The sequence below is a fragment of the Megalops cyprinoides genome, chromosome 5 (genome assembly GCF_013368585.1).
Source record: "Megalops cyprinoides isolate fMegCyp1 chromosome 5, fMegCyp1.pri, whole genome shotgun sequence".
NCBI lineage: Eukaryota > Metazoa > Chordata > Actinopteri > Elopiformes > Megalopidae > Megalops > Megalops cyprinoides.
This window is the reverse complement of record NC_050587.1, coordinates 24,534,473-24,601,303: the sequence shown is the minus strand read 5'-3', so window position 1 is coordinate 24,601,303 and position 66,831 is coordinate 24,534,473. Positions and strand designations below refer to the sequence as shown.

General features: G+C 43.0%; 1 protein-coding gene across 1 annotated transcript; it reads right to left on the bottom strand.

Annotated features, from left to right (window-relative positions):
- Nucleotides 1-25,452: 25,452 nt before the first annotated feature.
- Nucleotides 25,453-47,874, bottom strand: LOC118778037 (olfactomedin-like protein 2A). The gene is made up of 8 exons (XM_036529350.1): nucleotides 47,576-47,874; nucleotides 35,539-35,802; nucleotides 34,304-34,411; nucleotides 33,085-33,267; nucleotides 32,410-32,656; nucleotides 28,426-28,686; nucleotides 27,315-27,500; nucleotides 25,453-26,127 (listed from the first exon to the last, which is right to left on the bottom strand). Exons 1-8 carry the CDS (start codon nucleotides 47,642-47,644, stop codon nucleotides 25,508-25,510), a joined length of 1,938 nt encoding a protein of 645 aa, XP_036385243.1. The 5' UTR covers nucleotides 47,645-47,874; the 3' UTR covers nucleotides 25,453-25,507.
- Nucleotides 47,875-66,831: the final 18,957 nt, after the last annotated feature.

Sequence of the window (66,831 nt, the reverse complement as noted above, 5' to 3'; positions counted from 1 at the left end):
GCACATTACACAAAGCACCCAGGATGATTCTTTTAAGCAAACCCAAGGAAAGTGTTTGGTTAGCTTTTACATATTAGAAATGTAAGGAAATGTATGTTCTGGCATATGCTTGGTATGTCCAACTATCTACTTTCCATGGGGTAGATAGTTTTTCAAGTGCCTATTGATTTCTTTTAGAAAATAGGCACACACGTTACAGCTACTAAGTTACACTGGTGATATTTTCTGGTCAATGGAAACTGTCAGTAGTTTACTTTAGTGGTTTAGTTCTTTGAACCTTTAACCTTTAATTCTTTCCTTGTCAACTCCTTTCACACAGCTCACTGTGTCCCACTGCGATGCTGAAATTCGTCTGCGTTTCCCGATGCATTCAGTGGTTAGCTGATTTATGGACGATGCTGACTGCACATTCCTCTCCTGGAACAGCTTGCATGCGCGCATACGTGCTTGTGCTATTAGCACCTGAAACCAATCAAGCGCCTGCGCCTTCAGTCACAGTCGAAAAACTGTTTGCCAGGAAATGCGTGCACCAGGAATAAGCAAGGAATGCTTCCTTCAGGGGGGGAGTGTGTCAGTGATCGCTTCAGCTTCCTTGCAGCTCATCAGGCTATATCAAAACAGCACTAGAAGTATTTTATGGGGTATGTTCTAATTGGAGGTAGACTGGCTTTTATCTGTTCTGTCAGCTGAGACACCCTTGACCGTACACAGTCACAGTGACCGCAGCTCTAGACCTGAAATTTGACGGAGCATGATAAATATTCTACAAGTCCTCTGCTAGATGCTTCACCAAAACCGTCTCCTATACCCAAATTTGGGAGAAGATCGACTTTGGGAAGCAAAGACCGCCTTCACTTTGGAAGAAGGAATATGATCATCTGGCTAGGAGACCCAAGTCAACAGCTAAGGAAACCAATTACAATCACACTATACTAGACTCATTTTCTGCTGGGCTGTGCCACATATATTTGACTGAAGGGAGGTGTTTGATCTCCAGTCACAACCACCTAAAGCCACAGGCTCTCGTAAGTGTAAGATGTCTTAAACTCACTTATGGTATCAAGACCAGATAAAGAGCTTGTAAAGAGGGCAAAACGCAATCCATCTGGGCCATATTTAACATATTTTTCCATCTGTGATATTCTAAGTAAACTCATCTAACATCCCTTTTATGATGTTAATACATATGGCTATGGCAAATGACATTTGGATACTAGCTACAGAAACAATTGTTCTACCTCACATGCTTAATGCTACCGAACACACTACTCCTCTTAAACTTTCTCGCATTCTACTTGCAGTGCTCCTGTGCACATGTTCTTCATCTGTGTCTGAGAGCAGCAATGCTGTTTACATAAGCTGCACGTGCATGGCGTGAGGACAGCGGCAGCAGCCCCACCCTGTAACCAGGCTCCTCTTCTTTTTGCTGAGGATGCTGGTCCTTTGCGGTCCAACTGTGTCACCACATCCCATCCTTTGGCGACAAAGCGGTGATTTGTGACCTGCTCCCATTCGTTTTTAATCAGACGCACGCTTGGTTTTATACATGATGCGGAGTCATTGCAGATCTCAGATATACAGCAGTGGTATTAGTGATCAGCCCCTCCAAGTAGAACTTGCTACCATATGCCCCTGGTCCCCAGAGACCCCCCTGTTGGCAGCATGTTGGTTGTGACACACTGCGGTTGTGCGCCTGTCGTTAGAGGGGAAAGGAAAGGGTGTTTTTGATACATTACCATGCTGCTTGGTAACATGACATTCTGTGCGGTGAATGTCAAGACCTCTGACATGGTGGATCCATCACAATCCTCTAAATATTAGGAGTTTTGGCCAGACAGAAGTGTGCGCTGTACCGAACACAGGGCAGGACGCAACAGCAAGAAAGAGCTCAAACTAGAACCAGTACAGCACAAAGGTTTGGCCCTACAAAATTCTAAATCATTTCCTGTGGGAAGTGAAGATGTTAGGTGTGTGTTCTACTTTTTATGTGTTCTACTTTCCATTGATTATTACCTTTTTTGGTTGATGGTGATGGGTATGTCTGAACTACTTCAACTCTCCTATACTGTACATGGTGGCCCACTAGAGGGAGCACTGACAAAGAAGGAACACTACACACATACCCATGAGGTCCCGACACTGCCATGGATTTGCATTGCACTGACATCTTAACAGTGCTTGGAAGAGACTCTTGCATTTTCTGCCAGAGGACTGTTGACGTTACAAAATAACCGCATCCTTTGCTCTGGGTTATGTTTTGCAAGGAACAGTTTACATTAAGGTTCCTGAAAGTAACCATTAATAAACACATTATAAATAGGATTAACATTCACCGTAGAGCATGTTATCATGCAGATCTCAATGAAACTTTGGGGCAGGCATTGCATACCAAATTAGGTAATTCTTTAAAACATTAATTGATGTTTCAGGAGCATTTGTAAATAAGGCTGAGACCTGTCTGCGTCCGGACTTCAGGACAGGCACTGTAAAACAATTACTTAATGATAAAATCACTAATAAATGTTAATACTGTATAATTAGTGATTAATAAACTTGATATTAACATGTTTAATATATATATTTGTCTTTATATGAATATATATTATATATTAATGTTAAGCACATTTATTAAGTTGTTAGTCTGTTAGTCATTTACATCACTGGCCATAAACATGAGCCTCATGAACACTCAAAGAGTTCATAGAGAATGGCGATTGCTCTCACATCTTTAAATGCTGTAGCATACATGAAACCCTTTCCGCCTCCAATCCTATAGTCCAATCCTTACATTGTGCATCACACTGACAGCATCCCAACTGAATAGTGGTCAAGATGGAAATTGCCACAAGTAAGTTTACACCTTGGTTTTTCCATCAGCATCAGAAGACAGATGCTAATTTTAATTATGACCGCACCCTAGTAGCCCTAAAATGGATAATCACAAAGAAGATGACAGCATGTTAGTCAGGAGGAGCAGGGACTCTATCGGGCAGGCAGAGGATTGACGTGGTTCTGCAGTTGAGTAAAGAGAAAGAGAGCCGAGAAAGCGATGAAACACTGTGGGAAGACCGGGAGGGGGCGGGACCATGCTGGAACTATGCTGGACCCGTCATCACCCACCTCAGCCAATCTGGGTCCTCTTAGGGTTCAGAGGTCGGGAGATGATGGAAACAGTTGTCTCCCAGACAGAGTCCAAACACAGTAACATCCCACACAGTAAATTATTTTCCCACACTTTGCAACAAATACGAGGGACAAGAGTGGAAATAAACAACATGGGAATGAGTTACATTGACTTTACTGGGGGCTGGAGCTGTCAGGCTAATTTTTGCAGGGAAGGAGATAGCTTTAAAAAACATAAAATTTATTCAAACAATTTATTTCTGTAAAAAAGAGGTTTAAGGTATCCTCTGATATGAGATAACAGTGATGTAGAGCTTTGCATGGATGTGGTTTGTGACACCATTGTGACATCACAGTTGACCACAGCCAGACATGTAGACCAGGCTATTGACCTCATCTTACCTAAACTTTTGGGTTTCAGCCAAAAACAGGGTTTCCCAAGAATGCTAAAAATATTCAGGCCAGGGCAACAAAGTTCATTTTATCTTAAATACATAATCTTGATTAAAATGTCTTCCAATATAAACATTTTGAGCACACATTGAGGATAGTATGCAGTATGAAAGGTGTGTGTATAAATGCTCTAAGGGTTAGATGAATGTCGTGTGTTTGAATTCTGTGGCATGTGTCAACATCAGACTGTGGCCTGTACTGCAGGGAAGTGAGGAAACCTACTTCCTGTCAAAGGTTTATTCACTGAATGCTGAGCCTTGTGTCCAGGGCTGAGTAAGATCCTGCATTGTAACACGCAGGATAAAGTAGATGATCCACAGCACCTATCCCTTCTTAGAAAGACGGTAGTGTTTGCTCTTCACCTGCATGAACCCTGAAGACTCTATGACGAATCAAACGAAATCCCTCTGTCAGATCTTACAGGGATACTGGCCCCTGGTCTGTGCCCCTCCGAACACAAACACATTCCACATGCTTGGAGTCGTCCATAACAGCACCAGGGAAAACTTCACTCCTACACCTTATGACCTGAAACAGATGCATTCTCTGGTTTTACCTGCTGCCATCATCTCTGACACTGACCGGGCAAAACGCTTTGCTGTCATCACCCCCTGTCTTTCTTGCTGTCTTTCTCTCTCTCACTTGCTCTCCCTCAAGAGAAGTCTTTCCTATTCCAAGCTACAACCGTTGAAGATTCACCTCTAAGTCAAGATTCATTTAACCTGTGTTCCAGATCACATGAGTCACGCTGTAGCACAGTGACCGTGAGGCTGCACTCATAGACAGAGGGTTGCAGGTTTAAATCTCTAGTGGAACACTGCCCTTGAGAAAGGTAACTCAACCTGCCAGCCTAAAAGATCCAGCTGTCGATATCAAAAGACACTGTACATTGCCTGTAGGGTATCTGCTAAAGAAAGAAAGGAAAATAAGTTCCTCTTCTTAAGAAACATCCCTCAGTTGTATCCTTTTGCTGACAGTTTGCAGCTCTCCAGAAGGTCATTAGAGCACATCCCTGGAGTTTGTGCTTGAGTGACTGGATCAGCGGTTTGAATGACTGGTTCTCCATGGGATGTATCTCCGATAGGGGGTAACTAGAGCTAATTGCCAGTGGGGACAGGATGTCATGTAATCTACTAAGTGCCTCTGATTGACTAGCCATGGCAGATTCTTCTTACCTCCTCTGTGAGAGCACGAAGGCATGGCTGCTCTGAATATCACAAAGGGTGAATGCCATTTGTAGAGCTTTGGGTTGAGATTTGTAGAGATTGAGTCCAGTCCACACTTTTGATTTGTATGGACAGCAGCACCTGTAGGGTTTTTGCAGGGTTGTTTCTACCCCTCTTTTAATTCTCATAAAAAGTTAATGAAGTGTACATATATATGCTGCATATGGTAGTGTGGCGTATTGTAATGCCGCTATGGTGGATCTGCAAAATGCACCATCTGTTTTATTATGTACATTGCATTTATTTTATATATTATGCCTCTTCATTTTCCACATACATTGATGTGTGTTACATTTTCATATGTAAGACAGTTCGGTGGAGCCTTTACTCACATGGGAACATAGAACCCATAGCAGCTTTGGAGTGATAGGGTCAATCGGGGTGTGATGAGTCCACCCACATCTTAACGAGTATCAGCTGTCCTGCACCACTGGGCCCAGCCCTTCCCTGTTAGTCCCTGCAGGAAGATGGACTGTGCATTTGCGTGGTCTTAACTGAGTCATTAGCCAGAGTGCTGACAGGATCCAGAAATTCACCATCTGTATTTCCAGGTTACGTGTCATTGTTTTTTTCCCCTCTTCCGCTAACGCTATTTTAGCTTTTTTTTTTTTGTTTCCCTCGGGTAGGGAAGAGGGGCAGGCCGTTCAGATGCACCCTTGAAACAGCATTTGGCATGCAAGCAGCAGCATCTCAACTCACAGAGAACAAGGAAGTGCCCCGTTCCTTTGCCAAAAAGGGAGTCATGGTTAAATTCCCAGAATTCCTTGTGCTTCCTTCCTGGCTCTTCAGACACCAGGACAGAATGGGATTTGTCAGAGGCAGATTCTGACCACATTTACCTTCTGAAACATTTACCCTTTAACCCTTTTTTTCTGATTTACCTCCACTCTGAGGTTGGTCCTTTCCAAATACAGTATTCTATTGATGATACCTTAAACATTTGTACATATGTTTCTGTATTACACAATGGCTGGCAAAATATACATGTGTCACATATTTAGGCAGGAGATGTGAAGACAATATAATATACTGAACACATATTTGTATTCCTGGTGTTTGCACGATATTTGTGTGGAATACCTAAAATTCTGGACACTATGAATGAGCTGCAGTTGAAAGGGGCTAACACCTTCAAAGGCCTAAATAATAACCCTTCTCACATTTCCTTTAGTGGGAGTGCTCCTTTTATCAAAACTGAAGCGAAGCCTGTCTGGAATATTATGCCTGTAAATGAATGAACTTTGTTTAATTACATCCAATGTTGCCTTCGCTCTGAGTCATTCCGTTAATTTGCAGATAACTTTCTCAAAACAGGAAACCGGCCCAGAGACTGTTTTGGGTTTTCTGTGCACAGAACAGACACAAAGCACTGTACCTGTATCTTTGCTTTGCTTGGCTGCGAAAGCACTCCTCCACCTGTGACCCCCTTGCCCCCTCACCCCTCCCTCTCTCCTGCCCCCTGTCTTCACCACATCACATTCTAACACTCTTCTCCCGATGTGACGGAGACCATACTGCTGCACCAGCAGAGTCCAACATGTGCTCTCCGCATGGCCAGAGATATGCCCCAGCCCCAGCCAACACCGCCCTTGTGCTATCCATCCGTTTCCTCCAAAGGGCCGGTTTGCAGATAATTTTCTCAGTTGTAATTGTGATAAGTATGTAATCAGTGAGGCATTCATCAACCAATTTCCTCTGAAAATTGTAGATGAAACATTTCCCTGGTAGGTTCACAAGGTGAAGGAGCTGTTGGGCCGTGAAGTGGAAGGGTGCTGCTAATCTGGTTAGAGACCTGCCCCATCCTTGAGTGGTGTTCTGCTACACAAACACTCTGGAATGTTATCCAACTATTTCATTCTTTCCCCCCCAGTTAGCAGTAGGCTAGCAGCAGGTGCTTTCTGAGACAGGCAAACGGGTTGGTAATGTGCAAAGTACTTTTTGTACTTGAAAAAGCAGGAGCGTGGCAGCTCCTGGCCAAGTTCCTGTGATGCGCTGCCTCCTGGAATCATCTCACCCCTGTTGTGTGAAGGCAGCCGAGTTTGCTTTGACCATTGGTCCGGCTGAAAGCACCTTCTCTCTCTGGCCCATGAAAGGGGGTCATGTTTATTTTTGTCTGTGTACTCTGGGCAGTCTTGCAAGCTCTGCCTCCAGGGCAAGTGTGAGTGTAACCCTTTGCTTTTACTACCCCTACAAAAGACTGCCCTCCCACAGTCACTGCTTGCTCAGAATCTTTCACCCCTTTTACTAACCCTGCAAAAACTATACAAACATACAATACTATACTCTAGTCTATCAGATTCTGCAGAAGCTCAGATTGAGATAACCTTTATCAGAGTGATGGCCTTGTTCCATCACCACTAACAGTGTACAGCAGGGCTTAGCTCTAATGCTCTACTTTTGGCATACAGGTCTGCAAATGAGGCTATTTGGCTGTAAACCCTGGGTGTTGACAAGTGGTTGGGGTTACGAATTTGACATTTGTTAAAGTAAAAAAATGCTCTGTCATTGATTAAACAAGAACTGACCAGATATTGTACATATTACCAACTACCTTGTTGACCTTTTTTGTGCTCAAGTGCCTCTGGTTTTGTGTTTCATCCAGTGGGTGAAGAAAACATGACCTTCAGGTCGAATAATCTGAGCCTCATTCTCTCTTGTAATAATTGAGGAAAAACTAACGATCTGGTCAGAATTTGATGCATATTGTGATCATGTATTGCTGTCTGATGAAAGGACATCTTAAAGCTTAAACTGAAGTGTTCAAAACACTGAGGAAAAATCACCCTCAGCAGGAGTTGTGAGGCTGTACCTCTGGAATACCAGCCTCTCGCTGAATGTTTTACATTCAGTTATCGAGCAGTTTCCTTCTTTGGAAAAAAGCTGACAGTTCCAATGAAAAAGAACACCTCAGGTTTCTCTCTACCGAACTACTTCCCTCCGTCTGTTTTACAAGTAAAATGAGGCACAGATTGGCCGGCATCTGGGCCGAGGCTGAATCCTATAAATCCTTTTTTCTATTTCGCTCTTTTGAAATTCAAAGAGAGATGCGGGGACATGTGTGCTGCAGCTTTGGGAGACGTCAGACTGTGGAGATATCCGGCACATTCCACGGATTTAACTCGTAGTCACAGTGCAGTAATGTTCCCTGTCTCACTGCCTGTCTGTGGCTAAATGTCTCATTTACAAAAAGACTCAATTAGCAATGTGTTCCCTAAGAATCAAATGCAGTTTGAATTTTTTTAGTTTTTTATTTTTTTATGAGCAGCTTTGAATTCTCCAATCAATTCCTTCCCCTACTGCCATGTGGATCCGTCCCAATAAAAACATTTTAATTTCAGATCTTCAAGGAATTTCGCAGATAGTACTCACAGCTTTCACACTGACAAAATAAATATGCTACATTTTGGAACGCCATGTGTACACTCCCAGGTGCTGTTTCTGTAGAATTTTGGAATGGAGAGTATAAACTCCTAGGTGTGGTTTCTGTAATATTGTGGAATATGTAAAACCCCCAGCTTGTAGAGAGTGCAAAGCTGAGATTTTACCTACTTGTTCCATGCTTCACAAACAGACAAAGCTGTGCCACATGCCCACAATTTCACACAAAACACTGGTCAAGTCAGGGCACCCGTGCACAACCACAGCGTATCCATTGTTTGACAATGTGATAATCATCTAGAGGTTTACCAAGGCTTTCCCACACCCGCAGTGCTCTCATCCAGTGACAGCATGGGCTGTGAGCAATATGACAATAAGGGTGATTATGATCTTCCTTTTTTACAGCTCCTTTTATCCAATGACCTTATGGGGTAAGGGGGCAGGGCCACTTCAAATATTTAGCAGCAGGATGTTCACACATCACCTTAGAATGATTTGCCTTTGCTGAGTAATCATTTTCCAGAGCAAATTACCAAGCTGACATTTTATACATTATACACAAATTAAGTGTATACTATGTATGAAAGCACGAAAATAAACCTCATACTGAAAGTCTGACTTTCATTTAAACAGCATCAAGGCCTGACACGATGAATGAGTGAATAAATGAATAAATCAATGAGGCAATCAGATTTTATTTAGCATGTCACACATCAAGATAAGAGCGCAACTGGAGTTTTGAAGAGTGAATAACGAAGTTAAGTCCAAATCAATTCTGATCCATACTGTTAACTTTGCTCTTTTTTACAGAATTGGCTGATACAAAGCAACTCATATTCACTCTTCAGGAAGTGCATGGAAAATAGTTAACCTTGGAGGGGAATCATGTGGGAAGGAAGCACCTAACTACTTCACCTTGTTAAAGATGCATGCAAACAGAACAGCCCTTTTTGCTCACACAATGTTCTGTTAAATTTTGGTAACTGAGTAGGTCATTAAGTGTAACTAAATTAGGTTTGCTTGAAGCCTACACTGATGCTTTTCTTGAAATAGCGGATGATGGTTAATGTGGGACGACATGCAGGCCCTTTGGAGGAAACGGATGGATAGCACAAGGGCGGTGTGGGCTGGGACTGGGGCATATCTCTGGCCATGCGGAGAGCACATGTTGGACTCTGCTGGTGCAGCAGTATGGTCTCCGTCACATCGGGAGAAGAGTGTTAGAATGTGATGTGGTGAAGACAGGGGGCAGGAGAGAGGGAGGGGTGAGGGGGCAAGGGGGTCACAGGTGGAGGAGTGCTTTCGCAGCCAAGCAAAGCAAAGATACAGGTACAGTGTTTTGTGCCTGTTCCGTGCACAGCAAACCCAAAACAGTCTCTGGGCCGGTTTCCAAATCCGTAGAAATGTCCTCAGGCAAAGTAAGGATGTTTTGGTTGGGGTGGGGTGGGGGGGTTGGGGGGTTAGATGATGAAATGTGATTTGCTTCTTGATTTACCCAGTACTCCGCCTCCCCTCCTCCCCTCCCCCTATCTCTGATCTCTCATCTACAGACAGAGCGGGGCGGAGCTGGAGGAGGAAGCTGGAGTTTTGTCTGCCAAAGCGCAAGCTCAGCCTGACCCAGCTGGCTCTGCATGCCTCCTTTGAGTTTGGAGCAGCCTCTGTTTGACTGCAGTCCCATGGCGGAGGTCCTTCTCGCGATTCAATCACTTCTGATCGGCACACGCTGCTTTAACAGCTTTCACCGCCTCTTTATCTTTAGGGCACGCACAGAATCCCACTCTCATGGACCATCTACATTTTTAAACCACTGCAGAACCTGCACCTTGTTGTTTTGTGTAGCAGTGAATGAGCCATAACGGGAGGTTCTCGGGAATTAGAATTCAGCTACAGACAGATCCACAGAGAAAGCTCCAAAGACAAAGGTTTACACACAAAGATGTACAGATAGAGCTCCACAGAAACAACTCAGGGGTGTGATTTCTGTAGCTCTTGGCACAGTCCATGGTCATTGTGTCAGCCTGTCTGAACTCCAACATCCTGCTTTCTCCACAATGCCTCCTACTGCACAAGAGGTCACTTCCTTTTGGCCTTACTGGTCTGCTTCAGGCCCTGCGAAGAACAATATCATTATTATGATTATTATTATGATTTATCGCTGCAAATGAATGAATAGAAAAGCAGATGTATATATGTAGTTTAAGAGTGATTTTCAGGGAATTTATTACATGTTATTATATGGGCAGCAGTGCACCATTGTGGTAAGGAGCAGGACTCATAACCGAAAGGTTGCCAGCTCGATTCCCTGCTGGGTCACTGCCACTGTATCCTTGAGCAAGGTACTTAACCCAGAATTGTGTCAGTAAATATCCAACTGTATAAATGGGTAATGTTAAAAAATTGTCACCTATGTAGGTTTCTCTGGATACAAGCATCTGCTAAATGCCAATAATGTAATGTAATATATTTAAATTTTCTGGGTTTCTGAGAGTATTGTAGGGTTTACAAGGGGCCTCCTCAACAGAAAGCAGTATGGGCCCCCTGGCCTCAGATAGGCCCAATATTCTATTCCTTTGTACATGCAGATGAAACCACCTGGGCCAAAGCATTCTGGCCTCTGTTCCAGATGACTTTCCTGTCCTGAGAGCAAACCTGTCACATAGCTCAGGCTGTCCTGTGTACAAAGAGGACTGATGTGCTACAACCAGTCTTTCATAGAACATCTTAGCTGTTCAGTATTGCCGCAACATTGATAAAGCATCCCCTTGTGGAATAGACACACATGCTTTAAGTTTATATATAAACCATTCAGGAAAGGAACAGCTGATGATGGAATGCAGATTTAATTACTTTAATTATATGAAAATTCCCCCACACTTGTGTGCCAGTGCTCATACGATCCAAACATCTGCCAGTTAAAATGGATATGTTTTTGTGACTCAGATAATCTAAGGAATCTCTGTGGTCTGGAAAGCCAACCCCTTCATACTTCTGGAGGAAGCTAAGGGTGGCAGAATCAAGGGACAGGCAAGCAGCACAGCTCAGAGCCCTCAAAGCTGGGGACCAGACAGACTTCAAGGTCCGATCTGCCTAGTGGAACCTCTGCACTTCCTGCTCAGTAGTGTTCACAACAGAGCCCCTAACGGTCTGGTAAGCGGTCGCCACATCGCATTACATCACGGCACACCATGATAATCCTGCTCCCAAAAGCTGGATTTAGCGTCAAAGAGGGGAGCGACCTTACCTCATCACCCGAGCAGCTGGGGAAACACGGGCCCAGCTCTGTTTGGCATCTGCCCGCTTAAAGACTCATTCATCAATGCCTTTGCGTTTGGTGGGCCTCCCCAGTCCAGGCCAGTTTGTTATTGCGCACACAGAGTGTGTGCTGTTTGTCTCTGGGTTCAGTTTGATGGTAGGACACCCAAGGGTTTTACAGGAGACATTACTTGCAGAGTGATTGGAGAAGAAATGAGAGTCCTGGTGTGTTTGGCTGTGATTGAGATGGCGGGATCAGAAACGTGGCAACAATTTACGCTAAGCATCATCAACTCTGTAGAGGGGGTTCCTAGGCTCCTCAGTTAACCTGTGCTCAAAATGAATGTGTTTGCACACTCATGTTTAACATCAAAGGAAACCTCTATTTATGTATGTATGTTTTTGTAAAAATAAAGGTTTTTAGACAGTGGCTCAATGTTTTGGTGTCAGCATTACTAACCGGTCATTCATGACAGACTGCTATGCTCAAGTGAATGTTGCGTGAGCACTGCGTGACCTCATTAGTTAAGAAGGCGGCTGAGCTCAAGTCATGAGGCATTTTTTAGCAGTAATTTGTCAAGACTGGTGAAAATCAAGAAAATAACGAAGAAGAGAAAGAAATAGAGTAAGTAAGAAAGAAAGACCCCAGCTCAGAAAGAAAGAAAGAAATATGCCTGAGTTATGAAGAGAATCACCAATTGTGTGCCAATGATATGCTCATGCTGGTGTAAATCAGTACATTTCCACTTATCGCCTGCAGTGTTAACAGCCTGCATAGTCTAACTTGGCATCACGGCACAGTCCAAAGCAGTCCATTAATGATAAGCCACAATCTGAGAGAGCATGAGTCACAACACATTGTCAAGATCAAAGCATCGTTGTTGCTGCAACTTCGTCATCACTTTCACATCGCCAGTTACATTGGAAACAGCAGCACGCATCAGAGATTCAAGTGCAGTATGACACTGTTGCTCATTCAACTTGAATGAATACACTTATGTTCTATTGCGGTGGAAGTCGCTATGAATAAGAGTGTCTGCTAAATGAATGTAATGTAATTTAATGTCACACCCCGGCAGGAAACTGAATGTCCTCATGGTGCTGGTGTAACAACAGCTTTTTCATGGTAAGACAGCATGGCAGTGATGCCATTGATCCCCAGACTCTTCTGGACTGAGCCCTGGCGAGCATTGGTGGGATGAGCTGTAACAACATGTGGCATCTTAAGAGAGAACGTTACATTAAATTACATTACATGCATTTAGCAGCTGCTTTTATCCAGCACGACAGAATATTAGTGTATCCATTTAAGTTAAATGAGCAACAGTGCCAGACTAGGCTAACAAGAATTGCAGACCAGTGAGTGTGAGCATAACACCATTCAAGCCCTACCCTAATGTAACTTGTCCAATCTGACTTCGCAACAGAAGCCACATACGCTGTGATACAGGCAGAACAGGCACGTTAGACAGATTATGTGTAAGTGACAGCAAACCTGAGCTGGGGTCAATTTCATTTAAATTCAGTCAGTTCAGGAAATGAACTGAAATTCAATTCATGACTCCTTTACAGAAAATCATGGCCAATTTTCAATTCAATAACTTAATTTCAATTCAGCTTTCTCAAGGGTACCACTAATCACAAGAAATGAGCTCGGGCACTTTTTGTAGTTTTATTTCAGGCTTTTTCCCCTTTCTCTCCCAGATATATTTTAAAGGAGGCTCGTCTGGAAACCTCTGCAGAAGCATGAGGCATAGTGAGTGCAATTTTCCAATACATGCACATGCGACGCAGTGCAATGAAGGGACCCCGCCTAACCTCCCCTACACTGTCCCCAGCAAGTTGAAACCAGCTTTTTTCTGCTGCTGTGGGCTCCTGCCAACTGTCAGCAGATAACATGCCCGGTTGTGAACCTGGGACATAAGTTTCAACCTGCGCTCCGAGCAAGTGCTTTAACTGGCTGAGCCACTAAGGAGACCAAGGGTGGACGCTTTGGCTACAGATTGGAGTGGGGCTGGCCATAGTCTAACCTGATACCACACAGCTAAAGGATTTGTTGGAACACTGATGGTCCGTTGTTGTCATGCTTGACCCCATTTTGACATCACCTTGACTGCAGAGGCAGGATAATTACAATGTTTTAAATCTAATAAAGTCAAATTCTAGCAGACTGAGCAGCAGCTCAATAACACTGTAATTTATGGCAGTCCTTAAGGAAATTAGGTGGAATGGGTGTTCCCCAGGGTGCAAGAGTGAAAGAGGCAGGAGGCACACAATTAGAGTAATGCATGGGCTTCCAACTGCCTTCCCTTGGGAAGAAAGCCGCTGGACTTGAATCAGGATGACATGCTGTAGCCATGTGCCCTGTTTTCAAAGGTATTTGGATTTTCATTGGACACAAGTCTTACATTCAGCCTAACTGCACTGCACATGATCCATCATTCTGAGTGATGAATTTTAGCAGTTATGATACAGTACATCCATGAAACAAGAAAAAAAAGATGTGTTGAGGAAAAATGGACAAAATCGGAATTCTTAACCTTAAATTCATAAGGCAAGCATGTCATACATTGCAGAAGCCTGAGATGCTCTCTGCACAGTACAACGGTTTTCCGAAAATATCTCCCACGACCCGTTTGAACATGTGTTGAGTATTTTTTCAGGAAGTCTGCATGGCTGCCGTTGGCTGACACACGGATACCTGTGGTTCATAAGCAAATGCTGGGCAAAGGGGTTCATTTGACAGTTGTTTGACTGCATTTGTGTACCTACTGTGACCTTCTGGACTTTACCCGCATAAAGGGTGTAAAGGGAGCTGTAGATCAAGCTCCACAAGTGTTTTTTTTTTCCAAGTGTTTATTTTAATTGTTGAGACAAGATCTTTTGTGGATGTTGTGGCGGATGTTAGTTTATGTTAGTTATCGAGACAAGATCTGTTGTGGCTGTTGGTGTTACCATTAGTTCTTAAGAGCTTTGGCTGTCAGTATTGTTGCTGGTGCTTTTAGTTCTTAACAGCTTTGGCTGTCAGTATTGTTGCTGGTGCTTTTAGTGGTTGTCAGTATTGTTGTTGTTGTTACTGAGTGCAGAGCTTTTCCGTCAGTGTTGTTTTTGTCGTTGTAGTTCAGAGCTACATGGGTGCCAAGGCTGTGATTGCTCAAGTCCGTAAATGGCACAGTACTTTCAGACAACTATTAAGGCAGAAAAGCTCAATGGTCTCCCAGCATGAATACTGTGTTGTACTGTGTGTGTGTGATGGGGGGTAGCGTTGTGGGGTTTGTAGTTGCCTTTTCTGGGAAAGTCCCAGACGTCTGTATTGCCGTTGGCATCAATTGTGCCCACAGGCGTCTGTGCCTTGAGACCATGTGATATGATTAGATTATCACCCTTGGCATTCAGGCCCAAGCAACTGGAGTGTTTGGTGCTGTGTTTACACCCGCACTCTCTGTTGCTACGTTGGCACTCCAGGGTGTCTTGCTAGCTGGCAACAAGCTTGAAGGATAGGCACCATTTTTATAAATGTTTGAATCCAAAGCAGGGTTTCGAGCTGAATTAGCCTTTTTGGTGCATGATTTATACCCGGCAGGTTGCTCCGTAGTGCATGTCGTCAGGCGTGCAGGTGTATCATATTTTACGTACACTTACAGTCATCTGTTCTCTTTCTCTCTCTCACTTTCTCTTTCTCTCTCGCCCAGACAAAACATACTACAAACAAATGTGCATCCATTTTGTGGGATCATTTCTCAAAGGATTGAAGGAAATGAAAAGGACAGCAGTGGAAAGCCAAACTAATCAAGAAAAGTGGAGGAATAAACAGCTGGGACAAAGCAATCGATATGCCAGATGTATCAGTGATATCAGCTTTATCACCAATGGAGTATTTTAACATGCTCCATTGCTGTCATTTTGCTAATTAAAAAAATGGATTGCAGGGCCATTCCAGGGATATCTGATTAAATAGTCCTCATTAGCATTTGCTGGAACATGATGTCAGCGAGGCATTCATTACGAGACCCTGGGTGTGGACTCGCTGGAATTCTGTCGGCGTGTGTTGGAGGTTCTGAGCATCCTGCTTGCCGTGGCGACCAGGCTGATAACAAGCTCTTTTGTGGGTGATCGCCAAAGAGGCTATTGTGCTTATGTACAATGTTCTCCTTTAGCAATTCACCACTCCAACGGTCCAGTCTAGACTTTTAGAGAAAAAAATCTCTCTGTCTACAATAGGAGTAAAATGTTATTTAATGTGAGCCAGCGTTGTTTTCCAATGAGCCTCCGCGAAAGACTTTAATTCCGTTAATGGAGTAATCTTGTTACTGTGGGCTTCATAGCCCATGGTGATCGTTGCCCTCTCATGCACTCACATTTTCACCCAGTAAATCAGTCAGTCAATGAGATTTCTGTGTGATAATTGCATCATTTGCATTCAAACTGCTCACATAATGGTGTTTTATGGTGGGAATTTTCCAGATGGCATTGCAAAAAAAAAAAAAAAAAACCAAAAACAAATGGAAATAAACAGATATGTTTCAATATTGCAGAAAGTTCTCACGAAGGTAAATCACACTGAATGCTTGAAAAATAGCAGGATATTAATATTGTCATGTTAAAAGCATATTTTTGAACATATTAACACATTTAGGAGATTAATGTAACAATTCTTGAAATTACCGCATAATTTGACACATCTGCTTAATAATTTTACATCAATGACAGAAAGACAGAAAAGGAGAGTGATTTATTTGTCATCTTTTCTGTTTCAAAAAACATTGTGTTTCCTGGGGGTGAGATATTTGCTGTCAGTGAGAGGTGATCCTCTTGTTTCATTCTCTTTTGGAAACTCTCTGTCAACCTGCCTTAATAACTCATTTTCAAAGCTGCTGAGCCAGGAAGTGCCCAGGGGAAGCTGATTAGCATTACACGCCGCAGCTGAAAAGTCCATTTCCTGAGAATTAAGAGCTCTGGTCAATGTGGGCATGTTGTACTCCTGCCTCAGCACAAATCACCTAAGTCTCAGCACTAGAGTTTCTTTCTCTATGAAGGAGGGAGGTCAGCTGCGGGATTCAAACCCAAGCCCTTGCTGTCCACATAGCACAAACAGACCATGAGGGAACCAATCCCACTCTTCCCTCGACTTGGGCATGACTCTTTCATACATCATTATTGACTAACTGATTTGAACGAATTATAGTGCTTTGCTATGGAAAACAGAGGCTTGATTGGTTCATGCAAGTCAGTGATTGACTGCATACCGTACGTCCACCAATCACGGGGTTCATGAAGCCTCACTCTCCCATAACTGGTGTTGCACCTCTTGCAGTAGACATGTTCCTCTAATTCTCTACTACATCTCTCTAATTATAGCAGTGAGATTCAGAACAAAGGTCAAAGGTTGTTCTACTGCTGCTGTGATATTGTTACCTGGCAGAGTGTTATGGTACTGCTTTTGCCATTACTATTCCTCTCCTCAAAGTGTAACTGCCCAAACCTTTCCTCTTCTATTGCTCACTGCCCTTTGGGGAGTTGCTGGATTCTTCATGGGGTGAATTCTGTTCAGAGCTTTTACTCTTTTATTACCTATAAAGTAGTCATGCAGGTGCAGCACAAACTCAAACACATGCCATATTCCCCATTTTGTTCATGTCAAAGCTTTCATCAGCCAAATCCATTCTGTGTAACAACATGGAGTGTATGATTTTAAACTGTAAGTTATCACAGAAACATATTGTAGTGTATGTGGGTCCCTGAGTTCCCAGCTTGCTAATGCTGGTTGAAGGGATGAGGAGGCAAAGGGATAACTGTGAACCAAAAAGGCAGGATTTATTGCCTGAAATAGTACGGTCTAACCAGGGTTAGGATGAGAGAAAACAATAAAAGACACTAATTATTGCGTCTCACGGTAAGAACAAACTGGCTTTAGAATGGTTTCGTAGGGGACTGACTCTTGTTTTCTCACCAGCTTCTTTTTTTACTTTTTCCCTCCCCTCTTTTCTCTTCCCATAGCCAAATAAATTATGGCATCTCCTTCCCCCCAGTGAAAGTGTCTGCCCCATGACCTGCCCACATGAATGTGTGCTCGTCTGTGTGTGATGCATGTGTGTGTACAGAGCATACAGTGTAAGTGAACAATACAGGGGCGCTATAATATGTTGGTGATAAAAGGATTGCTGGATAATAAAACAATTTCCATACTAAAGCTACAGCTGATTTGCCTGGCAGGATGATCTATTGGTGTTTAACCAATTGATGTTTAACCAAAAGACATAGGACTTCCTGTGTAAGGGTGGAAAAACTCCCATAATTCAATGCACAAGTCACTGTCCTTCCCTTAAACAGGGAGGACTGGCCTCTTCCCATGACCCTCAGTTATTTACGACACACCACAGCACATGCTAAACAGTGAAATAGATTGAAACTTCAAATGAGTAATTAACAGAGAGAAAACATTACAGCGGAGGACACAAAAAGCTGTGGACAGTGTTGTTAAAGCACATGACAGAATAAAAAACAGCTGCACTATGTCAAGCTAAAATCCTTATACATTTTACTTTAATTAAACGTGCAGCAGATTGATAGCTTTGTAAATCAACCACACAAGAATCACCAGCACTATCATTTACCTAGCTGAAATAAATCCCTCAAACATCCCTCGATCATCTGTTGTAAGAGCATTGCCCTCCCCACAGCCTTTACTGTAAAGTGTTTTGGGACCCTTGGAAGATGCTGTATAAATGTTATTCTGTATTATTATCCTCAGCACTTTACCAAGTGCTGCATTTAAATAAATCACAATGGCACTTTTATTATGATAGAGTTACAGCTCAAAGACATGTTGATTTAAGGTTTTTTCAACTCATCGATACACAACTGTACTACATTATGATCACTGACACTGACACTGATCATTTCAGCCACCACAGGGATATGCAGTATAAATAATTTTCAAAGTGGCAATGCCTTGTTCAAAAATATATTTTGCATGCTTTATGAAAACAATGTAAGCTTATGTTAAAGTGTGACAAACTTGTTCTGTATCTGCCTTGAAACTTAGAAAGTGCAGACAATCAGAATTGAACAAGCTGGACTTCTTAAAATTCCAAAGTGAGTCTGTTACACTGAGCTGTAGTTGGCTCCACTGTAGAGCTGTATGTGAGTTCAGGTCCATCTCAGCGGGAGGATCTCCCATCAAATCTCTGCTCGAACATTTGTTGCACATTTGTGCCACATGGTATCATATTGTTACTGAGATAACACACTTTATAACATTGCACCACTGCCCTGAGTGCGTTAACAATTGCTGTCTTTCCTTCTTATTTTACTACCTTTTCTCACAGAGAGCTTATTATATCTCATTACATCACAACTTTAACAGCTCAGATAAATCTTTCATAAATACAATTCCTCAGCTGCTCGTGACGCTGCCTCCGAGGTTGTTCGCGGCATGTTTTTAATATTAAAAAAAAGCACTGAATAGTGTGCTGAAATACAGTAGTGTGTTGGCATGTGTGCTAGAATTTAACATGGACTCAATGAATGCCAGGTGTGGCTGTTGTTTGAACAATGCTGCTTTGCTTGCAGGGAGAGTAAAATCGTTTATGTGAACAGACGCAGGGGACATGAGACACTGACTGAGAAATTCAGGGTGGCAGTATTGCATGGCTTGTAACCAGAGGGTTACACGTTCACATACTGGGTGGGGCATCCCTGACTTTCTTATGAAACTATCCAGCTGTATAAACAGATGGTGAGCAAAATGCAAGTAATGTAAGGCAGCCTGTGTTTATTTGTTAAAGTAACAAATTAAATAGTGCTCAGCAGTGGGTAATAGAAAAGTAAACAAGTTAACAGCCTATTAGATACACTGATTGTGCTTTAATAAAGGAGGTGTACTAGAAGGGATGGAGGCTAGGGGTAACCTGGAAAGAGAGGTCACAGCTGCAGGGATTCCAATGAAACACTTTTCGTAGATATTTTTTAATTCAGATGTGCTGGATTCTTGTAAAGGCTTACTTACCTGGAGGGAGTTGGCTGCAGACAGCCATGCAGGCCAGGGATCTCTTTGGAGGGGACCTTGGCTTTCATTGAGTCTATACTTGGCTGGGAACATACAAAGGCTAATTTTGCAATTCAAAGTCATTAAAAGCCCACATGTTTACAACCCTGTGTACTCCAGAGTCAGAGCAGGTTGACGTCTGGTTCGGAGAAAAGACTCAGGGGCACAGATGAAAATAGATCATAAAAGCAAAATTTCCCCAGCTCTTCATATTTGTGATATACAGTGATGTATTGAAAAAGTTTGGGACTTAATTTCAAACATGTGGATCATTATTTAAACCCTGAGAAAGTTCTTCTGTAGTGTAATCTTTGCCAGACCACGCTAAGTGCTTTATGCATCTCCACCAAAAAATGGCTGGGGGCATAGGAAGATGAAAGTGTGTTTAAGCAATCTCTGTTCGTATACATTCATATACTTCCATTCCTCTCTGTTTCTCTCACTTGCTTTTCATTTTATCGTGACATCAAGAATTATTTACTTTACATGACATCAAAAGTTTTGTTTTCAGCGATATACGAAACAGAGGTGTCCTGTAAGAGTTCTTCCTGTGCCTCCTTGCAGTGTGGCATTGTGGGTAAGGGTCTGGGATTTTCACCGAAGAGGATTCCCCAGTGGGCACTGTGCTGCACACATGAGCAAGGTAGTTAACCTGAATTACTCCAGTAATTGTGCAGCTATCTAAATCAATAGTATCTAACAGTATCTAACAAGCTATGTAGGCCAGCAAAGGTGGCTGGCAAACAAAGAGGTAATGTAATGTATTAGATGTACTAATATTCTGATATATATATTCACATATGACTGATAAAGAGGAACAAACAAACCCCTTTTACTGGATAAAATGCACGTTCTTTCTGTGCAGATAGAGATCTCACATGTTCAGACAGAGAGCTCCATAACATGAATTAACCAGCACTTTCTAATGCAGCATTCTCACAATTTTTTCCATTATATTTACTGGCAAACATTCTTTCCCTTAATAGGTCATTGCTCTCATGTTCAAAAGTTCAAATGATGGCTTTTTTAGCCCAAACAAATGAGAGGCATTGGTTGGCTCTGTCCTCCTAGGTAATGATCCTCAGATGTGCACCATTCATTGAGGCTTAATCAGCCTTACGGTATAGAGCTTATAGCTATGAAGAAAGGATATTGGTTTAGAGGTGCCACCTATTTAAATCTTATTGGACAGCTTTCTTGATGGAGAGTGATGTATGTGATTGTGTTGCTCTGATTTAATTATGTAGATTAAAATAGATTCACTTTCAATTCATTTTAATATTTAATCATTAAATTTACTATCTAATAGTGAAATTTAGTTAACTTGAATGTTGCTGTTAGAGCATCTATATAAACTATATAAATTCATATTATTATTGATAAACCATCACATTGACCATAGTTTAAACCTTTAAGAAATGATTCATCTTTTCACGTGATTCCTACCCTTTCCATTAAATGACGAACTACTGTATGAAAACCCTGGTAGAAAATAGCTGCACTGTTAGGAGACTGCTGGAGTGTTTCTCTGAATATGTATCACTACAGCATGGTTCACAGCTTCCTTTATGCCAAATCGGTTTTGAATACATTCTTTGTTGCTGTCTGTATGAGGAAAATGAGCTCTGATTTAATGCAAGGTACTGTATTCCAGCGGATAGCGATAGTGACCCCACTGGTGCACTGAACCGGCTGTTTCATTAGCTAATGGCACAGCATTAATCAACCTAAGAACCGACTCAGGTGGCAGCCTTAACAGCCTAACCTGTTCTGATCGGCCAATACAATGACATGGGTATATATAGGCACATAGTGAAAATAAATAGAAAAACAACAGTTTAAGGGGATGCAAAATAATGCTCTATGTCCTTCTTATTTCATTCTCCTATACAAAAAACCTTGACACAAGAATAGGCACTACACTTTCTGACATGTGCCTTTGTCTTGCCATTTTTTAACGGAAACATATTGTAGATGTCTTGTTTAGCTATTTATGAGCTGCTGAGTTACTTTGTTGTTCAGCACCCGTTATGTGATTGTGTTTTAAGTTGTTAGAAACATTTGTCCTCGACTCGATCTGAAGGTTAAGGTGATTGCTGGCAAAAGCATGACCATCATGGAGAACCTCTGCCCTTCTCTTTCCCTGTCACCTGAGTCGGGCTGTTATATATATTATACACACACACACACACACACACACACACACACACACACACAGTCTCACACATCTAGCTGTGTGAATAACCAATGTAAGTAGACCTTATCCAGGGAACCCAGCTTAGTGTTTGGTGCATTATCCATTTACATGGCTGGATCATTGATTGAAATGATTCAGGATAAATATTTTGCTCAAAGGCACATGGGTAGTGCCTCATGGGAAGTGAACATGCACTGCTGAATTGAGTGATTAGCAATAACTTTCACCAGATAATTAAGACCATACCTCCAGCCATGTTCATGTTTTTCATTGTAATTGTTATCCTTGCCATGCTATGCTATTGTCCTTGCCATGCCACAGGGAAGCACTCATGACTCATTCAACAGCTCATTACTGGCAGGCAAACATATTTGCCTCATCACTGAAGATAACCACAGTGTGACTCAGCTAACCTGGGAATGGAGTTATCAGAAGTCAAGCAGTTTCTCCTGGGTCACTGACACAGTAAAGCAGTAAAAACATGTCTTCACGGCGCCAGGACCCACACATTGAGCATCATCCCATAGAGACTGTTGGCCTAGCAGGAGGGCTCCTTTCTCATGAAACCTGGTTCTCTCAAGGAGAGAGACAAAGAGGTAGCTTTATCATTTATAACTGGGATAATTATTTAAACGATATCATATTGCTCTTTGTAAACTGCTAAAGACTGTATCATTTAAAATCTCACTGACCACAACTGTGTGCCATGTTAGCAGCACTGTAAGAAAATGGCCATATTACAGTAGCAATAGTAATTACACAGTAATTACTGTGTAACTACATACACATTTCCTGCCTAACACCGTTTTATCAGAGATTGTCATGATCCATGAAAAGCAATTACAAAACACATGTATCGTCTGTCAAGGCAAAAGAGGAGTGACCAGTCAAGTCAATGGAGAATGTCAAAATGTTTTAGAGAGAAATTCCTTTTCTTGGGCTTATAGCAGGTCAACAAAAATCAACAAAGATACCACAAAAGTTGCAGACACACCTGGGCTAAGTGTTCAGACTTTGTACGTGGTGAGTACTGCACTTTTATGAAATGTTTCTCTCTGAGGCAAAATTCCCATCTCTTCTCATGGACCCACCAGTGTGGCTCAGAACTGTGTTAGTTCCAGTGAATTCATCAACAGTCTGAGGGGTGGGCTTGCTTCTGGGCTGACTGCTTTGTTAGCATCACTCCCAGGCAACAAGGTAATGTTCCAAAAATACTGATTCACATGCCAAATGACTCCCACTTCAGATCTGATTGCCCCTTTTAAGAGATCTCTCTCACTGAGGTGCAGTGTGTCACAGTAAAGACCACCAAGCCACTGCCCCAGCTGTTCTACTGTAATCAATTATGAAGGGATTACTTTCATGCTTTTACAAAGCCTTGACACAGCTTTTTAGAGACCCTGTAGCAGGATTAATGAGTGCTCTTGCAGAGGGGACAGCTACTTTCCTTTGGTTTCTTCATGGCTTGTTTACTTTGCAGCACACCGAAAATACTTTCCCACCTTTGCGTTGCCGTGGAGACGGGACATCTTCAAGGGCATCATTTGAAAACAACATTTGTTCCTACAATAGCAGCATTCAGACACTTTTTCCCCAGAGGATCCCTGAAATCCGAATTAATTTTGGAGCGTGGTCAATGTACTTATGTTGTTGTTTGTACTTAAGATGCTCTCTTGAGAGGAACATGCAATATATGTCGCAAGCAAAACAGAGCAGCTATCTGGTTGAAGCCAAAACAGACACATACTCCAAGGTCTCGGTGGGACAGTTTGTATGATTATATTTTCACCAGATTACATCACACTGCCTCAGAGTTTACAGTCCAGGGTTCTTCTCCATCTCCAGAGATTTGGGGGATTGATCTCATTGTGGTTTATAAAGTCATTTTGTCTTTTCTCTGGAGGGTTCTGAACAGTTTAAAGGTTCTTGTTCTCAGCAGTAAACAAAGGATGAGGGCAGAGATCTTATTTGGGAAACTGTCAAAATGTGATATGAAACTGTTTTCTCCAGTTCTGCTGAATGTTGAAGCTCTACACTGACCAACAATGTTCTGTGATTTTGAGGACCTAGAATGGATGCAATACATGCAGCTCCATAAAGGCTCTATATTCTGTAGAAGAGGAACAGGAGGTCTTCAAAATAAATGCCGCCAGAAATATGTTATTCTCCCTGTGCACATTTGCATTTCATCTGCACATTATAAGAATCTGATAAATTAGCAACCACCAAGACATATTCATTAAGCTCTGAAAGTTTGTATATCCTTTTAACCATGGTGGTCTTAAACTCAGCTTGAGATGTCCTTCCATCAACTGTTGAACATCTACACAATCCGCAAGTGACAATTTGAAAATATTACATCCAATCATGTCATGTCTCAGAGAACGCAATGAATGATTGGTCAGTCTGCAAGCGTGACTCAGAGGGGAGAAGGAGGTGGGGCTGCTAAAAAGGTCATGTGACATAATCCTAAAATATTTCAACCATTGAAATGTGGCTGTCAGATGTGCTGGGCCATCAGACTTCAGAGGGCTTCAGATGTCCTTAGGACAACTTTGGCAGTCGATGGGCCCTCAGCAACATGTGCTAGACTGAGTGAGATTTAGTGGAGTCTATAGAATGTGCGACCAGTTTAAATGGAACTCTTCAAACACACTGGCCCTTGGGCATGGAGTTGCACTTTTTAATGTTTTATTTTGTATTTTTGCACAGAAATCGGTGAAACATCCCCACCCCCACCCGCCCACCCCCCACCAAACACATCTCTTTAGTTACATCTATTAAATCTAGTTTTCCATTACAAAAAACCTTTCCATTGCAGGAGCGGGGTGTCAAAGACCAATAGCTACGTTATGCTTGGCACTTCTGTGATTTTCGCTGAGCATGGCTACTATTTAACTGCAAATATTTCTGATTGCACCATAGTCAAGATTCCGCTTGAAAAAACTTTAAGCTCTCGTCAGTCACTTCCCGAATAAATACTCATTCACTGAATGGCAGATGGCAAATAATTATGAGGAATTGCTGTTTACTTTGCCATCAAGAGCATAAGGACATGTTTAGATATTTACAAGGGAAAATTAATTTACATAATTACATTTGTAGATGCAATTGAAAATACAAATATCATTCTGCTTCTCACAGTACTGGAGAAAAAGAATGTAATTTTTATATGAATTACTGTTGATAATATGGAATAGTTTACTTGCTTACTGTTGTTGCAAACAAATTTTAGAACACTTATAAAATGTTCATATCTTGAACAAAATCAGAATTATCAGATTACTAAAATATATATATTTGATAGTCCTTGAATATAAAAAGTCATTCTTGCCTGATTTCAAGTTGTTTTTTTACCTTTCTTAAGCCAAGATGTAACATTACAGCTATCCTGAATTTTTTTTTACATTGATTTGGCTTCCTTAGAAAATAAAATTAGAGTCTTTAAGAGGAGTAGTAGGCATGTGTCCCTCATTTACAGACAGGTTTGTGCATGGAAATTTCCTTTTAGTCCCTTTGTTAGGAATAAACAAATACGAAACTAAATATGTTATGATTTTTTTGATGGTATTGCCTGACATACTTTACTGCTTCCTTTAATGAAACAAGGAGCTACAGACACAGACACACTGCATGTGACACACTGTTGTCATATAAAATAAAAAGTTACATAAAACATATAAAACAAACAAAACTGAATCAATGACGAAAAAAGCTTTGAAAAATAAAATAAAAATCAGCAAATAAAATTATTACTTTTTTAAAAAAGTGCATGTTGATAGGATGGAGTTGATGGAGGAGCAGGGCAGGCAGTCCCAGCGGTGCAGAGCTCTAATCGCGACCTTGCGGCTGCTCCACAAAGCGTATGTTGTAGGTGAGCTGGTGGCCATTGTCCCAGGCGTAGAGCACCTTCTCTTTGGGGTTGTAGTCAATCTGGGTGGTGAAGGCGTACTCGTTGATGAAGGGCAGGCGAGGGGTGGCCTCCGTATTTGTGTGGGTGTCGTAGGCGTAGGACACTTCGCCCTCCCTCTGGTTGTAGACGTCGACGGCGTACAGCACCCCGCAGACGATGAAGCAGTTGCCGTAGGATTTGCGCCTGAGCCCTGTCTTCCAGGTGGTCTCCCTCTTGAGCGACAGGTCCGCCGGGTCTAACTTGCTGATGACGATGACCTCCTGCTGGGAGTAGTCGTAGTCCACCGACGGGTAGATGACCCAGAGCCCGCTCTCATCCACGGCGAAGTCGATGTCCGAGTGACCCCTCCACTTCCAGGGCGTGGTGTCCTCGTACACCACGTCGTGGAGCTGGGCCCAGGCCGCCACGTAGCGCATCTTCAGGTCGTACTTGATGATGTTCTTGGTGAATGCCCGGTTGTAGTAGAAGGCACCGTTGTACACCACGTGGCCCGTCCCGATCCAGTTGTAGGGAAGCTTGTACAGGTTACTCCACCGGCCTGTGGAGAGAGACAGAAACGGTGGCACGTGTCTTCCACACCCACAGGCATATCTGGTCAGGCATGAAAATAAGTCCAGTTGCTTCCCACTACAGTCAAAGGAGTCTGTCATAACTGCCCCCAGCTGCTGGCCTGTGACCGTTTCCCTGCTGCAGCATCACCCCTTTTATTTTGGTGTCTGCCGTGTTGCTTGGTGATTTCTACCCTCCGCCTTGGCGGGAATCCCTCATTAGTCTTGTACACCAAGCCACACACCCAATCTGGAACCCTACAGCAACCAGGCCAAACTGTGTAGTGCAACGGTTTGTTCTATAGAAATGGCTAGAGAAAGGGGGAGCTTAAGTGTTTCAGACAGTGATTAATGGGACTTTAAATTAAGCTCTGAAAGAAGGGGAAGGTGAAAGTCTGGTGCAGGCAGGATCAGGAAAGCTCACAGACAACCCTCCTGTACCAGCACTAACAAAGACATTTCCTCACCTCCATTGTTCCTGAATTCCCTGCCCATTTCTGAAAGGAAAATCCCTGTTCAGCCATAGTAACTGTGTTTAAAGACATGCGATGTAAACAAATTTAATTCAAAACAGTCCCTGCTTTAGGAAAAGGAACTGACTCATATATTTGAAAAAAGAATCCTCCAAAGAAAAAGGATGGGTTGTTTATACAATATAACTACACAATGGTCATTTTTATTACCCATAAATCTTCACTGCACTGTAACAGTACATGTAATGGAACGAGAGCAGTAAGAGGGGCCGTGCTATAAAAATACACAGACATTTCATAAATATTTCACTGCAAATGTAACAACTGATAAATCAAATAATTTCATGAAATTCTTTCATTTCATGTTCCCAGTTTGAACATATTCCTCCTCACACACAGTCTAGCATTCAACATCTAATCACTTAGAATCTGATCACTGATCAACACTTAAATGATACAGTTATGATATAGTATTGGGTACAGCTTTCCGATCATTGCTGATCACTGGTAGTATGACAAGACGATGCAAGTTTATGTTACTCTTCTGGATCATTGTCTGGAACCAAAAAATGATTCAGGGTGTTCTGTAACTGTGATTGTAGTTCTTGTTACTGTGTGTTTAATTTATCATGGCAACTCAGCACAGTAAGTTGCTCTGGAAAAATGCATGAACAAATAACTAGTTGAAAAAAAACATCCCCCACCTTGTTTGAAATTGTCAAGGTTCCGGAACTCCACTAGGTTGTTGCCATAGTAATAGTTGGTGACATAGATCTTGGAGTCCTTGGCGACAGGGTCTTTCATCCATGCCCCTTCGTTGCGGCCGTAGCTGTTGTGTTTCTCTGGTGTATCCACAGAAGCAATAGTGCCTTCACAGACTGGCCCCTTCTCTAACACACACAGAACAGAAGAGAGACAGCTGAACTGATGATGTGGCATCATTCCCCTCTTCAGACTGTGCCTCAGTCCCCCTACCTTTGTCTGAGCTTCTATTCCCCTTAAATAAAATTTTATGTGTGGTAGTCTTGCTACATGGTATGTGGTAGCTCTCTGTTTAGAAAGATGTAGTTACTGTGTAAAACATGATGAAGTTAACTGCATAAAACATAATAATGGAAGTGTTGAACCAAGAACCCACTTGTGATCTCAGCACTCTTTCATACTGATATGTGTTTGCAAAGTGCGAGTTGCGTTCTTGTGTCCTGTGTGTTTGTACAACATCTCATGCTATTTTATTAGACACACTTTCTATGACCATGTTGGAAGTCGCTTTGCACAAGAGTGTCTGCTAAATGACAGAATGTCAATGTAAATGTATTCACATTGGTGCAAGGCAGTGCGTGTATGTTAGTGTGAATCACATTTAGACGTCTTTTGTGGTTGCTCCATGTAAGAGTGCTGCAGGGGGAGACCCCTGTTATTGGGACGGTGTGCCCGGGTTGAACTGCATGCAGTGCATGGAACAACAGGTGCACAGCCAGTCCAGTGGTGCTGACTTATGTAGTGTATACACAAAAGCAACAAACTAAAACAAAAAGGCCCAGTAGGCTAGTGAAAAGAAACAGAAGAGCTTTTTCACACTCCAATTACTGTTGTGATTACTCCTGTGATTCTAATGGTAATGATTCTAGTGAGCAGCTGCCTCTCCCATTTGCTGAAGCCAAATGCAGGTGGAAAGAACTGCAAACTCGGGTGGCATAATGCATTTCTCTGTTAGATGGGTAAGTTTAAATGGACAGCCATATGTACAGGACTGGATGTACAGGCAATCAGCTGACAGCGGTGGCACATGCAAGTGACCCGGGGACTGAGTACCTGCATGGTTCGCCAAAGACAGGCTGCTGTTGTCAGTGTTATCCAGCACTAACATGATGGTGGGCACCGGTGTCTCTGGCCTGGCTGTGGTGGTGGTCGTGGTACGGGCAGTGGTGGTGGTTGTAGTTGTAGTTGTAGTTGTGGTCGTGGTTGTGGGTATGGTCGTGGACGCTGTGGTGGTGGTCTTTGGGGTGGTGTCGGGCTCCAGGGCCGCGTCCTCGGAGAGAACCCGCTCCTCGTCATCGAGGGCATTGATTTTGGCTGAGGGAGAAGAGGGGAAATGCTAGATGACTTCCGCACCAATGATTTCAAACAAAAAAATAAAATCACATTCAATTACAGCAATGGTGTCTTCCCCCACTATCGCCACGAGGCTTTTTTCTAACTGTGCAAAACAAACTGCTTTCACATCAGCTAACATGCCTACCCTGCCATCAGTAGCCTCACAGACATCCACTCTATGCTTCTGGTATGGAATCACATACTGCCATAACTGCAGCTACTGAATACAAAAATGGATTGTTAAATGTGCTTTTGGAGCACAGTGAGTAGGAATCTCTGACTCCTTTATTTGTTCTGGATGAACAGATCTCCATCTGAGGAATCAAAGGAAGCCAGCTGTGGGGAATCTGTCCATGAGCATGGCCCCCTCCTTCTGTCTCCTTCCGTGCTTCCCTCTGCACACACTCAGAGCTCTGCAAACCTCCCACAGTTTCCACAGCTTTTTGTTTATTGTGTTATTATTATTATTATTATTGTTATTATTATTATTATTATTGTTATTATTATTATCATTAGTAGTAGTAGTAATGGTAATAGTGGTAGTGTTGTTGTTATTTCTTTTTAATCATCAATTCAATTAATTAATCATTTGCTCAGTGGCTGTCCTTGTGCTGGACCAATGGCAGTTTATAGGGTGATAAGTTCCAAGTCTTTCAAAATTGCACATGCATACTCTACCATACTGTACTTATTTCAGTTTTAAGTGTAACTAAATTGGTCAAACATAGTTTGCTGATTTCACCTCTGACATTTTCACATAAATAAACTGGGACATTGTGACCACCCTCTATTTTATTCAGAAGAACTAACTAGAACTTCCTTTTGTGCAATTCTTGCTGCATATCAAAATGTTTAGTTATTTATTATTGAAACAACACATATCTGTTGATAGAATGGAGTTTTTGAATCCATTTCATTCGGCTTTGCTGCAGGCAGGAAGGCCTGGGTGGAAAGTGCCTTGTCAGAGTGGCCCATAGCTTCCTAATGATTGTTCCCAGTCTTCCTGAGCTGCTGGGGGAGTTCTGCAAGACCGCCTGTGACCAGAGGGGGTGCTCTATGGCAGAGGTTATGCATTAGAGCAGATCTACATGCCACCTGAGTGCACACACATTTTGCAGGAATGCTGAATTGACAGAGTTCAAGCCTCCACAATGTGCACAATGTCAGATGATTCTCCTGGACGGTTTTTTAATGCTTGCACTTTCCATTATTGGAGAGGGGTGCACCTCTGATAGGTTGATTTATCATTTTCATAACTCAAAGCTAAAGTGTTCCCAATTCCATCTGTTTCGCCATAACACAGCTGGCTCCCTCTCAAGTGAGAGGTTTGAAAGACACATACATGTTTACACTCTTGAGCGCCTCACAGAAATGAAATATGCATCCTACATATCCTGCTAATAGTCTCTGGGGTGGTAAAGGCCTATGAGATTCTTATCTCAGCATAAAAGTGGTTTTGCCCTCAATGACTGTAAGCATCACACGACAGGAACTTGGCATCCCCACCCCCACCTTGGCTCTTGGTCTGGAATGCCTGGCTGACAGTTTAAAAGAAGGAGACCCTTTCTTTAAGCAATCCAAGCCATTGTTGTTTATCGAGAGGGCTGCTGGTGTCAACTTGTGTGGAGAATATCGGTGGTATTCACATGGGACATATATCATCCGCCTCATCAGAGACCGCGACAGATTGAGGGGCCTGGAGGGAAACATTCTGGAAAGTGGTTAAGTTCCTGACGAGTTCATATCTGCAGTGCCATGTTTCCATGTGACATGGGACCGGGGCCTATTTTATTCTTCTGAGTAATTGTTTTGTTTCCTTTGCATGTTTTCACTTTCCTTCATCAGTGTGTACCTAGATGTAAATGTGTGGGGGGTTCAGGTTTAACTCAATAACAGCACTCAGCCTAAGCCATTGTTTGCTTCAAACCGAAATACACTCATTGAAACAGCTTTCATGCTTTCTTAAGGGGTGGGGGTGGGGGGGGGGGGTGGGGGGCTCACTCAGCCTCTTAACGAAGCCAGTTCTCTGGACACTAACAAAAGAAAAGGCTGGTTGATTGTGGACCCAAGGTTGTCAGCCAAAACTGGAGGAATTAACTGTCCCACACCTGTCCCCCCATCTCCTAAAACATTACATTTTGAATGGCAGTTATTCCTCTAACCTTTCTGTTTCTTAAATGCAAATCAAGGGCCTGCCCCACTTTTTTAATCCCCATGGCCACTAGAGACAAGGAAGAGCACTTCTGTAAACATGATGTCATGAAGTTGTTGACGGGAAAGTTTGCATCAAGAATCAGTGCCAATTCAGAGAGATAAAAACCAAGAGATATCCAGTGATTCATGTCAGCAGCAGGTCAGTTCTGACAGAGCAAAGGCACCGTTGGACACTCTACCAGTAAAATCTGATGGACAGGAAGTGATGTAACCTTTCACCATGGTGCTTAATTCACATAAGTCTGAACACTGGCTGAAAAATGTCTTTGTTAACAATGTTACCAATGTTCTGATTCATATTTTGTGAAAAGTGCTTCAGAAATTATTCTGATTCTCAGGCCTGCTTTGACAGACCTTAATTTTGGAGGATGATTCCAATGAGGCACAAGGTGTGCAGTTTAACTGAGAGAGACAGCATAGTGCATGTGGTACACTCACACACAGCTTCGCCTCTTCAGCACTCATCTTTATTTTTAGGGTGCATTTGTTCTGCCAATTCTGCAGCCCAGAATGGGGGGGAGCCCCTCGTTTCCCCCGACCACCAGAGCTCAGGACGGCCGCACCCCGAACACCGATCTTTGTGAGCGCTGGGGGAACGATCATAATTTAACTTGCCTGCCAGAGTGTTGATGGCATTCTGGCCCCAGAGCGTTCAGCAGGGAGCACAGGGACAGATGTAACAAATGATGACTGACTGACTAGCTGACTAGCTTCCCAAGTAGAAGACAGAAACAATGATTTCTCAATGAAATGTTGACGAGTGCCTGTTCAGTCATTGTTGTTTTTGTAAACTGATGTGCTCTGTGCAAGTGAAAAAGATGGAGAACAGCTTCATTGTCTAGCACATGTACATGTTTGCATGTCTTAAGGAGAACATTCTCCTTCTCCTATACCGCTGAGGCAGCAACGCTGCACTGTGCAGCCCAGTGGCTGCCTCCCAATGATAGAGAGCAGCTTTGTCATCAAGCAAGCTGGTTCTGCTGTTTTTCATCAGTTCTCTTCATGGATATTTAACACCAATGAACATTCACTGGAGGCAGCAAAACTACACACTGAAAAAGAGCAGAGTAAAGGGCTACTGATGTATGCATATACAAGTGATATGGTGGAAAATTAGCATTTTCAGCTGTGTAAAGGGGCCTCATTTATTTTGTCCTAGACTATAGAGACTTACAATGGACTGCATTTTACATTCATATGTCTGTATATTTACTGGAGCATTTCAGTTTCTTGGTCAAAGGTTACAGAGCAGTTTGCAAGCTGGGAACTCAACATGCAGGCAGCCCTCACCATTCATGGATTTGTAATTCACGGTATTTACATATTCCAATCTCCTGGTCCACAAAGCTCCATGTCAGCCCACACTCACTTACCCTTACTTTACATATTGCACATGTTTATGAGATTATTACAGAAATATACACATTATTCACTTGGATGTTTAACAAGTTTGTTTTTATGTCTTCCCCCACCCTAATGCCCCCTCACCTTTGCTGCTCGTTCCATGCTCAATGTCATCTGCCTTATAGTACGTGATGCCCCTGACGACTGCTGGCTGATGGCCCGGACCCTTGGCCTTGGATGCGGTGTCAGGTTTCGCCGGCTTAGCAGGCTTCACGGTCTCCTTCTTGGGCTTCATTGGCTTCTCCTTGGGAGGCTTGGCGGGCGGTTTGGGGCCCGGGGCAGTTTTGGCGGGAAACTTGCCAGTCTCTTTGGTCTTCCCTGCAGCTGTTTCCTAGCGACAGGGGAAATTAGGCTATTGCTTTATGGTCTGTCTGAGGGGGAAGTGGATACCAGGATGCCCCTGAGATGAATTATCCGAGTGGGAGACTAATGGACAGGACAGGAAAACCAAGTCAAACATAAATATGTTCATCACTGCATATCGTAGACACTGCTGAGCAGCAGACAGTCAGTTCAACATTCCATCCATCCTCCAGGCTTCTGTGTACAGGAAGTTGCAGGTGTTAATGTGAGATTTCTGCTGTCTGAAATGATATTCTAGCTACGGATGTTCTATCCCTGGCCTTCCTTCATACTGAGACAGCAAATTTTAACTTTTAGCTTTATCAACGCCTGGACCAGAATTTTACTGGTATCTGAAAATCTGCTCAGTAGATAGAGTATCTGTGCTGTTGTCACAAGCTCTAGCATCATGGTTACCTGGGCTTTGCTCTCTGATGATGCGCCATCCTTCTGTAAGAGCTGAAGGCTCAGGCCAGAGATCTCCTTCTTAATGCTCATCATGATGTCTGAGTAGTTCTCATACTTCTTCAGCTGGTCTGTGAGGCTGGTGACGCTGTCTCTCACAAAGTCATTCTCCCTGGTCAGGTTCATCTTGATGGTCTGGAGGGGTCCATGGCCGGGGGAGAGGAGTGCAGAAATGTGTATGGTCACTGAAACCTCTGTTTTCAATTCAATTGCATATTACTCTTCGCTGGGTCTGACTGCTACAGTGTAATGCAAAACCACAACTACAGGCAAATTCAGCTCAACTATGGCCACTGAGATTAGGGTTGCCCTGAGAAAAATTTGTCAAGCAACACTTTACTTTTATGTATTCCTGTTCTGACATAATAGGAGACATAAACATATCCCATACCTGGATCAAAAAAAAATTGTGGATAGGGGTCATTTGGGCCTCACAAATAAAAGTTTCATTTTTTATGTGTGACTGATCTATCCAATACAGCCCCAAATTAAGTGGTCAGCTGAAAGACTTTCAAAAAAAGGAGATTTGGAAGCACTTCAAACATAGTGTTCAGGAGTCTTTCACTTCAGAGTAAGCAAATTTGATCTGACCACCTAATTTGTCATGCGCTGCTTATGAGTTTGTTTAAAGCCGGCCTCTCAGCTTCACAGCCGAAAACCACTGAAACCAGCAGGAATGGCGGAGTGGGCATAGCTTATTTCTACAGCCCAGGCTGAGAGAGCTGTGCTTTACTCCTTGGCTTGGTTTGAATTAAAAAAATGCACAGTGATGGGGCCAAGACACGACACACTTTGGATGAGTGCGGCTAACCGCATGATTAAAAGAGGGGCCTTCTAATCCTACCACAACTCACTGCACAAGCACTCCAACACTTCTGCCAGCTCCCAAACACACAACATTTTAAAAATATGGTGTTGATTAATCTCTCGTACAAAGAGGAGTATCAATCATGTTGAGAGTACTAAATCTCTCCCTCTCCATTCCTCTCCCTCAGCCTCTCTTGCTTGCTCTGTGTTTTTTTCCTCTATCTCCCACTGTCTCTGTAACTCTATCACTCATTCTTGATTCTCCCTCTCTGGCTCCCTCTCTATGCGTCTCTCATACAAACACTCTTTCTCTCCTCCTCCCTGTTTCTCTCTACAGACTCTGCTCTCTACTTCTTTGTCTCACCTGCTCCAGGTTGTTCATCTGGGAGACCACCTTGTTGATGTAGGAGTGTACTTTCATCAGGTCCATGCTGTAGAGGGTTCCCTCTAGCAGATCCACCATAGACTGCAACTGGAGGGAGAGGTGGTCCATTGAAGGACTAACGTTATAACTGACATTCATGGATTAACGGGCAGACCTTTTACTGTAGTTATTGTAGGAAAAAAAACAGCCACAAAGTCTTCAATGTTAAATGAACAAAAGAAAGAGCAAAAAGAGAGGAATGAGTTGGAATTTGATTTACTGTGGAGCTGGAACTTGGAACTCACAACCCTGAACTCAGAACATAGAAGGTCTTCTTTTCAAATGTTCTTGTTCTGAATTTCAGTTCCATCTCCTACTAGTTTCCAGCACATTAATCTCTTGATGAATGTATCAGCGCTTCTTAATACAACCCTTAATGCTGAATGCAGAATTTGCTTGCTTGGTAGATAGGGTTTGCCACTTTAGTCAGTTCAACGGCCACAGCTTTAATCAGTCCCAACACCACAAGGCCTGATGGGAATTGGATGCAGCTGAAAGCGGTGACAGCATCAGCTGGCAGGGTGCTGGAAGGAGCTCGGGTGGCCTGACAGGTTGATGACCCTGGAAGTGCTGAGGCACAGTGTGTCTCGCCACCAGATTAAAATACACCACAAGATGCGCTCTCCTGCATCCGGGTAGCACAAAAAACATTTACAGCTTCCCAGGGCATCAATCTCAGGTTGGGGGGTCTTCAAAAGGGCCATTTACAGCACAGTCACTGCATGACCGAGAGGTGCAGAGAGGAAAAGCCGGCACTGAGGGACACGCGAGGGGGAGTCTCACCTTAAGACCCACAGCAAACAAATTCTCCTAGTGCAGTGAATGGGACACTGTGCTGTATGTGTCCTGCCAAAATTCTCAATCTGGCCAGCTAACTGTGCCCTTAGTTTAATTGGCTAAATGAATCCCTCCCTCAGCTGATGTGTGCCAAGCCTTCAAGCTGAAAATAAGCACTGATCATCACCCAGTCTTCTCATGTTTTGTAAAGTACACTGAGATCCATAAAAGGTGATATTTATATAAATGTGTGTGTGCGTGTGTGTGTATGTGTACAAGTAAATATAAATATGTACAATACAGTATATACACATAATAACGGAAATGGCTGATTGTGAAATCAGAGGCTATTTTTAAAGGGATAAACTCTGAATGCGGCGCATGGTGCGACTCTTTACCTTGAACAGCTCGGGGGCCTGCTTCTTGAGCTTCTCCATCTTCCACTCGTTCTCGCAGGGGTTGAGAGAGGATGGGGGCGCGGTGCAGGAGCACTTGCAGTCGGAGCCGGAGCTCACCGTCTCCACGGTGTAGAAATCCTCCACCCGCGCGCTGCCGCTCCGCAGGCGGCTGCACGCGTCCCGCGTCAGCGGCCGCAGGATGCACTTGCAGCGGCAGTCCGAGCCCTCCGACGTCATCCGCACCTCATCCGTCTCGCCAAATATCTGCAACCAGAGAGGGGGGGGGGGGGGGGCGGCAGAGCAGGGGGAAGAGGCAGAGAGGGCAAAAGTGAGGGAGAGAGAGAGAGAGAGAGAGAGAGAGAGAGGGAGAGAAAAAAAAGCAGGAGGAAGAGATGGAGAGGGAAACAGAGAGGGAGAGAGGGAGAGAGAGAGAGAGAGAGAGAGAGGGAGAGAGGGAGGGGGGGAGAGAGAACAGGAGGAACAGACAGAGAGGGAAACAGAGACGGAGAGGAAAAGCGAGATTCAGAGGTTGAAGAGAGAAAGCAGGGAGGGAGGTGGCCAGATAGTGGGGAAGGCAGGAAGAAAGAGATAGAGGGTCAGAGAGAGGAAGTGGCAGGGAGGGAAAGGGGAAAAAAGAGATGAGAAATGCACACTATTTTTTTAAGATCAATAATCTTAACGTTAGTGAAATTTTCTGATGCAGACGGAGAGAATAGCTTCTGTAAAACTATGACGATTAGAAGAGCTATGTTCCTGCTCCTGATAATTAATGTCAAAAATAAGAACAGTTAAGATTTTTTTTTGTAAAGCACAGGCCCCCATGCCTACTGAATGAATAAGTATACTCCTGGAGAAACTCCATGCAGAAACACGTCATCCAGTTTGTTTTTCCCTCAGTGATGTTTCCACAGCACAATGCCATTGTTCAGCTCATCTTTGCTGTGAATTGAATTTGTAAGAATAATAAACCCATGTTCACAGGAACGTATTCAGATACGCAAAAGGCAGAACACTGAGAGAGATCATTACCCATTACCCACAAGCCCTCCTCCCTTTTAAGATCCGCTCACATGGAAAAGATTAAAGCCGTTAGGACAAAATCAAATCACCATCAAATTACGATCATTCACGATCATCTTACAGGCTGGGTCTTTGAATTAATCAGTGCATGGTCTGCTGGTCACAAAGTGTAATAGTTTCCCTCGTAACATCAGCGTGTTTTTTGGTTAGTTGCCGAATTAGATTTAGATGTTCACACAACTTGTCCACAGAATCATTGCACCCGTGCTCTGAGCAAAACAAAAAGCGGGGTCATGAAAGCACCCCCTCACTCACCCCTGCTATCACTCACCACAGGACAGAGAGGTCATGGAGGGGTTTCAGTGGATGTGGTTTTAGTGGCCCTAAGAGTTTCTAAAACCGCCCGACTTCACAAAGCCCCCATGAGCTCAAAACACAAGTGACATAAGTGGGCATCTCTCCAAGGTAACCAGTGACAGCCAAGACGATCTGCCCCAGTGCCCTCGTTTAATAGCGGGGGGCAGAGTGTGGGGGTGGATAATTACCACAGTGAGGGGTGGCAGTTCTTCAAAGGATGGACTGTGCCACGTGGGGTAGCATCCCCTCCCATAAGCAGCTCAGACAGTGTGGACTCTTAGGAGCGCTCCACTGAGAGCTCAGAACCCATAGCTGTGAGCGGAGGTGTGGATGTGATCTGCAGATGGTGCTGTGGATGTGATCTGCAGATGGTGTTGTGGATGTGATCTGCAGATGGTGTTGTGGATGTGGTCTGCAGATGGTGCTGTGGATGGGCCCTGCAGATGGTGTTGTGGATGTGGCACCGACACTCCACTCCACTGTGGGTGGAGGTGTGTATGTGGTACCGCGTGAGCACCCTGTGGGCAGCTCTGCAGTTCTGTCTTGCTGCTTAGCAAGATCCAGAGACTTACAGCCGCAATGTAAATATTAAGAGCTGCACGAGATGCTGTCATTCCCAGAGTGTTAGAATGCAATAAAAAATGGGTCAGAATGTCTACCCACCAGTATTCAAAGTAAGTTCAAGTCAGTGCTTGAAAAAGAGAGAAAAAAACAACACACATATCTGCAGTCAAGCAAGCAATTCATCCACATCTTTTGTAAATGTTGATTACCAGGTGAAAACTTGTACTTTACCAAGTAGAGAACATTTTACACACTGAGGGAGGGAGAGGTAAAGCATACTCAAATAAATCGAGACAGAAAAGTTTACAGAACCCCAGTAAATGTGGCTGCAGGCCCCTATCATGTATCAGTGCCCAAACCATTAGCAGCGTCTGCTCCAAATGAACCCTCATGGTCAAGAGTGTATTCTCTCCACTCTGAATGAACCCTTAAGATCAAGAGTGTGTTCTCCCAGCTCTGAAAGAATCCCTAAAGTTGAGGGTGTACTCCTTCTGTGACAAAGAAATGGTTATGGTCTAGAGTGCATTTCCTAGCCATTCCACCAAATGATTCCTTTACTGGGAAGGAACCCTTGAGGTTGAGAGCCCTTTCCCTCGACTCAGAAGGAACGTTTAAAATCGAGAGTGCAGTTGAGTTTTGTGTGTGAGAGCGTAATAGATTGGGGGAGGTAGGGGTTAGGAGGGTAATGAAAGTGGGTTACTGGAGATTTACACCCAGGGTCTCTTTCAACTGACCAGCAGGAACCCTGAGACCGAGAGGGGAGCCAGCTTCCTGCGCAGTCCACAGGTTAACAATCACGCCGTCTGCATGAAAATATACGAGATTAGGAGATCAGGCCCTTCTTGGAGGGGTTCCAGAACAGGCCTTTGTCCCACAACCAAAGATCTGCCTGCCTGCAACCCACTACACTGACTCCATAGCAACGTGGCATTGAAAAGTTCACAACTTAGAGTAAAGTATGAAGTATGGAAGACAGGGTGAGATTCCGACCCGTCCCAATGAGCTGGGTGGCAGAGACATAAAGGAAAACAAACATGAAGTTGGGCAAAAAACTGAGCGTGCTCCTTAGTTGTGCCTGTGCTTGTGTGTGTGTGTGTGCACGCATGCGGGCATGTGCCTGTGAGCGCATGTGTGTGTGTGTGTGTGTGTTTGTCTGCGTGCAGGCATCCATGTCTGTGTAGCGCACGTATGTTTTGTGTTTTCCTGTTTGACGATGGAAAATAGGTTGAGGACAATGAGAGAAATGCAGTACATTAGGGGTCTAATACTTTTTCCAGGCACCTCGAACATCGGTCAGGGTTCAGACACCAGATAAGGAAGCTCTGGCTAATTTACAGTCTTGTTTGCCAGTCAGACACACAGCACATGGACACTGGCTGGCTTGCTTTGTAAACCATGGGAACAAAGACATTTGATGAAGTGAAAAACACAGATTGCGCCTCCGGGCAGCACAAAGGCCTCGCTAAGAAAGACCCACCCTACTGCATGTACATGAATAACAAAACATTCCCATCAACTTTCTGTACTGTTATGTTACGTTATTAGTACCCTTATTCAGGATGAATTACATAGCTTTACATATAATTAAATTTTATACATGACTGTTTATACAGCTGGATATTTCCTGGAGAAGGCTAGTTCACCTTGTTCAAGGGTTACAGCAGTGATTCCTGAACTGGTATTCAAGTCTCTCTCGTCCAGGGTCATAGTTTTGGCTTGGCAACAGTAGCAGTAGCTAACCAGCTGCCTCCAAACCAGTGCTGCAATATTTCACGGCAGCTTGAGTTTCCAGGATGCTGGACAGAACCTAAATGCAGTAAACTGATGCCAGTTTTTGACCAGCTGCCAAGATCATTGGCACTGCCAACAGTGGCGGCGGGTGAGCTGGAAACAGGGGAAGTCTGAACGCTACCTTTAAATCTATCATTACTTTCAACCTGTTCCCCTTTATCCTCTTTGATTAACAATAAAACAAATAATTCACAGAATAATCAAATTACCGAAGAATTAAAAATTAAATTACTGAGAATAAACTTTTAGGTTAGGTTGAGTGCAATGAACAATAACATTTAGAACACAGACCTCACAACAGCTGTGGTGTGTCATGAGCATTTAATGTAATTTAAATTGATAAATGCCATCCTTGTTAATTAAACAATCTCACATTGTAGCTTTCGCAAGCACACAAACTACAGACAATCTGCATTGGTTCGCGAGCATAATTATTTATTTTACTTACGCAATTGGTGTCGATTATTCTGTGAATTATTTGTTTTATTGTTAATCAAGGAGAATAAAGGGGAACAGGTTTAAAGTAATGATAGACTTAAAGGTAGTGTTCGGGCTTCCCCTGTTTCCAGCTCACCCGCTGCCACTGACTGCCAAGCTGTTCACACCCAGATCTGTAATTGGCATTGTGGTCTATCAGTTGCTTGGTAGTCTATTGTTAGACACAACACTGCCTGCAGCTGGCTAAACAACTGCAGCACTGTTATAGCAAGATGTTAGAAACAGAAATAGTTACTGTTCTGAGTCCCATGCCTCTTGTATGAAAATGTTTAAACATTTTAGCTTACAAATAGCATTTGAATAAAACAAACTATATTTGTTGCTGTTGGTATTTGAAAACTAAAGTGAGGTTAAGTGAATGGATGTACAGAGCTGAGTAGATGTTCCTGTAACATCCAAAAGTTCATTCTTTAACTGCTGAAGTAAGTTCAAGATGAGGGGCTATTCGCTAGTGAAGAGGGGAGCAAGAATTTTGAAGTTGAGGGCAAATTTAAAAAAAACAAAACAAAACAAAAAAAAAAACAGAACAAGACATGTATTCAAGAGGGTCTTTCTACTCCATCACAATAGATCAAAGCAGACGTAATCCTAAGCTTTGGAATGTTGTTTTTGCATTAAGAGGCTAACCAAGCTCCGCTCTGTCCCCCCTGGCAGTCCGGGCCAAACAATACAGGTAATTAATTTCAATCTGCAATCTTGAACCACTGCCTGAATCTCCGCAGGTGTCTGTGCATGGGGAAGCACAGGCTCTCATTTTCCCGGGCTGGGCCCAGTTTAACGAGGCGTAGGACTGATATCTGAGCCTGTAAAAAGGGGTTTATCTCACACAGATTGTGCCTGTACATACAAACGTATAGTGCACAGTTTACAGTTCTGTAAATAAACTCTGTGAGGTTACACAAGAGCTCAGATCTGAACTCTTTTTAGTGGTGTCATGAACAATGCAGTACTGGCAGAACCTTTACAGTCTGCTTCAGAGGCTGCTTTTTGTCTTGTGTGTCAGTGAAGGCTCACTTGGCCAATTACGCATCCCCATAATCCTCTCCCCATCTCACAATACCCTTGCCTAGAAAGTTATTACACAGACTGTTGAAAGCCACTTAGTTCATTTCCTCCTTCAAACACAACCTTTAGCGTTCTTATGTCTTCCTACTATAAGCTGGGCATGTAGTCCTCAAATCTACTAAACTATCTGAAATTCTGGAAATGTAGTGTTTTCAAATGTGTCCCTCCTCACCATCTTTCCCGCGCCTTGTATCCTCCATACACTGGGACATGTCCCACCCCTCTTCTCCATGCCTTTGCTGTGTCCCCCAAAACTGCACCACTGAGGGGAGGAGCTGGGACTTGGACATATGGGTTTGGTGATTGAAGGGATCTTCTCTTTAACTGCTTGTATTATGTTCCACTACTGTCAACCAGCATTAACAAGCTGAAACCGCATCTCAATTGCCCCGTGGAGAGAAGACCTGTCTCATTAGCCCTGGAGGGATGGATACACAGGAAGTATACATACATATATAGTCCTACAGTTGTGGGGGGTTGGATTACAGCACGTGGGATTACTGCCTCTGCAACAAGAATGATTTAGATTTAAGAGCTGTTACACACTGTAGATGAGCAACAGAGACAGCAGCAGAGACAGAGCTGCATTTAAAGGTGATCTCACTTGACACCAAAAAGATGAGTCCTAATATTTGAAACAGGTATTTAGCCAGGCACCCAGTGCGATTAAGCACCTGGTTACAAGTCTCAACTGTTGAGGTTAGTACACACATGCATTCCACAGAATGCACAAGCCTGCTCTCGTCCCATAATGCATGGCTCTGCAGACTTGTACAATAAGGCTATTTTAATTGCTATCAGTTTTTTTTTCACAAGAGCTGTATGAGACCCCAGCTCAGAGAGGATAGATCAGCAGATATCTGAAACCCAATTCTGATGTTTTTGAGTCAGTGCTACTATACTTCAGCACCCAGTAACGCTGCTCACGAATGGATATAGAACTAGACTTACAGCCAGTAGGTTTCAGGTTTGAATCCTGGATGGTGCGCTGGTGCTGTACCCCCGGGCACATCACCTTCACTTGTACTGCTTCAGTAGCCTACAGTATAAATGTATGTATATGTAAATTGCTCTGGATGGGTGATAACAAAGTCATCAAGTATTCAGGCAGTGTGCTGCTGCCTCCGATTAACTTCCACAGTGGGAAACTCATATGACTGTTGGGATATTATTCTGCTCTCTTGTCTTCTTTTGCCCGTTGGCACTGAAAGCAGCTTGCTGGTGCCAAGGGCCCTGTGCTCTGCTCAGCACTGCATCTCTTTAATTCATGAATCCATCGGGAGAGTCTCTCTTTATGTCTGCCTGCCCTCTGCCTGACCTCTCCATGGTAATCCCCGGCTCGGCTGCGACCAAATCGGGGTGTCGTCCACGCGTGCACGCTCCCCCATTCCCACGCCTCCCCTCCGCCCTGGCCAACAACTCGCCATTGCCACCATCGTGGCAGGAGACGGGGCCCTGTCCATCACTCTGACCATGAGGGGGAATTCTCAAGACAGGATGGGATATTCTGTGAAGGGGGTCCCAATGCCTCTCTAAGCACGCTTACTACCAAAATAAGGCTCCTCTTTAATTGGATCTTACTCACCGGGGGACTTGAAATGATGTAATATGCAGGGCAAGTTAAGACTGAAGAACAAAAGAGACAGAAATAGAAGAGCCAAAAGAAGAACAAAAGAAATAAGGTGCATACGGTCCAAAACTGGACATTCATTGCATAGGCACATTGTGTGGGGAAAACCTAAGTATTTGGACAGAAAACGTTGAGAGGAGATCCTGTTTAGCATGCTAAACCCCAGTCAAAGCCCTTTTTTACCCAGAGCTTACAAATCCCTGGTGGAATGGTGTCCATAAGAAATATGGAAGCTGCCAAGGTAATGGGTAACAACAATCCTTGCCTCTTAGACAGTGACCCTACGGCTGGCACTGATTACTGCACTGTGACGCCACACAAGAAAGGCGGCAGAGGCAGTTAGTAGAACACTGCTGGTAGAACACCGCTGTTGTAAGCTTGAACAAGTTCCATGAAATGAATTGTTCCACTGGACCTCAAACAGGAATCAAAAGGTATTTAAGGAATTTAAATTTTTTTCTGTAAGTCAATCATATTAGCACAGTTATGTGTAGAAATGTCAATGATGGAGATGAGTGACAACATGGCACTTTTCAAGCACATTTGTCAAATTTATCAAATTCTCTGTCCTGTCCATGATGTTATATTAGGCCACATGCCTCCCGAAGTCGGTGCTGACAGGGGCCAAAATAATGCGGACAGTTGTCCATCTGGCACTCACTTTACTAGTCATCTGCATCCCTCTGTATTAGCAGATCCACACGGTATGAATGAGCGCGGAATCCGCATGACAGTCTAAAATCTGACCTTCGTCGGTGAGCTTGCGGAAGGGTGGGAGCTGTGCAATCTGCCAAGGGGTGGGGCTGCTGTGACCTTACAGCTGTGCAAACAATGCTAATATTATCATTAATCCACTGGGTAACATCCCAATGCTTAATCGCAGCGGCGGTGTTTTTGGGCAGAGAAAAGAAGACAATTCTGCATCGCCAGCAAAGTGAGAGCTGCCTTTTTCACAGCCTCTTTGAGAGAACGCTTTAAGTGGCAGATGACCTTTTTAAAAGAAATTTAAAAATGTGAGAGATCAACACAGCAGAAATATAACATCCATAAAACAATGGGGGGAGGGACAACTGACTAAGAAACAAGTTAGCCAGTTATTCCTGTAAGAGCTCTAGCAGTCCTTATGAGTTTAGATGGGTTAGGGAGCTGGGACAAGACAAATGAAGTGTCCTGCTACACAGCTCTAACTGGCAACAGCCACCCGCCTGACAGGCATGGTTGCTACAATAGTCTTCTGTTGCTAGAGTATCTAAAAAGAGCAGCAGGGATTCAGGCTGAAGCTGGCCACCTCATGGGGGCTGAGAGACACGGGCAGGAGTTACTGAACAAAACCACACATGTGCCCGAGACAGTGAGTCAGCAGGTCAAGGGAACTGCCTAGAGAGATCTACAGGAGAACATCACCCAGGGACATTGTGTGGTTGGATGTACCCAGTGTTTATAAATGGTCCGTATTTAAATTTGGTCAGCAGTACGGTACAGTGGTAAGGAGCATGGCTTATACCCTGGCAGCTGGTACAGTACCCAAGTGGGGCACTACTGTTATACCCTTGGGCATCACGAATATAATGAGAAAATAAAGTCATGAAGATGATTAATGATGAGTGTGTGTGGATGGTGTAGTTGTGGTTACAGGACATGCCATGCGAACAAGTATAATGTCTGGGTTTTTTTTTTTTGAAAGAGGCATAATGCACAAACACAGAACCCACTGCATGTAGTTTACAAGAGAGCTATGCCAAATATGCATTGACTGAATACACAAATATATTCAGCTGCAGTGCCTACAAATGCAAAAGAACAGAATCTGTACATTAAGGAGGTTTATGAGTCTTTCTGCTCATGTTACTACTCAAAATGTCCTTGCTGGCAGGGTAGGAAAGGTCCATAGCAGTCATTTCTGGTAGTTTCCTGAAATGCCCATCTAATACCACACTAACTTGTCACTGATGTCGTACATTCAACATAACTACAAGATACTGCTGTGCATGTATACCCAGTCACTGTGTATGAAAGAGTAACTGGTAGATTCACAGACATGTCTGTAAATAGTTCCATGATCACAGCCGTTCCATATCTTTACTGTAGTATTATACGGCTGTTGCACTGGTCTCCATGTATGGGAAAAAAGGAACTATCCTAAAATTGCCTGTTTGGGGTGCTGAAAAGTTGATGTGATCAGAAAGGAATGCCAGTGTTGATTACTCTCTGGTGCCCCATTTGGGACATAATTGCAGGGTTAATTTGCGCTGCTCTGTGGCTGGACTTGACCTTTGACCCCTTTTTTGAGAGACAAACCATCATGCCAGACAATTCAGCTGTTGTTTTGTATGCCAATGTAAAAGCTGGAGCCACCCAGTCCTGTGCTAGGAAGCAACAGGAGAATTGCACTGCACCACTCGGAGCACTGCTGAGAAAAGCAATCCCATCCAAGACATGAGCTGCTGACCTACAGACCACCAGCAAATTCCTGAGTCAAAGAATATCTACCCTTTTCCTCATGGAATTTGGTCGGACTTGGAGCCCTGATCTGTAGTGCCATATATAGCCATAAGGCAAACTAAATCTCTACAGACCTGAAGATTTAATCTATGCATGATTTCAGACAGGTATCCAACAAATGATGCCTCTCTAGCTGAAGATGTCTTGGAATGAGGCTCTTTTTTTGTTTTACTTTTTTCCCCCACAAATCACTCTGTAGCAATACCATGAGTCAAGTACAGAGAGATTTAAGTGAAAGTCAACAAAGGACATTATCATCGCCATCCGATCCAATAACGTAGCTGTTTTAAAAATACACAACCAACCTGGTAAACAGTAGCTATAAACTATAAATAAGGCGTTAGTTCATGCAAAATGAAGAACATAAAACTTTACTTTTTCAAGGAATTCATGTCCAACTGCGCGTACCTTGTAATTAAACTGAAAGTGGAAATATTTGGCTCCATTTCCCATAAACTGAATTTGCTGGCAAAGGGCGCTACTTTTTATAAATTCAGTGCTGACTGGTGAATCACATGCACTTGCCTATCTAACTAAACGCAATGAATGAATTGTCTCTACCGTAAAATGAGCTGTAGGCTACATGTTCCTGCAAGCAAAAACATAAAAATGGGATTACGATTTGAGGGGGAAAGAGGGTGTTATTCTGGCAAGAAACATGAGATCTAGCAGCAAGACTACATCCTTCGCGCTGTCAGTCCGAAATGAAGGAGAAAGGCTCTCCGACACGGCGCGAGGCCCGTTATTAGTTTTGACGACCGAGAATTCCACCGGTGCCGTGGAGTGTGAAGACATTAAAGAGTTAATTCTGTGGGAGACGCGCTTAAAGGAAATCAGGCATCCACATGATGTGGCCTTTTTATCTGATTAGTGTTACATTCCAGAGACCCATGCCCTCTGAGACTGGGGTGTCCTGATCAGGGATGACATTTCTGCGTCGTTTCTTTCCGCTTTGTTCCTTCTTCTTTTTTGTGTTGTATTCCTGGGTAGCCAAGCATTTCAGCAGAGCTGACTTCCACAAGCGAAGTTATGTTCCGTTCCTCTTCCTCTTCTCCGCTCGCGAGTTTCTTTCAGATTGATTGTGTAGTTACACTGTGAGGATAACGCTAATTTTATAGGCAAAAACATTTCTTCCACAAGCACAACATTTTTAAAAGACACGCCGACTATCTGGATATAATATGTGGTGGTAGCATCGAACGTACAGTTTTATTGCCTACTTGTGCACAGTCATTACTGCCATATGCGCGTGTTCCGAAAAGGCGCTGTGTTCAATAAAACGTCGATGATTGATGTGTTGGTTGGTTTACGTTTACTTGACCCACAAAGCATCTGCATTTATATTTATTCAGTTGGAAGACGCTCTTACGTAGAATGACTTCCACAGTAAGGCACATAAATGCCTATAATAACGCTATATACAGAAGGCGTCAGGTCACATTTGATAAAGCGTTAGGGCGTCATACAAAGCTACAATAACAGGCGCTATGCTAAAATACACTTGATAAATAGATGCAATAATGAAAACGTCAAAAGCATAACGGCATCAGGATCAGTGCCATAATACCCCTGAGGTGTTACTTGCAAGACTTACAACAAATAGCTACAGCACGTGTTTTATGCAGTATAACCATACAATATGCACACAATTTCTAAAGCTCTTTTCTCGGTAAATAAACGAAAAAAAGAAGCTTTAACAACAAGCATGAAACTAATCCACGCCTTTGTCCAATGGTACGGGCATTTCCTCGGACTGTGTCGGCTACCGTTTAACTGAGTCGGTCCTTGGACCGCGGCCAGCCATTAGCGCGGGGGTCTCCTGTTTACTCAATAGATTGACCACCTGCTGCTCGATGTCGTGCCTCACAGGGCTCAGTGAATCTAGGCGGTCTTCAGGCAGTTGTTCCTGATAATTAATACGAAAACTGTTTGACACGTCGTCTCCGTCGAGGTCCATGCCTGTATCAATGTGCATGGGCGGAGGGAAACCTCCAATAAACCGCTTGCTGTAACCTTTTAACAGGATCACACATTTATATGTCATATGAAACGCATAAAAATGGATTTAACGTGCAAGAAGACACTACCCTTTTAGACTAAATTGCTATTCATTTATCATAATATGTTATGCAGAGAGGGCTGTCATTTGCCCAATAATGGTGAAATATTATTATTTTAGTTAACAAAACAAAACAAACAAAAAAACTTAATATAACTAATTGCAACGAAAACTTTTTAACAGTCGCGCAACAATAACATACGAATATTAAACACATGAAATAGCCTATCCAGCAACCGCAGCCTTCACGTGCAAATTTCTAAGCACGCCTTTTGATTTTCTGACCCACTTGCTGAATTGATTAACCTTTTTAAGGTACAGCGTATAGGTTACCGTCCAGGTTGAAAAAGTCTGAAAAATAGACCTTAACACTTTTCGTTATTTCACTAAGGTATCATATTTTACAGTGACCAGTAGGCTTCCACATGCTCAAATGCACTGAGCCGATCAGTGAAATGTATAACACATTGAAATAACACAACTGTGATAGGGGATCAAGAGAACAAAGAGTTAACTTGCATGGAAATGTGAGAAATATACCTAGATCCTACCTTATTCTGTGCAGTACAATGTTTAGACAGCACAAGTATACAGGCAATGATGTTAGTCAGTCTCCACATCTCTTCGGCAAATCCAGGAACACACAGGCGTAGTTCAAATGTTCACTCCAACACCGAGGCAAAACGTGCGTAAAAAGAGCAGAGGCGTCCCGGTGCGTTTCTTCACGTGGAGGAAGGCAGCAGACCGAGATCACGGCTCCATTGCCAGAGACCAGGGTTTTTGCAGTGGTTGTTGTGTTGCTAGCTCTCAGCGTGTAGTAGCCACTCCAAGTGGACAGTGCGTGTGTATACCAACACTGCCGGAGCTGCATCTGTCTTCCCTGCGAACCCACTTTCTTTTCTTCGACTGGAGGGAGGGGCAATGCAAAATGCCAATGTCCTCCAAATGCCTATCACTGGTGTGGACACACATGGAAGATTTTTGTCACAACAGAAGTGTCACCTTGGAACGAGCATTAGTTTCTCTTTGACAAAGATAAATGTCTTCTCTTTTTTATACTATTTTTGCATGATATTGTTGATGAATATAATATAGACCACATCCACACACACCGCTAAATCCCCAAATGTAAACCAGTTCGGGTATGAATAAAGTAGTATTATGAAATGCATAATTTTTAGCGAATAACTAACACGCCGTACTTGATCAGCATTTTCACATTTACTGTGTAGACGTATTTAATGTAAAAACAAAAACAGCGCACCATAATATAGCCTATAACATTTTATATCTGGACTGAAATGATCGCGTTCACATACGTGGTATTTCTTGTAAATATAAATAATATCTAGAAGTCCCATAGCTTGCAGGAACCATTATGACATATTCTAGCAACTGCAAAACGTTAACATATAAAATCAGAAAATAAAAGAAAGTGCTATAAATAATTCAAGGCACACAGTGTTAGCAGCATGACAACGTCATGTGTTCTTTCCTGGGATACTTTATATTACGTGTTGCAGCGTCCTCCTCTGGTACAACTCAGTTAAAGTACTTCTTGTGTCCATGTGTTGCCGCGCCTTATTCGGGGCTGTAAGTGCATGAAACATTACTACTGGTCTGTTTTAGGCCTGGTTTATTTTTAGATTATTAAAAAGACTAAAAGCGTTTGTCTCCGTTTCTCTCCAGATTCCTCGATCATTTTGCGCGCTATGCTGGAAAGGCGTGGGGTGTGCTTGTGCATTATGGGGCCCTAGACTCAACAGAAATGACAGACATGACCGAAAATGCACGCATTTGGTGGCATTGATGGTGGCATTATGCCCGTGCTTGTACAGAGAACTCTGGCATACCTTCCACTCAACGTATGGTGGCAAATTGCTTGAATAAATACAGGCGCTTTGAACCTGAGCATGTGAACATTTCCCTCCCTCTCCAACAGAGTGGCGACCGTTCTGGTTGATGTACATCGACCAGGTGGGTGCTACACATCAGTTAACACATTATGAACCTTGAAACGTGCTATATGAATGTATTCTTCATCTGCATCATCAATATCATTATCATCAGCATCATATGTTCTGCCAAAGTATTGTTCCTAGTTCCTTCAATTACTCTACAAGAGATGGCAAACAGAATACAATCACAACTGTTATGCTATAGCACTGCACCAGGGGTTCACATGGAATACAAAACTGAGACAAGAAATGAACGGACGTATGGGGAAAGGAGGGACAGATGAAGACAGTGTGCTTTGCAGTGCATTTTACTATATCCAGTTCTTAAACAATTTAGTATGTGTTGCATTAGATACGTTAACATCGAGCCAAGCAATTATCCGTTAAACGCACACTACCCACATCATGCTGACAAGCACTATCATAATTAATATAACAGTTAATATAATAATTAATAATTAATTACCAGAGCAGCACCGTTGAGTGGAATTATGTGCACATTGTGCCAAGCAATGATTACCTTGCATCATAAAATGACCATACTCATTGGGCTGTGGTCTTTAAAATAAGCATTATCATCAATCAGATTTCAGTCAGGTAAGTGTTCAGAATGTGCTTTTACAGAGGAACACTGACGAGGTTGGGTGAACCCAGGTGCAGTCCAAGGAGGTGATTCTTCAGAGTTTCTGATGATCTGACAGTAGTAGTTAGCCGATTCCACCAGAAGAGTCGACCCTAATTTTGGAATCTCGCAAAGGCCAGCAAGGAAAGAGCGCACAGGGCTAAACTAGGTATGGGGATAAGAGATGGAGTTAGGAGTGGTGTTCTGAGAGGCAACGCCGTGCCAGTACCTCGGTTTTAACTGCTGCACATGGATACCAATGTAAGAAGATGAGATGCTTTCACTGTCTGCAGCACCTCCGGTAACTTTGTTGCATACACCTTCCCCCCTGCTCAAATACCGTCACATGTTCCACCCAGATCTGATCTTCTGCAGTAGACGTTGTTGCTGCAAGTGTACTTGTTTGTGTTGATACAATGTACATACGTTGTTTCGGTCAACAATTCTGTGAATGTTTAATTAAAATTTAGCGTTTTATTCCCAGATATGCATAATAATCATGCAGTAGTCTAGAAGGATGTCGACGCATCCGTTTTACATATATATGTTTTGAAGGAGAACCAATACAGTAGTATTTACAACTGGAACGCTACCAGTAACAGAGCAGAATCGATCGTCGTTACGGGGGGAGTTCATCCCATTGTCCGGAAGGTGCTCCGCGCGGTCGCTGTCCCGCTCACGTGGTGCTGAAAACGCGGCGGCGAACAAGTACATATCGGGGCGGAAATGTGTGTTTGAGGTGACGGCATTCCCTTATCGATAAATAGAATATTTTTTTCCTTGTTCGTCCTGTCTCCTCCCCTCCCTGTTCTCTTCTTAAAATTGGAACACAAAGTCGTTCAACTCTGAGTGGATTTTGGGTTGCCTCCCAAGCGTCTTGTATAGAAATGAGTTTGAAGTTGCTCTCAAATGGAACCAAGTCCTTGAAAAAGACAGCCTTGGCTGTGCTTGTCCCCGTATTTCGGAAGTAAAAAACACCCAGTTGTAGATTTCACCACGTATAAACACTGCCATAACTTGGTGGATCTCAATAAGACGTAAAATGTAAAATGAAGGAAGAACATCAAAGATGAGCGTAGGCTGTCTGAAAAAAAGTGTGAAATGAATGAAGGTATTATAATTCTAATGATGGGCTAAATATAAAAATAAATATAAATATAAAAAGAGATAAAAAAGATCAATACAGCCACTAGTAGTTCTATTTTACAGATTCCAAAGTTACGTTTTGGAAAGAGGGCATGGAAAATTGGGGAAAACATGATAACACAAACGAACTAATGGCTGTCTAAGAGTTTCTTTTCCAAATTTGTTTCATGCACCATTACCAAAAAGCAAATTGCGACCTTAATTCCGGAAAGTCCGCTAAATGGTTCAATTTCTTAATTAACTGTACACATTTATAATGCATTTTCCTATATAAACTGTGGTGGAATATTTGAATATATATGGTACATGTGCAGCCTTCAGCTGCAATTGTTCATTTTATTCAAACTAAATTGACTAAACCGTCAATCGCATTTAGGCAATTAAGAGCAGATGTTGGAACAAAACACTGCATACACACAATCCCTCCCGGAATTTATCAGTCACAGACATTTATGTGTCACACGACTGATAATGATCACTGAGTGAAATAGACATTCCCAAAAGAAGAGGACCACCTAGGTCATGTATCCTCACGTACAGGTGGAGGCACTGAGGAAGTTTCACCTGTCGAACTAGAAAAGCTGCGCGCGACACATCGAAAAGATGGTCGTTCTACCTATAATTGTAAGCTTAACTGTAAGCTTAATTGTAAGTTTAACATGAGAGACGTGAGGGACTCCTAACTAAATGTCTTCATGTTAATTTGGTCATCAATATCCGCAGCAGGGCACACAATATCGTTCTCAAGAACTACAAAAGGAAAACCTTCATATCCCAGAATGCTTCGGCCTCACAAAAATGTTCCATACGTCACTCTGTGGGTGTTTTGACTTCAACGGACTGTTGTGTTGCAGCAGCGTGGACAGCACGCTGGCAGACGCAGACTGCGTGGAGATACTGAGATTCTGTTTGCCTTAATACAAGCGTTTGTTACGAACTGTCTCACATAACAGTTATTTTTATTTTAAGTTATTTTAAGAGAAAAACGGTCAAAGGTTGAGCAGAAGTGAGGGAAACAACAATCTTCCATTTACACCAGGGGATCGAATCGAGTCCACCGAAACTAACTCAGTCAACGGTAAGTCCCTACACTCATTAGGTTTCACCTGAATATATGTTTGCAGTTTAGATGACGTTATCTAGCCTTACGTAAAGGAGATTTGTGCTCCGTTGTCATTCTCTCAAAAACTTCGAAGCAAAATGAAAATAATGAAAAATGATTATTTTTCAATATTCGTGATAAATTCTTGTTTCTTTAACCTAAAAATACCTGCAACGTGTAGGGCAAACTACGTATATTCTGTATCTAATTTTTAAATGTTAAACTCGTTAAACAAAATAAGTGTGAAAATTAGAGGTCGGGTATCCATCGAAACGTTCTGTTTAGTGTGCGTAGTGCTTTATTGACCATAACTCTAAAATGCAAGTTCAGGTAGGCTACATGCTGAGAGTCTTCGTGTTACTTAGGGTGAACGTTTAATTTTGCAAGAGGAAGGAAAGGAATGTTTTTATCTGGGCGACTGAAGTCAGGGGGCTGCGACAGGTCGTAAAAGGTGAACCTTTGAACTCGAGAAGACGCCCGGAGTAATTAGGTATAGCTGCAGACTTCTACGATTCCCTCTCCTCGCTGTAGAGTGGAGAAATGCACTAAAGGCTTGCCCATCGCTCGTAAATGAAAAGGTTACATTGTTGCTTAGACCACTGACCCTCGCATTGACTACTTTCATGGACAATTAATCAGACTCTTAAATACACGGAACCGGGCCAAAGAAATTTGTGTACACGTGGACCTCTTTGTATTATGTATCAAAAAGAAAATGAACACAATAATTCACTGTCCTTTCAATAAATTAGTTCGCAGTCCAACTGATGTTGTCCCGAACGATGCATAGCTGGTGAGAGCTATTCACGTTTCAAAGACGAAAATACGTTTACAGTGATTGGAGGTAGACAATGATTAATTGCACAGGTTGATTTCATTTGAGATTCATAAGAGTTTAATTTTCGCATGCATTAATTAATGGTTTCAGCTAATGTAATGATTCATCAGATTTATGTCGGCAACGACGTTAAATGACGAAGGCTGACCTGTTTATATTGACTGATTACATTATATTACAAAGTAAAAAACTGGTCAAATGTGCACAAGAATGTTGACGACTTAACAGCTTAGTTTACTAGGATTTGATACTTACGCATAAGTGCAGAGTGCATTATTTTTTTATCGCCACTTTAACACAAAAGTTTGTGGTGATTTAGTAGATTTTTCCCCAGAGCAAATTGTCTTTTGTCAGCCTATTCTAAATTATTCATGTTAGAGGAAGACGTTTATTGCCTCCCTTCTGTAGAGTATTTTGTTGACAATGGGAATAAATCTTCAGACATGGGTCATGAAGGTTCTTTTTGCTGGGGTGCTTAACTTGTCCTCAAGGGAAATTTTTAATGATGAAAGGGAACCAATGACAATAGGAAGTCTCTGATTTGCCCCATGCTTTTCAGATGTTTAACAAGGGAATTGTTTTGAACGAACGTTTTATTCACACATGTGATCAAATTATCGCAAAAATGCACATTTTTCAGGAAGAAGGGTATATAATATTTGTAATATGCGTAATATTCAAATCATTAATTGGTTACCATGGCTTCAAGAAAATCTAGCAGATTTGGCTTTCAAAGGAGACACATCCAACGGTAATTTCTTTAATCTAAATCTTAAGTTTTTTTCTAACAAATTTTCTTATTTTAGTGAAGATGCCTACAGTTTCAAACACAAAACATTAATTGTAAGTTTATTGCTTGTACATATGCTCTTTTTAAAGGATTTGTATCAAATATAGGATGTGGCTACTGCATAAGTAGGGAGGTATGTCAACCCTACACATTTGGGAAAAAATATAGATTGACCCATTGTAGGGCCAAATGTGTGTGTGTGTGTGTGTGTATGCATGCATGCATGCATGTATGTATGTTAAACTTTGTCAGCTGTAGGAGATGGAATCAGAGGGTTCCACACTTGCCCTGTAGCTCCTGAGGGGTTTTGGAGTGTCCCAGGAGAGCACCTGTGGTGTTGGTGGAGTGTATGTGCTCCCACCCCATCCTTCCACCACCCCCACTGAGACACTTAACAAGGAGTTTATGAGTAGGCTTAGGTTAATGACATATTTTTCCTTCTTTCCAGCCGAACCCTTCTCAGAAGCATTGCAAAAAATAAAAAGAGAGCTTTTTGGGTGAGTTTGTTCTTGTTCCCTGTAAAGTGATCATTTATAACATTTCCAGAGCACAGCTGCAGCCCTGATCTTCTGAATACACTCTGAAAAACTAAATCTGGCCCGTTATGCATTTTACAGCAGGAATTTTTCTGCTCCTCTCCTGTTTCCCTTGGATTTCAGATACCCCCCTCTCTCTCTCTGTCTTTCCCTCTCTGTCTCTCTCAGTCTGAAGATGAAATATGGGGATGCTGCCATTGAGTGAATCTTGATATAGCCCCTCTTCCTCCTGGGATACAATCAAAATTGGCTCTATCATGGACACAGATGGTGTGAAGTCAGCACTATCTTATGTGTGTCTACAGTGTGGGTGTGAGCAGAGTGTGTGACTCACATATACTGTATCCGCTGGAGATGTGTGTGTCACAGCAACCAGTGCACAGAACAGTACAGTACCCGCACACCAGTTTTACACTCCTGAAAGAGTGCTTTTATTTCACTCTCAAAGGCAGTGTGTGCGATCTTCTCTTTCCTGTGTAATTCCAACAGCAGTGTGCCCTCCTGCCTGCAGGTTAAGGGCCGGCTTTCTGTGTTGGCCATTCTCCCGTTGTGAGACACTGATCCTCATATCCCTCTGCCAACAGTGCGCATGGCATGAAGGAACACCATTGAACAGAAAAGCCAAATTTACCCAAGAGAGTACTCCCCTGGACACTCACACAAATACAAACACACACACACACACAGACACACAGAGGGATGAAGGATGAACTCCACAATGCACTGTAAATTCTGGGGGGCTTTGAACCCTTACTGAGCCCACAGTGCATACAGGATTCTATTCATCTGCTAATAGAATGTTGTATTGCTTACTCAATGCTATTTTACAGACATTTTGTCAGCGTTATGTAGTGGTCAAGTAAGGCAGGTTGCTGGTTTGAGCTCCAGCTGTACCATTGTTTTCTGGTATTTTGGACTTAATCCTTGCTTCAGTAAAAGTCCAGTTTTTTATTGGGTAACACCTGGAATGTACACTATGGAAGCCTGGTAGGCTCCTAAGTAAAAATAATGCTGCATTTTGTAGTGTATTTTTAATTGTTTTTATTAAACTCAAAGAACTTTACAGACAGATAATCAAATGTATGAGTGCATGAGTCAAATCAGTAAAAACACATGAGATATATTAATCAAACAATGAAAGCGGATGGCGGGATGACACTAACAGAGCATCATTGATTACTAACACACTATAGAGTGATTCCCGTGATAATAAGCTGCTTTCATTCAAAACAGCAGTAAATGGAAATGAAGCACTTTGGTTGTCACAGAGCAGCTGTAATCATAACATTGCATCTTCTGCACTGTCCCATCACAACCTGCTGATGCTTTGTTCTGACACATGGTTGCAGGCATATAAGTAGTACTAGAACTCCTATTAATGCAGAGAGAGGAAACCAGTAGTGAAAATGGTATAAGAGGTGATTTGCTGGAGTGAATGGCTTGAATTAGCCTTTGAATAGCAGCAAAACTGCCTGGCTAGAGAACTTGCCTCACTCCAGCATTGGATGAAACCACCATTTTTGAAAAATCACTCGTGACTGGTTGGTAGATCTGTCACTATTGGTCACCCTGGGCCATTATAATGCAGGCTTGGGTAAACCCTTCCCTTACAAAAATAATTATAGTAGTAATAATTTATAAGTAGTAATAATTAAGTTATGTGTATAATTAATAAGCCTATATCAAAAATACTGCAGTTACTGAAGACTGTACATTCATGTGATATATGCTTTATGTTGTATATATTCATGTTATTGTTATCCTATGGACTACACTATAATCAAGGACATGAATGAATTTATTGGGGAAAGAAAAAAAAAACATTTGTGAGCAACATGTTGATTAAAAGTAAGAGCTTTATTGATATGTAGGAAAAATAGCAATTTCACAAACACAACTGTGTGAAAACACAAGTGTCCAGCCACTACAACAATAGTTAGCCTACAGCTGGACCTGGGGCATCAGATGCGCCTTGAAGTGTCTTTTTGCCGCCTCAGAGTCGTATGTATTTGGTGGCATTCTGTCTGAATGTGGTCCAGTGTGCAGACGTCTGTGATGTGTAGCCATGTACTTCCGATTAGCTTCCAGTCTTGCCTGCAGTGTGGCGCACAGGTCGGTGAGCTCCTGGCTGCGAAAGGACGGAGGTCGCACAATCCACCCAGACACCCCCTCAAAGGTGCCGTCCTCTTCATCGGACATCATATCAATCGTGATGCCCTTCCAGAAACCTATTTCACCTGCAGCTAGTACACCCTGCCTCGCTGCCAGCAGCTGTAAGCACAGTCAGTACAGACAATCAGTACTGCACAATGCACTGCCTGTTGACACAATACATCTACTAATGCAACTGAAAAATAATTGGTCACATTGACCAACAATGACTCTAATCTAATAAACCTTACCCTCTTCCTTCTCTGTCGACTCCGGGCTGAACTCTTCATAGCTGCCGCCTGAGCCGCAAGGTCTGGTTGGCTGTAGCGGAAGTTCCTGCGCACTGTCTCATAGTAGGTCTTACAGGCCGCTGGAAAGCAATTAAATGAGTATGTTATAAATAACTAGCCACAGTAAAAGTAAAAAGAAAAAATACAGTAAAAGTTACTTACATAGAATGGCGTCAGTATCCACACTCTGCAAATCCGGACTCGCAGCTAGAGCTCCGACCAAATAAGACGTGACTGCCTCGTTGTGAGGCGAGCTCAGCCTGTGAAAGCAAAATGTAAGTAGATCAGAGAACGTATTTATTTACTTTTATACAGCAGAATGCGTGTAGCCTATTTTCTAAGTCCTACCCTTGCTCCGGTTCGTAGCGCCTGCAATTTGCTTCCGAGTTGTGAAGACGACGCACTGCGTTCTATAAAATACAACAAGACAAAAAAAAGGGTCACTTTTGTGAACAAACTTACACTGGTTCTGCTGAAGCACTTGTAGCTTTAGCGACCTTCTCGCCCAGCTGTTCACACGCTGTTCAGATCTGCTAGCTGCTTTTAGTTCAGCAGTCACTGAATATGTTCTTACCGCAATTCTGGGATTGTGCGCCCGCCTTTTCCTCGCAGCCTCCTCCACACCTGGGCAGCAGTTGGGTTCCAAAGCAGCCATCCTCTCCTCTATGGACAGCAATCTGGTGTTCACTGCGGTGAATTGCTCATTCACATCGGCAGCAAACTGAGTCAACTGGCGAGACAGCCCACTGATAGCAATCAGCAGTTTCTTGTCGTCTGTCGCGGGACTGGCTGAAAGGGCAGAGTCTTCTGGTTTTTCTGAAGACTGATCACTTCCATGCCCCTCCTCATCTTGTATGTTAAGATAGGCTTCACTCTGCTCCTCTGCAAGGCTTTCCCCCTCTTCATCCTCTTCAGTCACATACTTATCCTATGCAAATGTAAAGTACACAGTTAAAACACATCCTGGAACGACCGTACTCAGCACCTTAAACGACTGTGCTCAGCACATGAATATGTCCATTTGAGAGTGAAAAGACCATCATATCTGCAGTTTCACTGTTTCACTGTAGGCTGAAAGGATCATGTGCATCTGAAACAGCTAGCTTTAGTGCAATGAATGTGGTCATTTATTCAATCCCTTTACCTGTTAAAAAGTATTCTCTAGGAACTTCACTCAGGGGCTTTCGGAATTGTTTATAATTCAATTGCTTATTATAGAATGGCTTTCATAGTCCCCTAACATAAATTTAAACGGTACACTGAGTGTAAAGCTGATGTTGAAAAAAAAAAACGTAATATGTGGGTGAAACATGTAGCATTTTCCATCCATAGCTTGGGCTCTAGATAAGCCTGTATGTAACTTTTTACTTTTATGTTCCAAGGTAATTTTGTGCTTACCACAAAACAGGAGATGCTTGCTTCTTCATCTTGCACTGAATCTGAATTGCTGGAGTCAAGGAAAAGATGAATGCTTTGGTCATCTGCTGTCTCGTCTGGAAAACATGCAAACCCGTGCAGAAGATACATTAGTGATGCATTAAATATTTGTATTCACAACATCAGTACCACACAAAACAGGGTATGTGCAACGCTTAAAACAAATTTTTATAGTAACCACAACAGTGAAAAGCAACCAAAGTCTCAACTAGCCAATATATAACGTTAATATAACGTTAAATTGTGCTGCTTACCGTTGTCTGGATTGTCAGTCGATGGATGCATTTCGTCAGGTTCTTCTATCACTCCTACCGGTTTGTTTTCAGGGTCCTCGGGTGGTGGGCGCATTTCTTCACTTTCTTCAATCTCTCCAACTCCAACCAAGTTCTCTTTGAAATCTTTAAACACAGACGGTGCATAACTCCCACCGTTAGGGTCGTGACTGGATGACAGCAGGTCCTGTACATCATCTGATCTAGCCCTTTTGGATTTTTTTTCCCAAACTCCATTTCTGAAATGGCGTTTTTTATGGTCAAAATACTGTGTATGAGAGAATTCAGTGTCACAGTGTTCGCAAAGGTGCCGAGATCTTTTCTTCTTCAGTTTTGGGGCTTCCATCTTCCCTCTAAGATGTATTCCACGGCACAATGGAGAACGTGTCTGTGTTTATATGCTCTTGTCTCGCGAGGTCCTCCTCCTCCTTGACCTCGCATGTGATTGGACGAGCCCGACGAGTAAAAGAACTGAATGACTTGCTGTGAGCACTATTCTAATGTAAATAGTCTTCCGGGATAATCTGATCATTTTTGTTGTTTGAACAGATACAGATATTGCTGTACTCGATGTTATATGCAAGCATGCAAACTTTTAAAAATGATTTAAAGGCTGTCTGTTCTTTGACACCATGAAAATTAAAAAAAGAAAGTTCTTTTCTTGTGTTCACTTGTCATTCACAGCTCGATAAGTCCTCTGTTGATCCCTTACTCTGGAAATTAGCAAGCATTAAATAATCATGATCAAAACATACCATCAAAGTTAATATGAACAGCTGGTAAAATAAAAAAAATATCAATATACATTGATTGCTGTGGGTATAAATGAATTCTGTAAACTTTATTTTTCATAATCACATTTATAGTAACAATTTACAGTAGATGTGATGATAAAGGCTTTGAGAGTCTGGAAATTTCTGGTTTAGGTACCTTGAAAGTGCTTGAAAAGTGCTTGAATTTTACTCTTAAAAAGCTGTACAAACTCTGATTAAAATAAATTGTTGAAATAAATTGTACTGTTTTGTGTATCTTTTTTATAACATTGACCATTGCTAGTGGCATACAAGGTAATCCATCACAGCATACTTACTTACATAAGACAATTCATCTATTCAAGCTACAGTTTAGGAGTCTATAATTATACTAACCCTGCTCTATTTATACCAGAGATTTTCTTAAAATGGAGTTAGTACCTTTTAGAAAAAGGTGTCACCTATGGTGGCAGTGGTGAGTAAAAATCCCCCTACTACACTGATTTGCATTTGTATAGCTCACAGCATTTTCATTTACATGTGAAAGCCTCCCCTAGACCTAAGGGATGGGGGGTCAACTGCCAAGCTTGTAAGGCCTGTAAAACTGCCAGAAATTCGAATCCCACGTCAATTCCTGGCAGTTCCCGGCGGTTTTCTGTGCCGCCTACAAATTCCTGTGAACAGTTGCTAACCCGAATTTCCACGGCAATTCACAGTGCTGCTTACTGTCAAAAATCCCACTTTTCATGCAGTGATTGATTGGAAATTGAACGTCACATTCAACTGTCAGAGACAGCCCCAACATTACACTCAGCCTCTGGCTGGAGGCTGCAAACTTCTGGCTCATTTAATGTTGAAAAGGAAGTAGTCCCTTTCAGTTTGAGTTTGTGGCTCACTCTCATTGAGTGGCAGTGTCATAACCCCCTCCCCCCAACTACAAAACATACCTCACAGAAACAACATGCAGAAACACACAGCTTGTGTTTGAGAAAGCACCATGTAGAGGTTTGTGTGTGGGTGAGAGAGGCAGGCAGAAGACTGTGTGTGGGTGCGGGGGAGGTGCTGTGTCTGTGCTCATATGAAGGTCTGCAGGCCTTAACTGGCCAGGCGGAGCAGTGGCCACCAGGGACAGATACTGGTGGTTGGGGGATCTGAGCCTGGCTATCTTCAGTTCTGTAGTTTCCCTGTTTCAAAGAATGTGTGTTTGTTTTTGTTCATTTGATGCTAAGTTTGCCCAGCACAACACAGCAACCAGCTGTGTTGTGCTGGGCAGCATGAAATTTAAGCATGATACATGTCAGACATGCACTTCCTAGTGGAGAGACCCGACAATGGCCTCCCTTCCGGTCCCGTGAGGGCAGCACTAAATGGGATGTAGGGCAGTTTGGTGCCTTTGTGCTACTGGCAGGTCTAATTTTTGGCTTCCTCTTTGCAGCTGTGGGAAATGCTCCAACCTCTTGTATGGCTAAGTGGTGAAAGTATAATTATCTTAAATAATAGCACATAAATTGCATCTGAGACATACAGTAGAGTGTACCCATGAAGTAAGTTCAGGAATTCCATATCTAGTAGTTCAGGGAGCTCCCATAAGCTTCAAAATGACACATTAAAGTAAAAACATTTTGTAAACACAGAACAGGCCTGCCCACGGTTCCGCTAGAGGGCTTTATGTGCCAACAGCTTAAATAATCAGATGGTCAAGTGTATGGAAGATGAAACTTTAAGGATAAGCCTACGTTAAGGTTCAAGCTAATGTCTATAAGTCGCAGCAGAAAGAGCTCTGACCTCATTTCCTTTTTTTCATGCCATAAACATCATAGGCTGGACATGTCCCCAGTCCTCTTTCAAGAATGATCAGATACAGAGATGGCAGCATTGATTTCATGCGGTACTTTTCCTCTTACAGCATGTGTTGATTTCCTGTTTTCCCCTCAGTGTCTGCTGTTTGTGTGAACATTAACGCTCTTCAGCGACTTTACCATGTGAGATGGAGGGACACACTTTTGTTTTGAATAAACTCAATGGCGGTAGTAAGAGGGTTTTATTATCAGTCCATCCAAAAAGAAGACGTAATATCCTCCATGCTGGGTTTTCATGTGCTGGTTTTTATTTAACTACTTAAATTTAGTGCTATTAAGGGGGTGGCAGTATAGCATAGTGGTGAGGAGTAGGGCTCATAACTGAAAGGTTGCTCGTTCCGTTCTCTGCTAGGGCACTGTTGCTGTACCTCTGGGCAAGGTACTTAACCCAGAATTGCCCAGAATATCCAGCTGTATAAATGGTTGACATTTAAAAATTGTAACCTATGTAGGTTGCTCTGAATAAGAATGTCTGGTAAATGACAATAATGTAATAATGTCTTAATTACACAGTTGGTCCAATCATTTATCTGATATTTTTTCTTTTTCTTAACATATTTTGACAACTTCATTCCATTCTTGAGATAAGGCACTTTTGCTATGCTTTGTTCAGAATTGTATTTTCTATACCTTTGTGCAATGGTTTTTAATTATTAGAAGGTTTGTCATGCTCACAGTCGTGATTTCCAAAAGCTGAAGCCTTTTAGAATGACACTAAAGGACAGACAAAAAGCTACATAGCACATTACACACAGGAAAGCTCAAATTCCTCTAAAATGTTATGCTCTTGTGTATGTTGGAGTATCACAGAGCAATGTAGGCACACCACTCTGGGGTGAGGACTGCTGCAGTGCCATCTGTATCCACCAGGTGGCAGCAGAAGCTGAAAAATGAGATGGTGTGAGAAGCAAGGCGTACAATAATGCACAGCTACTTGCAGGAATTCTAAATATGAATAAAACTTCAGTGCTTGACTAGGGAATTAAATCTGATTAATCCTTTATACTCCCTTTCTTACTATACTGGTATGTGAACTCTGCATATACCCTTTTCTCTCCAGTAGGTGGCAGTATCACTCCTTGGATGACTGGTGTTGGTTACTGGTTTGACTACCATTAAAATCCACCAAAGAAGAAGCCACTTTGCCATTTTCATAAATGACTTGCTTGTCCATTTTAAATAATATTTTTCTTTCTTTCATAGCCTGCATAATATCCTCAAATTTGATTGTTGTGCTGCCAAGGGAATATCTTTACTCATTGAAATTAAAATGGATTTACTGTCAACAGCATTATTTGCAGCTTTTGTCATTGCTGTTGGCTGTAACTAAAACTAGAAGTAGTCAAATTCACTTACTCATTCACCTCACTCACTCACACACTCCCTCACTCACCTCATACCTTGCTCACTCACTCACTCATTCACACACTCACCAACTCACTCACTCACTTACCTTACTCACTCACTCACTCGCCTTACTCACTCACCTCACTCACTCATTCACTCTCTCACCCACTCACTCACTTACTCCACCCGCTAGGAGAGTGGAGTTCTCCTATAGTAACATGGGTACTCTTTTTTTTAGAGGATAACACGATAGAAATAGCTGCAGCCCACGCCTGTTTCTGCTCTTGCCGTTTTCTGTAATCTCAGCGTGCTAATGGCTGTTATCAGTTTGCTTGGTGATGCCAGGTTTTGTGAGTTTAAGGCAGGGTCAGAGCGGTGTGACACGTCCTCCCTCTCCCGCTGGGAGGGCTGGAGGAGGCACGTCATGGGCCAGGGGGTGTGAGGTGAGCGTCTCACAGGTGTTGTCAGGTGTCTGGGCGGATTTGGGGGACGGCTGTCCGAGCTGTCACGCTGTCACTCCCCGTTCCGGGCTCTGTCAGGCACAGAGCCAGGAGCCAAAGGTCATGGTGACTCACCGGCTTAAGCTGGCCCTGTCTCCACGGTGAGAAAGTGCTGTCTGTGGAAAGCAGCTCAGCTCGGGGAGGGGGGGGGGGGGTGCAGGAGGGTGTTAGCCTGCAGCTTTCAGCCTCCTTCTTTCCACAGTGCTGAGCGACGCATTTCTGAATTAGAATATTAATACCAAGATCCAAGTAACACTGCAAAATCGCTTTAGCATCTTCTGTTCCATTTTGGGCGCTCTGATATTGCTCTGGGGGACACAGGCTGAAACATTAATATCACAGGCGCTGCTTAAGTCTTGCCTTCGAGTCTGGTGTCTGTCTGTGACCTCTAACCTTTGGCTGGAGGCATGTGGTCACAGCCATTGTGTTCACAGCGGGGTGTCCAACATCAACGTCCAGACTCAGACCAAGGTCATTTCTGTTCCACCCTTTCCTCCCTCTCCCTCTTCCCCTCTCCCGTCTCTCCCCTCTTTTTTCTCCCTTTCTTTCCTACTCGGTCCCATTTCCTCTCCTTCTCTCTTCTCCCTTTTCTCTCTCTCCTCCTCTACCTCTACTTTTCTTTTTCTCACTCTCCCTCTCTCCTCCTTTTTTCCCTAGCCCTCTTCTCCCATTCATCCTTTCTCCTGCAGTGTCAGGTAGCCAGGATAAAAGGTTAGAGGTCAAACCCAGTTCACAAGCTCTTGTCCCTAAAGCCTCCCTCTCCCTGGAGCCCACTATAAACCCTTAGGAGCCAAACATAAGCACATGTGGAGTGGTTATGAGGAGCTGTGAGACTGTTAAAACTGTGACTCCTGAAAAAGTCCCACTGAGTCACGTGGAATGGGAGAAACTACTGATTTATGGGAGATAACCCCATGAGTTTGCACCCAAGAGGCCAGCGGTACAAATCCATCTACATGTGCCCCAACCCCCTCTCTAGACTCTTCCCAGAATCCCTCTGTTCTTCTTTTCCACGGCTGGGAGCGGGCAGCACCGGGCAGAGGAGGGAGAGGCCAGGTGTCGCCAGGGGTCAGAGGAGGTCAAGTATGAGTTGAATCAGAGGCTCTTCGCAGCATAGGTGGATTATGAGACAATGGGCTCCTGGGCACGGACGTGTACAAGTATTTGGGTATATGGATAGACGACAAGCTTTCATTTAATGTACATATTGCTAATCTAGTTAGGAAGCTCAAAGTGAAGATTGGCCTTTATTTTAGAAATAAATCTTGTTTTACTTTTAATGCTAAGAAAAAACTTGTGGAAGCTACTTTTCTGCCTGTGATCGATTACAGTGATATATTGTACAGTGGTCCCCCCTTATCCACGGTTTATTTATCCGCTGGTTTATTTTTATCTATAAAGTGATGCTGGGTAAACTTCCAGCTTACATCTGTACCCTTCTCTGCCTCAGCTCGGGTAGTTACCAGCTACGCTCCTCCAGGTGGTTGCTTTTTAATGTACCCCAGGTTTTGACAGATCTGGGGAAAGCTGCATTTTCTTACTATGCACCTTGGACATGGAATAATCTACAGAAAGATTTAAAATTAGATGCATTTATATCCATTGATAAATTTAAGGGCATCATAAAGAATGTGGTGATTGAGACATGTGGTTGTTTTTCTTGAGCAGCCACTTTTTTGTTGTGGATTTTTGTATAATATGTTGTATACGTCGTATTTTATGTTGTATATGTTGTATTTTTAATATGTTGTGAGTTTGTACAGCCGCTATCTTGGCCAGGTCTCTCTCATAAAAGAGATTTTTGGTCTTAATGGGACTTCCTGGTAAAATAAAGGTAAAATAAAATAAAAATAAATAAAGTGGTACATCACAAAAAAATAATAATAAAAAAATCAGTCAAGGTAGGTTATCTGGTATGCATAATATTTCAAAGAGCAATCTTCAACAGGCAGCATCTCAAATATCCTGCACTGCCCTGTAAAAAATCTACTGTAGTATGGCCATGCCATTGTGGATTGGTCTGCAGGCCCATGTTATATGATCGAGGGGCCCCATTCAGACAGATCAGGGGTGGAAACAACATAATGGGGTCTTCATGAACCACGACTTTACAGAAGTGCCACCTTGTCCCTGTCTATGACTGCCTCTGAAAGGCCCCTTAGCCAGAGCTTCTAATGCTGTTGTTTTGCACTTGCTTTTTGGATTTCTCCCCATAGAGTTGAAGGGCCCATATAGCATGGAGTACTCAGCCCCTCTAAAGTCCTATAGGTAAACTGAAGGGATAAACACTCACTTAAAAAGGTATCATGATGTTTTTTTTCTTGTGACATCTTCAAAGTGAATGTTTAGGCTGTTCCTTCAATTTTGCGGTTGGACGTTTGGGGCTTTGTTATTGACATGAATGACTAAGCCCTTTGAGTATGCGACAAAGAAATGCAAAGTTAAACAGCAAATTCACGCAGAGGCTCTGGCTTCAGGGCCCCCTGAGCCCTTGGGCCCCTGGGCCTGGGCCCGGTAGGCCTGCTTGGTAATCCACCCCTGCTTCTCTGCAAGGCATGGGCTTGTAACCACAGTTTTCCTGAAAGATGGGGGTGGAGCATTGAGGCCCAGGGTCCTTTGTTGACTGAGCAAAGAAAGGGTCAAAGGGTGAATACTTGAGTTGGCAACAGCTATTTCCAGTCCCCCTCCCCTTGCCATTTCCTTAAAAGGTGCAAATACATCAGGTGATATGGCAGCAGAACATATGCTCTCCATTGACCCTTTCGCACGTACGATCACACCAGTGTGATTAGCCGTTTAGCGCGTATGCTAAAACCGGTGCGATTAGAAATTGAAAAAAGAGATTGAAAAAATTCTAGCTAATTTTAGCTTTGAGGAAACAGCGATTTAACATTAAAATGATATAGCAAATGCAGCGGTGAAAACTATGAGAAGCTTAACAACATTAATGAAAACATAACGAACCATGTAACGTAACACGCGTGCTAGCATAAAATAAGTTATGTGCAAAAGGGTTAAGAGCCCCGAGAATAGAACATGTAAGATTCGACCGAGGATACTCTGAGTCTCAGTGAGCAGTAGTGAGCAGTATGTAGTGAGAGTAGACGCAGTCTCTGTGCCTCATGACCATGCCTCTGATTCTGTGGCCAGGCCCTTGTGCAGAAGATTGGTATTTGACCTGAAGCTCAAAAAGAAGGGTTCTGCTGTAAAAAAAAAAAAAAAATGGACGTCAGGATATAGAAATGAGTGAAGACGTAAAGAAGTGCTTTTAGTCTCTCTGGGGAAAAGCAACTGCAAAGTAGAAAGATTAAAACTTCTCCTCTTCCTTTTAGAACAGTCAGTGCTTTAGTGTTAGTCTCATTTTTAGTGTTTTAACATTCTCTAAATGAATCACTAAATCATATAAAGTGATCTCCAGTTGATAAAATCATTCACTGTCTGAGGTCTGGCATTTCGCAGGGTCTGACATCCACTGTGGCTTCTCCCCAGAGTGTCACTGGTTAACCAGAAAGCCTACCAGATGCACAGCATGCCTCTCCATTGCAGTGTCAGCAGAGAAACAGGAAGGAAGTCACAGCTGTCCCAATATTCATGAGAAAAAGCTTCTCGCTCCGCTGAATGAACCTGAATATATACGCTCCAAATGAAGATTTTAAGCAACACTGCCAGAAGCTCTTACTCGTGTCTTGTTGGGGGAGTGTTTTTGGCAGGAGGGGAGGTTGGGGGAAAAGCCCTGCAGCAAAGGCCAGGAGCTGCTGCGCTGGCAGCGGGTTTTCCACGCCAGGTCTCTGTCATCTCGGCGGATGGACAAAGGAAGCGATTTACAGGCACTGAGGGATTATGGGATGTGTCTCGGACCGGGCGTAAGCGCCTCGTTATCTGCGCCCCCCAAGAGTCCTGCATGTGAGGCCCGAGCCCCCGCGAACAAAGCGCCGTGCGGCTAGATTCTGCTCTTAATCCCAGCAGGCGTCAGCTCGCACCTTCATCCTTCCAGTTGCCATGGATACAGGGCTCTTCCAGCCAATCGCCGCTGGTCCCCTTGCTGGCGTGACCAATAGGATTAAAGGGGGAGAGGGATGATGAGACGGGGTGCTGAGCTCTCTGGGGGGCGGAGGGGGGAGAGGCGGGTTCAGCTGTGCATTCCTGACCCTGTGAAAGGCAGTGGAGGATAGGTGTGTAGGGGTGTTGTAGGGCTCTATGAAAGGGT

What these genes read in the sequence shown, in the direction of transcription:
- LOC118778037 (XM_036529350.1), bottom strand. Translation starts at nt 47,644, where the DNA reads ATGTGGAGACTGACTAACATCATTGCCTGTATACTTGTGCTGTCTAAA. An exon ending in AGGCCCCCGAGCTGTTCAAG is followed by an intron (nt 34,412 to 35,538) that starts GTAAAGAGTCGC and finishes CTCTCCCTCCAG; the next exon opens with TTGCAGTCTATGGTGGATCT. An exon ending in CCTTGACAATTTCAAACAAG is followed by an intron (nt 26,128 to 27,314) that starts GTGGGGGATGTT and finishes CTCTCTCCACAG; the next exon opens with GCCGGTGGAGTAACCTGTAC.